This window comes from Nicotiana tabacum, chromosome 21, assembly GCF_000715075.1.
Source record: "Nicotiana tabacum cultivar K326 chromosome 21, ASM71507v2, whole genome shotgun sequence".
In the NCBI taxonomy this organism is placed as follows: Eukaryota; Viridiplantae; Streptophyta; class Magnoliopsida; order Solanales; family Solanaceae; genus Nicotiana; species Nicotiana tabacum.
The window spans coordinates 98,037,168-98,109,256 of NC_134100.1; the positions used below are offsets into that span (position 1 = coordinate 98,037,168).

Below are 72,089 nucleotides of genomic sequence, written 5' to 3' on the forward strand. Positions count from 1 at the left end.
CTTAGATTGTCGCGCCAAGACTGTGACTTTATTTATGCTAGGGTTGCCTAGGTAGAGTGGAGATGGACCCTTGGCCGTTCTGCGAGTAGAGTGATTTTATTTTTGAAGGCTTAGTGTATGGTTGAGAAGGGATGTTTAACATATTTGGCTTACATTCGATATTCTAGTGCGGAGGTTCCTTCCATGAACTCGGTGCCGATTGTGAGAGAGTTTTTGGCGGATTTACTAGGCATGTCGCCCGATATAGATATTGATTTTTGCATTGACTTAGTTTCGGGCACTCATCCCATATCTATTCCACTATACCGTATGGCTCCTGCTGAGTTGAAGGAGTAGTTGCGGCATTTGCTTGATAAAGGGGTTCATTAGACCGAGTGTTTCTCCTTATGGTGGGCCAGTGTTGTTTGTGGAGAAGAAGAAGAATGGTTCTATGAGGATATGCACTGATTATCTATAATTCAACAAGGTTAATGTCAAGAACAAGTATCCACTGCCTCGTATTGATGACTTATTTGAGCAATTAGGGGATGCCAAGGTATTTTCCAAGATCTATCTGAGATCCAGCTATCGTCGGGTAAAGATTAAGGGTTCAGGTGTCCGTAAGCAGCTTTTAGTACTCGTTATGGTCATTATGAGTTCTTGGTGATGTCGTTTGGTTTGACTAATGATCCAGCGGCTTTTATGGATTTGATGAACCGAATGTTCATGCCTTATTTGAATTCCTTTGTGATTGTGTTCATTGATGACATTTTGGTTTACTCCCGTAGTAGGGAGGAGCATAAGCGGCACTTGAAAGTTGTACTCCAGACTTTAAGAGATCATCAGATTTGTGCCAAATTTTCGAAGTGTGAGTTCTGGTTGGACTCAGCTGTATTTTTGGGTCATGTTGTATCTAATGATAGTATCAAGCTTGATCCTAAGAAGATTGAGGTGGTTGAAAATTGGCCTAGATCTACTTCAGCTATAGAGATCCAAAGTTTCTTGGTTTGGCAGGCTACTATCGTTGTTTTGTTGAGGGATTTTCATCTTTTGCAGCACCATTGACCAAGTTGATTCAGAAATATGCTCTATTTAGATGGTCTGATGAGTTTGAGAAGAGCCATCGAAAGCTCAAGGTTTCTTTGACTACGGCTCCACTATTGATGTTGCCCATAGGTTCGGGCCTTATACCGTGTATTATGATTCTTCACACATTGGACTTGGTGCGATACTGATGTAAGGTGGTATGGTGATCACTTATGCGTCTCGGCAGTTGAAGACTCATGAGAATAATTATTCAGTTTCTAATTTGGAGTTGGCGACTATTATGCACGCTCTTAATATTTGGAGGCACTACTTGTACGGCACATCGTGTGAGATTTACACTGATCATCGGAATCTCCAGCACTTGGTCAAGCAGAAGGATTTGAATTTGAGGTAGTAGAGGTGGTTAAAGGTTTTGAAAAATTATGATATCACTATTTGTATCATCTAGGTAAGGCAAATGTGGTAGATGATGCTATGAGTAGAAAGTATGGATGATTTGGCATTTACTCCAGCTGAGGAAAGGACTTTGGTTATGGATGTTCAGGCCTTGGCCAACAGATTATGAGATTCGATATTTTCGAGCCGAGTAGAGTTCTTGCTTGTGTTTTTATGTAGTCTTCCTTGTTTGAGTGCATCAAGACTCGCCAGTATGATGATCCACACTTGTTGGTGCATAAGGACACGCTGCAGTGGGTGGTGCTAAGAAGATGGTTATTAGAGATGATGGTGTATTGCGACTTCAACATCAGATTTGTGTTCCTAATGTTTACGATTTGAGGGAGTTGAGTTTTGAGGAAACTCATAACTCGAGGTATTCTATTCATCCAGGTGGTTTGACTCAGAGGTTGGTTATACCAGAGTGGAGGTGGGAGAGTAGGATTACCACAGACTTTGAGGAAGTTTGATGTTATTTGGTTCATTGTAGATAGATCGACCAAATCTGCACATTTTGTTCTGGTGATGACTTCTTATACTTCAGAGAAGTTGGCTCAGATCTACACCAGAGAGATTGTCTATTTTTATGGTGAGCCTATTTCAATAATTCGGACTGGGGTGCTTAGTTAACATTGCAATTTTGGAGATCTGTTCAGTGCGAGTTGAGTATGCAAGTGGATCTTACCATAGCATTCCACCTGCAGATGAATAGACAGTGCGAGCGGGCTATTCAAATTTTGTAAGATATGTTGAGAGCCTATATTATTTACTTTGGAGGCTATTGGGATAACTTCCTACCATTAATGGAGTTTGCGTACAATAGTAGCTACCTGTCCAGTATTCAGATTGCTCTATATGAGGCTTTATATAGTAGGCGGTGTTGTTCTCCTATTGGTTGGTTCGAGCTTGGTGATGCTAGGATATTGGGCATGAATTTGGTTCATGATACCTTAGATAAGGTGAAGTTAATTCAAGATTCTCTTCGGACAACACAGAGTAGGCAGAAGAGTTATGCGGACAAGCCACGAGGACTTTTAAGAAGGGCAAGAAGGTACTTTTGAAAGTTTCACCTATGAAAATCAAGAATCAACCATCAAACCAAAAATTTCAAAAGTTCATAAGTTCAAATTTCAAAATTTCAACTAAACGGCCTTGGGTTACTCAGGACCCAAACCAAATGTAGGCACAAGTCTAAAATAATCACAAAAAACTACCGAAATTGTCAAAATACTGATCTGATGTTGTTTACCAAGAATATTGAACGTGGTCAACTCCAACAACATTAATGTCATGACCCAAAATCCAACTAGTCGTGATGGCACCTAACCCAACCCGCTAGGTAAACCAACTTTCAACTATCCAATTCCAATAACAATTATTAAAGCAATTTAATTAAATAAAGATCTTAATCTTATACATTCCCCAAGAACTGGTAGTATAAATCATGAGCTTCTAAGAATAGAATTTACAAAAACTGGTATGAAATAAATACATCATCTGTTCGAAATATACATGAACAGAGTTTTATGAATCTAAGGCTACCATGAACAAGATGTAGCTACAACCGGAACGCAGGTACATCTTCAGATCCAGCTCCCAACGAACGCAGCAACATCAACAGTCAACATCTGCACGCAAGGTGCAGAAGTGTAGTATGAGTACAACCGACCCCATGTACTCAATAAGTAACAAACCTAACTTTAGGTTGAAAGTAGTAACGAGCTTTTACCAAGGTCGGGTCCAAAACCAATAGTCCACAACAGTTCATAACAACGTAAAATAAATAATACAAGAAGTAACTCAGAGATAAAATGCTCAACTAAATCATGATTTCTAAAAATAGCTCTTCCTTTCAAGTACATCAGTGAAAACCCAAATCGTTAACCGAAGTTGCCAAAAATATGAATAAGTTTGAAAACAATAATTTTCCCAAAATCCTTTCAATAATAAATGAGATGTTTCATTTTTCTTTCCAGATAACCAGTGTAAAACAAATGCATCACTATGCCCATATGCCAACATGTGTGAGAAATCATGAATGATGTAATATCGTACGGCATGAGGAAAAATACATCTCTATGCCTGTATATCATGTGCGCATGTTAATGCGATGCAACTCAGTGATAAAATCATATGAATACTCTCAGAGTATCATTTCACTCAGTCCTCCCAGTAACTCAGTCCTCTCAGTCACTCAGTCACTCAATCCTCCCAAACGCTCGGCACTCGTACTCAGTAGGTACCTGCGCTCACTAGGGTGTGTACAGACTCCGAAGGGGCTCCTTCATCCCAAGCACTATAATCTGCACGGACAACTCACGTGCTATTGTATCAATATCAGTATCCGCACGGACAACTCACGTGCTATAATAAAGCCAATATGGCTTTTTGCGGCGTGCAGCCCGATCCCATAATTATCCTCACAAGCAGGCCCTCGGCCTCACTCAGTGATCAATCTCTCCAGTCTCTCGGGCTTACAATGTCATGAAAATAGCCCGAAAATGATGATATGATGTATCAATAAATAACAACAGAGACTGAGATATGATATGAAATGAAATGAATATGACTGAGTATGAATTTTCAATTTAAAACAAATAATTCACATCAATATGACCTCTGCGGGTCCCAATAATACTGGCACATAGCCTCAACATGATTTTTAATATGATTCTCAACTCAATTTCTTTAACACATAAAACTTCATGGAAAATGCCAAGATTATTTGACTACAAAATTCCACGAAATAATTACGTCACAATTTCTATGGTGCACGCCCACACGCCCATCACCTAGCATGTGCGTCACCTCCAAACAATTCACATAATACGTATATTCAGGGTTCATGTCCTCAGCTCCAAGATTAGAAGAGTTACTTACCTCGAACAAGCCGAATCCAATGTCGAGCAAGCTAAACAATGCTCCAGAAATTCCATTCTGCGCGTAACAACTTCCGAACGGCTCGAATCTAGTCACAATTAATTTGATTCAGTCAACCCAAATTATAGGAATTTGTTCCATATCAAAATGTTAATTTTTCCACAAAATCCGAAATTACACTCAAAAACCGCACGTGGGGCCCACGTCTCAGAACCCGACAATAGTTACAAAATATGAACGCACTTTCAATCACGGGTCCAACCATTCCATTTTTACTCAAATCCGACGTCAACTCGACCCTCAAATCTCCAAATTAAACCAAGAGGGTTTTTCAAAATTTTCTAACTTAATTCACCAATTAAATGTTATAAACAACCATGGATTCGGGTAATTTAACCAATATTGAGTTAAGAACACTTACCCCATTGTTTCCTCTGAAAATCTCCCAAATATCGCCTCTTCCCGAGCTCCAATCCGTCAAAAATGGGACGAAGTCCAATTTTCAGAACTTAAACTCTCTGCCCAGTCATTTGCTCTACGCGATCGCAAACATTCACACGCGATCGCGAAGAACAGTTTTCCACTACCAAAATTTTCTTAATCATGATTGCGAAAATGGCCTCGCGATCGCGAAGCACAAAGCATACTGCCCACACATTTTACCCTACGCGAAAGCAAAATCACTCACGCGATCGTGGATCACTGATTCTCAAACCTACGCGAACGCGTTCAGCCCCTTGTGATCGCGTAGAGCAATTGCCTCCCTTCATCTACTGCTCAAATACTTCTACGCGAACGCGACCTCCACCATGCGTTCGCGAAGCATAGCTTAATACACTTACACGTTCGCGTTCCTTCTTTTGCTACCACATAGAACAAAAATACCCCTGCCCCAAATAAGCTTACGTGATCGCGTCCCAATATTCGCAATCGCGAAGAAGGTTTGAAACACCAGAAATCAGCAGCTACCAGCATTGCAAAAAATGAAGGAAAATAATTTGAATACCATTTGAAACACGCCCGAGCCCCTCGGGACATCAACCAGATATACCAACAAGTCCTAAAACAACATACGAACTTAGTCGAGTCTTCAAATCACATCCAACAACACTAAAAACACGAATAATACCCCAACTTTCGTCATTTCAAGCCTAATTCTACCACGGACCACCAAATAATTTTCCGGACACGCTCCTAAGTCCAAAATCACCATATGGAGCTATTGGAATCATCCGAATTAAATTCCGAGGTTGTTTATACATAAGTGAATATCCGGTCAACTTTTCCAACTTAAGTTTTCAATTGTGAGACTAAGTGTCTCATTTCACTCTGAAATCCTTCCGGGCCCAAACCAACTAACCTGATAAGTCATAAATCAACTGTAAAGCATAAATTGAGCATTAAATGGGGATACGGGGTTGTAATACTCAAAACGACCGGCCGGGTCGTTACATTCTCCCCCACTTAAACATACGTTCGTCCTCGAACGTGCCAAGAGTTATTTCCAAGCCATCAAATCACTGTTCTATCTTACCATACACGTACCCAGGGGTGATCCCACGTCACCCTATTCTATATAGGCCTGACAACACAATACAACTGAAAATCATTAATTTAACCTTAACCCAAAAACCTTGGAATTCAATTCTCAACCTTCAGAATTTCTTTTCAAGACACGAATCATACATTTACACGATGTATGAGTCTGAAAAAGCTACATCAATTCATAACTATAATCGCGGATATAATTTACCCAGAATATTAGACAACTCGCCCGCTCGTAGCACCATTCCTGAACACAATAACTACTTCAAACCAACCAAGTACTAGCATTAAACCACATATCGAACAAAACCTCATCCCAACATCTTCGTACGCTGTTAATAATAAAAGAAACACGCGGAAATCTCATGACCCCTTATCAGATCAGCAAGTCATGGATCTATCTCGCCCCAACTATAACCATAATCCTCTCCTAAGTCGACTTTCAATATTATCCTCCCAAATATACCATAATCAAGCCCGATAGTACCCATTCTAGGTCCAATGACCTTATATTATTAAACACAACTATCCCACAGACACGCCACATCAATATAACTCAAGCCACAACTGCGCAATCTGTGTACCCAAATATGGGAGATGTCTCAAGAAAGAGAACCGTATTGCAAGTTCAACAAGCACCACCACAACCGCAATGTTACAACCAACTCCTCAAATTTCGTGAAGAGGATAACCGTAGGTACATGTGCACAATTGTAGAGGAAGGAAATTAATAGATCAGATAATTTATTATAGAAATAGAATTCCCACACACGGCACGGACAACTCACGTGCCAATAATATGAATCGTCCGGCATGGTCACAGGCCTCTAGTCCTAGCATATCATACATGAGCAATTAAACAAGCACACTTGTATATATGATAATGAAATAAGATTCTCATGCTCTTGGACTGGTATAAATAACACGCCATAGTGTAAGCATGTGCAAAGTCTGCTATCACACTTCAAATAGGCAATTTAACGTAGACATAGTAACTACCCCGTTTATTTAGGGGAATTAGCCTCTTTGTAACCTCAAATGTAGCCCAGATAGTTTTCAACAAAGGTACGAACATGGGAAATGTTATAACTATACGCTTAACAGTCAAATCTAGGCATATCATAGCCTAAGCATTCTTTCGAGTAGGAATACTTGCCCTGATACCCACATATGGGCTCAACCTCACATATATGTGCACTCATAGCGCGTAGCTATCACAAATAATTAACACAACTAGTGCCTCCACTGAGTTTAAATAAAATACTCACCTCAAACAGGTCGCAACCCTGAAACAATATGCTTCTGAGAACTCCCAGTCTCTAAATTCATAGGACACATAAATCATCGTAACTGATCCCAACTCCAGCACTCGAATGACCAACACATCTTTCATACACGATCCTCCCACTAGGAATACTTCCATAATTCTTCCGTGCCACATAGCAATAATTTAAATATCAGTAGTCTATCAACCAGGTGAGTACCGCAATTCCAATGAACATCCGTAAGTCAAAACACATTGCGCCATTCTGAAATGCGCAACCTTATCAGGAATTACCGAGTAGTTAAAACATTCATCGAAATATTTGAAACTGACTATGCTGTCCAACATTCGTTACCTGCTCTTCAAGACTGAACTATCACCTTGTACATGTAAATCCTAATCCCGCACAACACATCACATCTATTATGCCATCATGTGACAAGCACAAGAATCCCATTATCAACTCTGAGTCACCAGCAAATTACATACCTGGTTAGTTAGAAACCTTCCTCTTGCTTCCTTCCAGGAGGAAATCATAATACACAACACGTTTCCCACATCAGTAGAAAATATCTTGTTCAATATATGGCAGAAACCATCAAGAACACTTTGAAATCTATTTGCACATAACCAAGCTATTAAAACTAAATTCTTCTAACTCGACCAAACCACGTAGGTCACCAAACCTAAGAATATTGTCACCAAAACATCTGTAAAGTCTCACCATATCATAATTACCCCTATAAATACCACAACCGAAACACCCACTCTGAAAATACCTTATTTGAGTCTAAGGCCGTTTCATTCACCTTCCTAATACAGAAATATAAAATCCATAATGATATACAAAAATGCCACAAGTCTCGACACCATCCAACTTAAATCTTAGATTTTAGCCATAAATAAATCCGCCAAAAATTCTCAATTGTTACATATTAAATCTCGAATCCATTAGAACTTTCTCGAGAGTCACCCCATTTGTTCAAATCCACATTACACCACCCAAATGGGCCAAAAGACACGTGTCCGATTAGCACAACAACACTCCAAGAAGTAACTCTACTTTAATACCACCTATCAAATTCATACTCTGTGCGCACTACATCATTCACATATAACAACTCACTCATCCCACGATTTTCATATACTCATAAGTGCAATATAACCCGTATCCAGAAATTTCCTTACTCAAGTCATTCTCGAACTCCACCTCTGCAAGTCATAACTAACCCACAAGTATGCCTCAAACCAAAATTAAAATTTAACACATAACCATGAAATCAAATTGTCAATAGCATACTCCCCCACTTGGCTCAAAGCCATAGATTAAAACACTCCATAATTCACAATACCCATACTCTATTACTATCATAATATCGTAGTCAGTACAACAAAAATTCTTCTCAAGCTCGTACAACGCCAACCATAAAAATACCTTAATCGTCCGCTAGACTCGCATTCATTATCTTAACACTCATGTCAACTTTCTCAACCAGATTCAAATTCAAATCCTAACACATACTCCCCGTCGGCAGAAAAGAAACTCTCTACTCACATCATAAGGAATACACTTACGTAGATTAGTCCGCATGGAATAACCCACCTACTTAACCTTAAATTAGTATCTCGTTATAACCTTTCGCAGTTACAATTACTATGAGATCACTTAATCTTTCCGAGTCCAAACTCATTAACCAGACATGAGAATTTTATTTGTCCCAAAATTTAACAATCATGAAAGATCCTTCAAAACATTCACACTCGAGACTGTACATTACATCAAAATGAAAATCAAACACCCAATGGCCTTCCTTTACATTCCAAGGAAACACTTTTCATCATATTCAAATCGTCTTAACGCATCCCGCAGTTACATCATACTCATCACAAAGCCATTCCACCACTCATCGAGCCACAAATTTCACTCGTAGGGACATTACCGGACATATGAGTCCAAATGTATAGGTTACAACTGAAGCTACCGAGCTTAAGCTGCGGTCTAACCATGGCCTCAAGTCATCCAGACTGGCCTATCACCAAAACACATAATACTCACCTCGAACCTCGTCCATGGAATCACAAGCCGGCGATGTACAGTTGATACCGAGCGCTCATGTGTGCATACGAATGCGTGGAAGGAATTCAAAGAGTTATATTTTCAGCTGAATCAATTCCGCACGATAAAGAAAGAAAGATGGGAAATTATCCTAAATGCCATGTAGCCTCTCGAAGATAAGTATGGACGTCATTCTACCGATCAGCAAGACTCTACTAGACACTTGCTCATGACTTGTAGAACCTATGAACCTAGAGCTCTAATACCACCTTATCACGACCCAAAATCCAACTAGTCGTGATGGCACCTAACCCAACCCGCTAGGTAAGCCAACTATCAACTATCAAATTCTAATAACAATTATTAAAGCAATTTAAGTAAATAAATATCTTAATCTTATACATTTCCCAAGAACTGTTAGTACAAATCATGAGCTTCTAAGAATAGAATTTACAAAAACTGGTATGAAATAAATACATCATTTATTCGAAATACATGAACAGAGTTTTATGAATATAAGGCTACCATGAACAAGAGGTAGCTACAACCGAAACGCAGGTACATCTTCAGATCCAGCTCCCAACGAATGCAGCAACATCAACAATCAACATCTGCACGCAAGGTGTAGAAGTGTAGCATGAGTACAACCGACCCCATGTACTCAATAAGTAACAAACCTAACCTTAGGTTGAAAGTAGTGACGAGCTTTTACCAAGGTTGGGTCCAAAACCAATAGTCCACAACAGTCCATAACAACGTAAAGCAAAAAATACAAGAAGTAACTCAGATATAAAATGCTCAACTAAATCATGATTTCTAAAAATAGTTCTTTCTTTCAAGTACATCAGTGAAAACCCAAATTGTTTGCCAAAGTTGCCAAAAATATGAATAAGTTTGAAAATAATAATTTTTCCAAAATCCTTTCAATAATAAATGAGATGTTTCATTTTTCTTTCCAGATAACCAGTGTAAAACAAATGCATCACTCTGCCTATCTGCCAACATGTGAGAAATCATGAATGAAGTAATATCGTACAGCATGAGAAAAAATACATCGCTATGCCTGTATGTCATGTGTGCATGTCAATGCGATGCAACTCAGTAATAAAATCATATGAATACTCTCAGAGTATCATTTCACTCAGTCATCCCAGTCACTCAGTCCTCCCAGACACTCAGTCCTCACAGTCACTCAGTCCTCCCAATCGCTCGGTACTCGCACTCGGCACTCGCACTTAGTAGGTACATGCGCTCACGGTGGTGTGTACAAACTCCGGAGGGGCTCCTTCAGCCCAAGCGCTATAATCTGTACGGATAACGCACGTGCTGCATGGACAACTCACGTGCTATAGTATCAATATCTTCTATCCCCATGGACAACTCACGTGCTATAATAAAGCCAATATGGCCTGCTACGGCATGCACCCCGATCCCATAATTATCCTCACAATCAGGCCCTCGACCTCACTCAGTCATCAATCTCTCCAGTCTCTCGGGCTCACAATGTTATGAAAATAGCCCAAAAATAATGATATGATGTATCAATAAATAACAACAGAGACTGAGATATGATATGAAATGAAATGAATATGACTAAGTATGAATTTTTAATTTAAAACAAATAATTCACATCAATATGACCTTTGTGGGTCCCAATAATACTGTCACATAGTCTCAACATGATTTTAATATGATTCTTAACTCAATTTCTTTAACACATAAAACTGCATGGAAAATGCCAAGATTTTTTTACTACAAAATTCCATGAAACAATTATGCCACAATTTCTATGGTGCAAGCCCACACGCCTGTCACCTAGCATATGCGTCACCTCCAAATAATTCACATAATACGTATATTCAGGGTTCATACCCTCAGCTCCAAGATTAGAAGAGTTACTTACCTCGAACAAGCCGAATCCAATGTCGAGCAAGCTAAATAATGCTCCAGAAATTACATTATGCGCGTAACAACTTCCGAACAGCTCGAATCTATGGGAATTTATTCCATATCAAAATGCTAATTTTTCCACAAAATTCGAAATTACACTCAAAAATCGCCCGTGGGGCCCACGTCTCTGAACCCGACAATAGTTACAAAATATGAACGCCCTTTCAACCACGGGTCTAACCATACCAATTTTTACTCAAATCCGACGTCAACTCGACCCTCAAATCTCCAAATTAAACCAAGAGGGTTTTTCAAAATTTTCTAACTTAATTCACCAATTAAATGTTATAAATAACCATGGATTTGGATAATTTAATTAATATTGAGTTAAGAACACTTACCCCATTGTTTCCTCTGAAAATTTCCCAAATATCGCCTCTTCCCGAGCTCCAATCCGTCAAAAATGGAAAATGGGACGAAGTCCCTTTTTCAGAACTTAAACTCTCTGCCCAGTCATTTACTATACGCGATCGCAAACATTCACACGCGATCGCGAAGAACAGTTTTCCACTGCCCAGATTTTCTTAATCGCTATCGCGGAAATGGCCTCGCGATCGCGAAGCACAAAGCAGACTGCCCACCCATTGTACCCTACGCGAACGCAAAAATCGCGGATCACTGACTCTCAAACCTACGCGAACGCGTTCAGCCTCATGCGATCGCGTAGAGCAATTGCCTCTCTTCATCTACTGCTCAAATCCTTCTACGCGAACGCGACCTCCGCCACGCGTTGGCGAAGCACAGCTTAATACACTTATGCGATCGCGTTCCTTCTTCTGCGACCGCATAGAACAAAAATACCCCTGCCCCAAGTAAGCTTACGTGATCGCGTCTCAATCTTCGCGATCGCGAAGAAGGTTTGAAACACCAGAAATCAGCACCTACTAGCAGTGCAAAAAATGAAGGAAAATAATTTGAATACCATCCGAAATATGCCCGAGCCCCTCGGGACCTCAACCAAATATACCAACAAGTCCTAAAACATCATACGAACTTAGTCGAGTCTTTAAATCACATCCAACAACACTAAAAACACGAATCATACCCCAATTCAAGCCTAATGAACTTTGAAATTTCAAGTTTTCACAAAACAACGTCGAAACCTATCAAATAACGTCTCATTGACCTCAAATTTTGCACACAGGTTATAAATGACATAACTGACCTATTAAAATTTTTATAATTGGATTTTGACCCTGATATCAAAAAGTCAATTCCCCGGTCAAACTTTTCAAAAATTCAACTTTCGCCGTTTCAAGCCTAATTCTACCACGGACCTCCAAATAATTTTTCGGACACGTTCATAAGTCCAAAATCACCATACGGAGCTATTGAAATCATCAGAATTAAATTCCGAGGTCATTTTTACATAAGTGAATATTCGGTCAACTTTTCCAACTTAAGTTATAAACTATGAGACTAAGTATCTCATTTCACTCTGAAATCCTTCTAGACCCGAACCAACAAACCCGATAAGTTATAAATCAACTGTAAGGCATAAATTAAGAAGTAAATGGGGATACGGGGTTGTAATACTCAAAACGACCGACCGGGTCGTTACAATTAAGACTCTAGAATTTGAATATCTCTTCCATAACTCATCTAAACCATTCAAAAATCAAAACGAACTATGCACACAAGTTATAGAATATCAAATGAAGCTATTCAAGGTCTTAAATCACAGGGACAGAGAGCTAGAACTCAAAAATGACCTATCGGGTCATTACATTCTCCACCTCTAAAAGAAACGTTCATCCTCGTATAGACATACAAATGTACTTGAACTGGCAAAGAGATGTGAATATCTACTCCTCATATTGGGCTCGGACTCCAAGTAGCTTCCTCAGCCGGTTGCCTTTTCCAAATCACTTTCGCGAAAGGAATCTCCTTATATTTCAACTTTCGGACCTGTCTATCTAAAATAGCTACTATCTCTTCTTTGTAAGTTCAAATTTCTAAATTTCAATTATTAGCACTAAAATGGTCTCGGGTCACTCGGGAACCAAACAAAACATATGTGGAAGTCCAGAATTATTATATGAACCTATCAAAATTATTAAAATACTGATCCAAGGTCGCTTACCAAGAATGTTGATTGTGGTCAACTCAAACAATATTAAGACTCTAGAATTTCAATACCTCTTTCATAACACATCAAAAACCTTTAGGTAAGCTAAACGAATTGTGCACACAAGTCATAAACATCAACTGAAGCTATTCAAAGTCTCAAATTATGGAACGGAGCGTTAGAACTCAAAATGACTTATCGGGTCCTTGCAATATAAATAATAAGATACACGGTCTAAATAGAAGATAATAAGTATGTTTTCTCAGATCACATGATCAAAAAAATATACCAACGCACCAAATCTGCATATAAAGGAGATATGCATCAATAGCATTTATTTGAATACTTCTAAATGAGTTTAGAATGTCTATCCAAGTATCCAACAACCTGTTAGCACGTCTCATGCATATGTAAAATACATCAAATAGTATTTTTAGATGATATGCATGAATACAACATGTAAAAATGCATGAATACACATAAAGGATTTACTTAAATAAATAAAGCTTCCATATTTATGTTCAAACTCATCAATCGAATCACATATCATAAACAAATCAAAAACCCATTGGTTTCTCACAATTCTATGCACACACAACCCAGGGAAAAATGGATTATCACATGAATCTAGAGGGATGGATCAAAATTCATGCGCCCGAGCCTTATAGCTCCATAATCAATTATCAAATCTGTACGGAGTGTCCTATCATGCCATATTCATATTGAGTGCACGGAATAACCAAATCGTGTAATAATCATATCAATTTGCATTGAATGACATATTGTTCCATAATCTTATCAATCCGCATGGAATATCCCTTCGTGTCTAAACCTCAGTCCATATCAGAGTAACATATGGAGGAATATATTCATATGTACAAGAGAGATAAATATACAAAGATATATGCATACGTATAAGAGATAATCAATATGCATGGTGTATACATATGTATAATATATGACTATGTATACGCCACGTAATCCAACACAAAATAAAGAGTGTGAACTATATAACAATGTCTGTCTGACAGAAATAGATAGACTGAATAGATAAGTAGGGGGATTTCATGTAATGCGTATCGATCAAGTGAAGCAGCTCACCATGAAGTCTCTATAAGACCTACTCTGCGAGATGAATGCCGCTAACACCAGCCACAAAACTTGCACAAAATATACAGAAGTATAGTATGAGTACAAAGCCACGGTACTCAGTAAGTATCAAGTCTAGCATCTAAGAAGTAGTGGCGAGGGCCTGACATCGACACTCACTAACAGTCTAATAATCAGGTGAAAGCAAAAATAATATACGGAGTAAAGCATGGTATCAGAAAATGAGTACGAAAGATCAAAACACAAATCATATGGAATTTAGGCATACTTCAAAGACAAAAGATATCAAATAAGATATCAACATCTCAATTATCAAATAAAGACATGAAACATGTCAACAATATTTATATAAAGTCGTTGCATGAGTCAAAGTATGTATATGTATGCTCAGGATCCTTTCCCAATGCCTCACAGCACAAATTCATGTGCCTGACACAGGTCATATGTCGAACAAGCATGAAAAATCTCGGTGCCTACGCTCACAAGGCACAAGGTAATATGGATAATTATCTGGATCCAGAGGGATAAATTCATATCCAAGCATTGGTCATCTTACCATTTATGATCAATAATCAATATCCTCTCAAAGGATTCATAGTGCAAAAACCTCAACTTTCCACACCAACCAACTCTTCACTCATGCATATGTATATGAAACAATATGATAAAGAAGCACCGGACATAACAACAGGAATACGGATAAAAGCTCATACGACTAAAAGATGGTTATGGCTAGTCATGTAGTTCAATTTATTATAACGGTTCAATAAGCATTTAAGAGTGCTTAAGTCTAGTCATATTATTTAAGATGAGTCAATTAATCCATAGAAACTACCAAATCATGGAGCAAATAAAGCATGTATATGACTATGGATAAATAATAAAGCTCAACACGGTAAACCAATCCTTTAGGCCCAATTCAACAAGTCATAACTTAAGCATATTCTTAAATCATTATTATAAAGTATCACGTAGTCATAAAATCAATTTAAAACATGTATAATAGCTTCACATAAAATAAAAGTGAGAAAGTAATATATAAACATTTCCTTTATAACTCTTAGATGTTGAACTCAAATTTCATAAGAAATTAATTGGAACAACTACGTTAAGAGTTACCTTTTATAAAATATTACAGAATATGCTGTCAATTCAAACGTTTGAAGATTTTAGGGCAAATGACATAAATACCCCACTATATAGGACTTTATGACAACCTCTGCCACTAAAATTTAAAATGATCATTGGTACCCCAAAATTTCTTCCCATATATAGCCAGATCGCTTCCCTCTTCATATTCAACGATATACGCATGATTTTCTCAGCCTGATTTTTCTCCCACTAAATATGGATACTATAAATTGGAATTCAAAGAAACCTAATAATTATAGTAGCTTCTGCGCACAAAATCGAAGCAAAAAAAAAAATTCATCAAAGTTGCTCCTCAGAAACTGACCAATTTGGGGAAAATTTGTAATGCAAAGTTGAAATCTAAACAGCGGTAGAAATACCTACATTGCTACAACACAGTGGATATTGTGGTGATGATAATTATTTTATGAATTTTCGAAGTTGATGGCATGTTAATTAAATCGAATTGAATTTAGATGATTTTTTGGTCGAGATTTTAAAGCATCTTCATAAGGAGTATACGGCAACTCTTGATATCTAATATACTGTTAATGATGGTTATCTACCAACCATTAATAGTAAATAACAATATGGCTTTGAAGACGTATATCAAACTGAAAGAGAAAAATTCGGATGTGACAATTTTTTTCTTATATATTACGTTCAAGGACAACAATGCATATGTGAGCTGCTCGGCTATGATATGAGTTGTAACGCGAAAGATAAAAATACAAAACATGAACGAGAAAGCAGCATTACACCGTGAAAATGAAGTTGTTGATATATTGACAACAAAAAAATTAGAGGGTTATAGGAATATAATTATCAATAATTTCCACAAAAAATTAAAGTGGGTCAACTATTTAAAGATAAGGAGACCATACGTAATGTCATAAAATACTATGCAACCAAAAATAATTTTCATTTCAAAGTTCGAAAATCGAGCTCGAGAAGGTGTGTATTCTAGCAAGATATTGGTATAGTATAAGATTTTTATGTATATATGTTGTGGTATATTAAGTAAGGGATTTGTTGAAGCTGATCTGAATATTATATCGAGAATTTTCAGTAAACAGCGATTTGGATTTGAACAATTTTACCACCTCCTGATTCTGTCACCAAAGATACTAGTTAATGATGCAATCCAATTTTGCAGATGTCCTTTTCTTTGGCTTAATTTCAACAAGTTAGGTTAGTTGTTGATTTTAAATTTTATAATTGTGATAATGTACTATTTGGTTAACTGGCATATGTTAGAAATTAACTTTATATCCATATGATAACATGTACTTCATTGATTGCAACAATAACAACAATAACTCAGTAAATCTCACTAGTGGGGTCTGAGGAACAGTACTTCATTGATTGCATAGATCAAAATTATTCTTCGGTTTTAATGTATCAAAGTTAATAAGTCTCATGTTTTCAAAATTAGCAGTTTCAATAAAGTTCACACATGCCCTGTTAATGAAAGACTTGATAGACGTTAGGCTAGTTCAACAGTAATGGCGAACTTAGTAAAACACAAGTATACTAACCCAAAGTCAATATACACTACTAGAGACATACAACGTGACATGTTGAATAATATGGCGTCACTATGAACTACAAGTAAGCGTGAAGAACAAAGAAAATGCTCTTAAAATGCTGAGAGAAAACCCAAGTAAATCATATGGGAAGTTGCCGAAAAATCTTTATATGTTAGAGGTAACAAATCCAGGATTGTCACTAAGTTGCATTAGTCAAAAGATGAATGTTTCATATATCTATTTATAGCACTTTATGAAACAATTAAAGGGTGGCAGTATTGTTGTCCTATTTAAGCAGTTGATGGGACTTTCCTCAAAGCATCACACCGAGGAACCTTAATCACGGCTTGCACGAAAGATGCATCAAATAAGTATAGATCACTAATATATTGTTTATAATATTTTTTACCCTTAAATCAGTGATATACTTGTAATAATTTAAATTTTTTATACAGATAAAATTCTTCTTCTTGCTTATTTAGTGGTTGATTTAGAAAATAATGCATCATGGGAATGATTCTTCAGACAATTTAAGGAGACTTACGGGGTTAGTGTCACGATCCAAAATCCCACCATAAAGTTCGTGATGACACTTAGTTCATAAAACTAGGTAAGTCTATCACATAACGACATCAATCAGAATGTAACAAATTAAAAATTTAATAGAAACTGAGAAATGTTATAACACAACCAAAAAAGAGATACAACAGTCATCATCCCAAAACCTTGTAATACTGAGTCATAAGCACTTCATGAAATACATAAGTCTAAAAAATACATCACTATTTAGGATACATAAACAGTAGAAAATGAAGTAAGAGGGTGACTCCGAGGATTGCAAACGGAACAAGGACACCCTCAAGTCTCCAACAGCTCTAGCTCAACTCCTTAACGATCAGCTCGATTCGAAGTACCTGGATCTGTACAAAGAATGTGCAAAGCGTAGTATGGGTACACCACAATCGGTATCCAGTAAATATCTAGACTAACCTCGGTGGAGTAGTGATGAGGTCTAAGTCATTACACACACGTTTTGTGTGACAAGAATGTGCCCCCGGAACTTAAAGGGAACTTTTAAAGAGCGGTGGTTAGACTGGCCATGTTGTATGGGTTAGAATGTTGGCCAGTCAAGATTGCCCATATCCAGAAGATGAAAGTAGCAGAAATGAGGATGTTGAGATGGATGTGCAGGCATACAAGATTGGATAAGATTAGTAATGAAGATATTCGGGCAAGGATGGGTGTGGCTACCATGGAATACAAAATACGGGAAGTGAGACTTAGATGGTTGGGGCATGTGCAAAGGAGAAGACTAGATGCCCCGGCTAGGAGGTACGAGCGGTTTTCTCTGACGGGTATGAGAAGAGGTAGAGGGCAGCCTAAGAAGTATTGGGGAGAGGTGATCAGGCAAGATACGACGCGACTACATCTCACCAAGGACATAACCCTTGATAGGAAGGCATGGAGGGAGAGCATAAGGGTTGAAGGTTAGTATGTAGTTGAGCATTTTTCTATTCCGTTCTGTGTAAGTCTAGTCGGTCAGTATCGTGTTTTAGTATGCTAGGGGTACATGTTGTGCTCATACTATTTTCTAGGATCTTGTCACTGCACTGATTATTAATATTACTTTTCCATGTATATTTTCTAACTCTTAGCTCGCTGGTACTATCTTTCTGGTTATGTTACTATTACTATTCTATTGTCGCATTTCTTTTTCTTGTGCCGAGGGTCTATCAGAAACAGCCTCTCTACCTCCAGGGTAAGGTCTGCGTATACACTACCCTCCCCAGACCCTACTTGTGAAATTATACTGGGTTGTTGTTGTTACTCACTAGTCAAATAACTTATGCAAAATATCAAAGAAAACTGACAACAAGGTGCATAACAGAACAATATCTGCAATCTCGTAAAGCGTAGTATAACAACTCAGTGTAGAATAATCCATCTTTGCCAACGAAACATCAAATAGGGATGGAGCATGTGATATCATATAAAAAAAAATTCAACCAACATCTCATAAAACCCAAGACGGAAGCATTTAGAAAATAATTATATGATCACAACATCAACCCAGTTCCAAGACATGAACAACATCAAAAGAACACCCTGAAATGTCACATAATATTCCCAACAAAAGCCACATTTATGTCATCGCATGCACATAATCAATGGAATGCCTCCCTTATGTCTGTCGCATGCACATATATAGCCACACTTATCTCACCGCATGCATATCATGATGAAATGCCTCTCTTATATCGCCGCATACGCATCTCACCACCTTTATACTCCACACAATAACAAATCAACCCGCACAATTTGCATTGAATGACATATTGTTCCATAATCTTATCAATCCGCACGGAATATCCCTTCGTGTCTAAACCTCAGTCCATATCAGAGTAACATATGGAGGAATATATTCATATGTACAAGAGATATAAATATACAAAGATATATGCATATGTACAAGAGATAATCAACATGCATGGTGTACGCATATGTATAATGTATGACTATGTATACACCACGTAATCCAACACAAAATAAAGAGTGTGAACTATATAACAATGTTTGTCTGACAGAAATAGATAGACTGAATAGATAAGTAGGGGGATTTCATGTAATGCGTATCGATCAAGTGAAGCAGCTCACCATGAAGTCTCTATAAGACCTACTCTGCGAGATGAATGCCGCTAACACCAGCCACAAAACTTGCACAAAATATACAGAAGTATAGTATGAGTACAAAGCCACGGTACTCAGTAAGTATCAAGTCTAGCCTCTAAGAAGTAGTGGCGAGGGCCTGACATCGACACTCACTAACAGTCTAATAATCAGGTGAAAGCAAAAATAATATACGGAGTAAAGCATGGTATCAGAAAATGAGTACGAAAGATCAAAACACAATTCATATGGAATTTAGGCATACTTCAAAGACAAAAGAGATCAAATAAGATATCAACATCTCAATTATCAAATAAAGACATGATACATGTCAACAATATTTATATAAAGTCGTTGCATGAGTCAAAGTATGTATATGTATGCTCAGTATTCTTTCCCAATACCTCACAGCACAAATCTATGTGCCTGACATAGGCCATATGTCGAACAAGAACGGAAAATCTCGGGTGCCTACGCTCACAATGCACAAGATAATATGGGTAATTACATGACTCCAGAGGGATAAATCCATATCCAAGCATTGATCATCTTACCATTTATGATCAATAATCAATATCCGCTCAAAGGATTCATAGTGCAAAAACCTCAACTTTCCACACCAACCAACTCTTCACTCATGCATATGTATATGAAACAATACGATAAAGAAGCACCGGACATAACAACAGGAATACGGATAAAAGCTCATACGACTAAAAGATGATTATGGCTAGTCATGTAGTTCAATTTATTATAACGGTTCAATAAGCATTTAAGAGTACTTAAGTCTAGTCATATTATTTAAAATGAGTCAATTAATCCATAGAAACTACCAAATCATGGAGCAAATAAGGCATGTATATGACTATGGATAAATAATAAAGCTCAACACGGTAAACCAATCCTTTAGGCCCAATTCAACAAGTCATAACTTAAGCATGTTCCTAAATCATAATTATAAAGTATCACGTAGTCATAAAATCAATTTAAAATATGTATAATAGCTTCACATAATCCAAACAAGGCATAACTCAAGTCAACACTACCGGGTACGATCATAATCTAGCTACGCATATAGCTCATTTTCTCGCATATACGTGGCTCCTAAATTGAGCAACAAGTAGCAAGCAAATTATCTATGGGGAGAATTTCCTCTTACAAAGATAGACAAGAGGCTTATCTTTTCCTGGTAAGCTTAAATCAACCACCAACCACCTAACCATCAAAATCCAAGACCAAACGACTCAAATTTAGTCACATACAACTCAATAATGTCAAATAAAGCCATAGGAAACAATTTCAAACAATGAAGCTTCAATCTTTAATCAAATCCCTAAAAGTAAATAAAAGTCAACTCAAGTCCACATGGTCAAAACCTGAGTCAAGGAGGAGATCCTGAATACTCTTAACATTATGAGTCCAAATATATTATTAGATTCCAAAGCCAAGTCCAAATCGACCCCCAAATCCTCAAAATACACTCTCTTAAGTTGTGGAAAAAAAACTCCAAATTTTATTTTAAAAGATCATATTTTAGGTGTAGAAATCCATGGAAAATCAAGATAAAAAGTCAAATCCAAGTAAAAATTTCTTACCTCCAATGTAATAGTGGAATTGCTCTTCAAGTCCAAAGTTCAAAACACGAGAGAATGGGCAAAATCTCGAATTAACTCACTTAAGTGGTCTGCCTATGCATACCCTTCGCGATCACGGTCCAAAGCTTCACAATCGCGAAGCGCTAAAATTCTGCTGCCCAAATAACAATCTACATGATCGTGTCTAACCCTCCACGATCGTGAAAGCCAATCATCTACCTTTGCGAACGCGAGCCCCTCCTCGCGAATGCGTAGACCAACATTCCCCCAGCCAGGCTTCGACCCTATGCGAATGCGAACACACCTACGTGAATACGAAGTAAACCTCCCGCTTGACTCAACACCATCGCAAACACAACTCTTTGCACGCGAACACAAAGATCCTGCCCAGGCCAGTACACGAATGCGGGCTCCATGACATGAGTGCGATGAGCAAAAGTCACTTGCCAGCTTCCCTCCTCTGCGATTGCGAGTCTTGCTCTGCGATTGCGAGTCTTGCTCTGCGATCGCGAAGCATCAACCTGCATCAGAAAACCAACAACTCCTAAACAAAATGAAATGATCTGAAACCATCCCGAAACACACCCGAGCCCTGAGGACCCCGTCCAATCATACCAATAAGTCTATACATAATCCAAACTTATTCAAGGGCTCGAAACACCATAAATAACATCAAAACCAAGAATCGGCGATCAAAAACCTTCTCTTAAGTTTCAAACATTCCAACTTAGCTGAATGCGTCCGAATCACACCTAGACAATCCGGATCACAATCAAACTTTGCACACAAGTGTCAATCAAATAAATGAACCTATCCAATATCACGGAACACCAATAGGGACTCCCTAACATCAAAGTCAATTCCCGATCAAACCAGAGCTAAAACCTTCTAGGAACTTTCGAATCCAAATCTGAATATAGGCCCAAGTCCAAAATCACTATACGAACCTATTGGGACTATCAAATCATCAATCCGAGGCCGTCTACTCTAAAGTCAAACTTTGGTCAACTCTTACAACTTAAGCTTCTAAAAAATAGATCTAAGGGTTCCAATCACTCTCAAACCTTCCCGAAATCAAACCAACCAACCCCGCAAGTCATAAATAACAAACGAACCCCTACCCCGAGGGAGTAGAGAGGTTGTTTCTGAAAGACTCTCGGTTCAAGAAGATGAAAAGAGATAATATATCAGTACCATATATCAGTACCATCAATAAAAACCATAGAAATAATAACAGAATCATAAAAACCAGAAAATAGATGAAAAGCAAAAGCAATAACCAATAACCAACACATCTACAAAGTGTCACGAAAATGTGAATGTTAAAGTTAATGCATGGTCAACACAATATTGGACAAGATAAAAAATGATAGAGAGTGTAAGTAGCGCATGAAGAGGATAAAATGAGAGGTTTGACTGTGTCATGATTACCTCCAAATATGATAGTCTATAGGTGCAACACTATCATAAGATGTAAATGTAGACGAGGCAAACCTAAATACACATGAACGAAAATTGTCACAAAGGACCTATAGTCTCTCAGAATGACTGCAGACTTCGCGCTAAGAACTCAACATGATATAAATAAAGGATAAATATTGTTGTTAACTTACGTCACGTGTTTGCCAGGATTCTTTTCGGTCTAGTCAAAGACTTGTGCGTCAATGCAAGAATAATTGGGAGATTTAGAGAACCGCTATTTTATCTTAAGAAATGATTTATTTATTTTTGCCATGAAATGGGATAAAAAAAGAGCGAATGAATATAGAGAATCCATACGGTTGACTTAGCTAGTCTGGAATTAATATGTTGTTGATTGATGATTTAGAATAGTGGTTCTTGGACAAACAACCATCAGAGTAATAAAGAACCATCAGAGTAATAAAGAACCATCAGACTAACAAACAACCCTTTGTCATCCGGTAAGAATAGTTAATAGAACAATCAATAACTATTCTGCCTATTGCTCATTTGTCTAGGAAGTAGGAAAGGTGTGAAAATGACACACAATGTCATCCAATGGGCAACAACGAGATGGTTTATTATTCGTCTGGTAAGTAAAAAAGGTGTGAAAATGGAAATAGATGCTCAGCTACCATGTCGGCTAGTCTTTCTTACTGGAAGCAGATTGAACTATTGTGTTGTAACCACACAAACTAGTAATTCAGGTAGTGAGAGCATCTTTTGGCACATAACTGCACCAAGACTAAGCAAATCAAATTGAGATGTCAAACAGGACTTACTCGCTGCTTCAATATTTTGGCACCAATCAAGGGCAGTAGGAGTGTTTCAGAAGATTGAATGCTAGCCTTAACCCGTCCAAGCAACCTATCCAAATCTGGAAGCTTGCGAAGATATTGAGCAGCTGATAATGTAGCCTCTGAATTTTCAACAAGTCTGTCAACCACATCGAGCCTATGGTTGATTTTCTCCACATCTTTGAGGGGATGACAAACCCAGTTTCTCAAAAGTGGCTTCCCAGGTTAAGTAACACAATTGTCAAGATACTTGTATAAAGTACCTGAAAACAATAAATAATCACTCACAGTTAGAATAGAAGAAAATATAATTGCCACAATTGCCCCTTAGAATGAGTACAAAGCTTGATTTGACAAAAATATTGTACTTGCATGATGGACTCCCATCGGCATTATTGTTGAAGATCTCAAGATTGACAAGTGTTTGTCCATCCATTTTGAGGCAACCCCTATAGACTTCGTATGATAGAATATCGCCATTACGTAAGACCTCATCTAACTGTTAATGACAGAATGAAACAACCACCAAAATAATACCTTCAAATATTACACACAGAAAATAGGTCACGATTCCGAGACTTACCATCAATCGCTCTAAATGATTGGCAAGACTCCCAAGAGCACATAACGCAACATCATGGCTCGTTACTCCATCAAAGGTGTGATCCCACCTATTACAAGATCCTTTAAAGTAACCTTTCAAGTCAAGGAAATTTTTCACTTCTGCAGGATCAACAAAATCAGCACCTGGCTGGACTGGGGACATGAGTGGTGCTGCAGGACCTAAATGGACAAAGGATACTCATCAAGAGATCTAAGAAAGTGACAGCTCCACCTATTTCTATTTCAACCATCCAATTTTGGTTCTATGCGTAACATCTTCATATATCATTCAATTCTCCTGGAGGCTGGAAGAACAAATGTAGTATCTGAATAGTTCACATTTATGAATCACAATCCCGTCTAATCTCACTACAACTTCCCTCTTCTTGTGCCGACTAAACTTGCGGCGCATATATTCAGTCTTACTTCTACTTATCCTAAAACCCCTACTCACTAGTTTACTTCTCTATAGTTCAAGCTTTCGGTTGACACCCTTGATGGTTTGGTCATTTAGTACAATATCATTAGCGAATAGTATACCATGGGATCTCATCTTGTATTGTGTTGGTTAGCTAATCAACAATTAGGTTAAACAAGTAGAGGGTCAATGCTGATCCCGAGTGTAAACCCACAGTTATGGAAAAAATCCTTTGTATCTCCTACTAGTGACTGCCCCTTTATGCATGTCCTTTGTGACATTTATATTTTTAATATGAAACAAATAAAAAACATGGGCCCATTATAAAACATGCTTTAATCAGATGGAAATGGATGAACATTCAAGATTAGTGCACATTGAGAACCATAAGATAGACTAGCTGCAACTTGCTTGTGCCAATGATGCTATCCAAGAAGCATGTACATCCTAAGATAGATGACTTGCTGAAGACATGGATTTGTGATCATGACAGTGGTGTAGTTTTAACTTTTAACTATTAACTATGACAGCGGAGGCTTGGAATAATACTGCATGCACTATAGAAACCTTATCATAACAGTACCAAATTGGGCCTTCTTTTTTTTTTTTTATAAGGACCACTTAGCAACTTTTCTTTTAGTTGAACACTACCAGAGCGTGAGGAAAAGGCGCAGGTCTAACGTTATTCCTCTCTATGAATTCTAGAAAAGAGGATAACATGTCCCACAATGGTATCACTCGGCAAAACTTGACAAAAGTGGACAGTCTCTCAAAAAACAAACTAAGAAAGTTATCCATTCTCAATTTCTCTCCACCAGGTCATATCTCATAGGCAATACAAGACCTTAGTTGCTCACTGCTAACTAATCTCATTCCAACTGCAGAATAAACAATACTGCGGGTCCCACTAATGACCACTTAAGAATTATAATCTTTTCAAAGCTCATCTTCTTTAGGGAATTTGTCGCAACTTACTATAAATAATGGCCAAATAAAGACCACCATACATGACTTTCAGGCCAAAAGTTAAACACACTGAACTGCCCGAACAAAGAAACAGCTTCGTGACATGATAGGCAGGACATAATGCCTTGGATAATCAGGAGAGAATTATCACAATCACAGCCATTTCATGATACAGTAAGCAACTATTTAACTATTTAAGAAACACGCAAATATCACCTGTTAATGAGTATTTTTTCAGAGCTTTTTGAGCATCCTTTGACAAACCTATTAAAAATAGAAGTGCGAGACGAGGAAGTCAGACTCAACATAGTTATTTCCAAAGAACAAAAATAATCCTCCCAAAGTCTAATTTAAAAAAAGCTTTACCCCTAGCATCGTATATAACTTCCTTCGGTGACACCTACAGATGCAACAGAGAGCAACATAAAATAATCAAGCAAACGAATCGCACATTTGTTAAGTTACTCAAAGAAAGATACTAGATCTTCTATTAAGTTACTCAAAGAAAGATATTAGATCTTAAAGTGTCGTACTTGCATCAGCAAAGCCCCCAAAGCTGCACAAGATGCATCATCGCTTATGGAACCAACCCAAACTTTCAGAGCAGCACAATCGACAAAAGCAAAGCCAAAAGCGGTTGAACCATTCTCTAGCTCATTGCAAGTCTATATGTAACAGTGCAAGAAGCCAATAAATCCTCTGCCTCAGTTTGAAGTCTCATTTTGTAGCACAAGGATGACCATAAGGACATTAAAAGATTTTAAAGCTTTTTCTTAAAAATTTGGGGAGAGAACAGAAGCAGCATAATATTGCATGAAGCATTATTCTGCACATATAATAGATAACTCTACTGGCATGTAGAATTAACAGAACTGTATCATGCCAATGGCCTCAATTTATATAAAAAGCTGCTAACCTCCTTAACTGCAAGAAGATGAACTGCATCAGGCCCAATATTACCCTCACTTGTGGTAGAAGGAGTGAATACATGAACTAGTTTTCTGCGAATAACCTGAAACCAATATTCCCATCATCAAATCACTCAATGCCATGATGAACAAAGAGTTGATAGCGCTCATTTGAGAGACGCAGAAGAAATTTATGAGTGCCCAACAAAAATGTGATGACCCAAAAGGTCATCTTATGTCTTAGAACTCGAATCTGAGCTCCTAAGCCTTACAAATCTCATTTTATCCTCCTCGATTTGCATACGCAGTCCGGGCAGGTTTCCGGAAAGCTTTTATGTTGAAAACTAATGAAAATAAGAATTTTTGCCTTAAAAGTTGATTTTTGTTGACTTCGGTCAATATTTTTGGTAAACGGGCCCAGATCCGTGCTTTGACGGTCCCGGTAGGTTCGTATCGAATTATGGGACCTGGGCGTATGCCCAGAATTGAATTCGGAGGTCCCTAACTTGAGTTATAAATTTTTGATGAAAATTAAAAGTCTGAAAATTATTTGTTTTTAAGAATTGATTGATATTTGGCATTGTTAGTATCGGGTCCGTATTTTGGTTCCAGAGCCCTATGATATTTAAGACATGTCTGTGAAATTTGGTGAGAAACAGAGTTGATTTGACGTGATTCGGACGTCCAGTTGAGAAAATAAAAATTTTAAAGTGTTCTTGAGAATATCATTTGATTTGGTGCTAAATTCGTAGTTCTAGGTGTTATTTTGGCGATTTGATCGCGCGAGCAAGTTCGTATGATGTTTTTAGACTTGTGTGCATGTTTGGTTTGGAGCCCCGAGGGCTCGGGTGAGTTTCGGATAGGCCACGGGATGTTTTGGACTTGGGAAAAATCTGGTTTTCTGCAGATTCTGGTGTCTGGCATATCCTTCTTCGCGTTCGCGAAGGTACTCTCGCGAACGCGAAGAGTAAACTGATGAGGCAGGGATTTCTTCTTCGCGAACGCGAAGCGATGGGGGCATTACCCTTCGCGAATGCGACAAGCCCATCGCGAACGCGTGGTGTTAGGCATTGGGAAGGGGGAGTTAGCTGTTCCTTCATCGCGAACGCGAGCAATGCCCCGCGAACGCGAAGGCCAGGGAGGAGTAACCATCGCGAACACGAGCTGGGTCTCGCGAACGCGAAGGCTTAGCAGCCAGTACCCTTCGCGAATGCGACAGTGCTCTCGCGAACGCGCTGAACACTGTCGCCCAGCACTTAACAGAATCCAAAAATGAGATTTTAGCCAAAAATTCATTTTTCTCAAAAACCAAACGGTGAGAAGCGATTTTTCAAGAGCCATTTCTTCCTCAAATTGTTGGTAAGTGATTCTAAACCATTTTCTTTCAATTACCCATTACATTTATGAATTATCAACCTAAATTCTAGAGTTTTCATGGTAAAATTAGGGGTTAGGGTAGAAACTAGGAATTTCAGAAATTTGAGGATTTAGACCCCAATTTGAGGTCGGATTCCAAAACTAATTACGTATTCGGGCTCGGGGGTGAATGGGTAAAATAATTTTGGTCCGAACCTCGGATTTTGACCAAGCGAGTCCGGGGACGATTTTTCGACTTTTTGGAGAAAAAATTGGGAAATTTAATTTATGAAATATAATTGATTCCTTTAGCAATATTTGATGTTATTGAGTCATTTTTGAATAGATACGAGTGGTTTGGAGGTGAATTCCAAAGGAAAAGCTATGATTGAGAATTAAGTGGTCTTCGCAGCAAGGTAAGTGTCGCGTCTAACTTTGACTTGAGGGAATAGGTATTATGTATTTATTTGCTACGTGTTTGGTTATTAAATGCGATGTATAGGTGAGGTGACGAGCATCTATGCGTCTTTGTCGAGTCATAGCATGCGAGTGAAATTCTATTCTTGTCTATTTTGTAGCCTTAAATTCTACTATCCATGCTTAGCGGGTTATTTAAAATGTTGGGTGACTTATATCTTGTTTCACTGAGATTTGGTAACTTTTGAATATTGATTCAAGGTTGAGGTTACATTGTGCTATTGATTATGGGTAAAATACTGGTTTCTTTGTGATACTCATATCTATCCGTTGTTATTGATTCTGTGATTTGTGAGTAGTGTAAGGCACGAAGGGTGATGTCGTGCATGCATTATTTATATTGTGAGGAAGAGTGTAAAGCACGAAGGGTGATGCCGTGTATATTATGAGAGGTTTAATGCATGAAGGGTGATGCCGTGCTGTTCTATTTATTTATTTGGTGAGGTTGAGAGTAAAAGCACGAAAGGTGATGCCGTGCCGTTCTATTTATTTATTTGGTGAGGTTGAAAGTAAAAGCACGAAGGGTGATGCCGTGCCGTTCTATTTATTTATTTGGTGAGGTTGAGAGTAAAAGCACGAAGGGTGATGCCGTATAGTTTTTCTTTGCTATTTTTATTTGCTCAATTTGTTTAAGGATTTTCAGTTTAATTCTGTCTTTTCATTATTCTCACTCTTTGTATTGTATTCCCCCACTGTATGTCCCCTTCCCATTATTTCTGCGTTATTCCTTTATTTACTGTTGTTGCCACTAGCATGATTATACTGTTCAGGTTATATGTGGGTATCTTGTCCTAGCCTCGTTACTACTTTGCCGAGGTTAGGCTCGGCACTTACCAGTACATGGGGTCTGTTGTACTGATGTTGCACTCTGTACTTTCTGTGCAGATTTTGATACCGGCTCAGGTTGATCAAGATTTTGCTATTGGTCCGTTGTCCGGAGACTCAAGGTAGATCTGTCGGCGTCCACAGACCTTGAAGTCCCCGTCTATCTTTTATGTCCTACTGTTTTCTTTTATTCAGACAGTTGTATTTCTTTCAGACTATTACTTGTAGTAAATTCTAGAATGCTCGTGAATTGTGACTCCAGATCCGGGTGGTAGTAATTAATACAGTTTTATAAAATTTCGCACCTCTTATATTTCATCTTAGTTAATTATTGTTATTTACTAAATGGAAATAAGGAATTGGTTTAATGATTCTCTAACGTTGGCTTGCCTAGCAAGTGAAATGTTAGGCGCCATCACGGTCCCGTCGGTGAGAAATTTCGGGTCGTGACAAAAAAGATTCATAAAAATGTGTACGTCCAGAATTTTTCGAAGCATTAATTGCTTCTATGTATCTTCTGTTGCTTTATTTTCACATTATAACAGTTAAATGACTATGACCAACCTCACATAGCCCTAAGCGCTGCAAATGTTTTTAAAGAACTAGGTAATTTATGAATGCTCAACCAAACTATATATATGTATCCCGAATTTTTCAAAGTATTAATTGCTTCTATGTATCTTATGTGTTTATTATCACATTTAGAACAGTTAAAGGACCATCACTAACCTCACACAGCCCTAAGCATTACAACGGTTTTTAAAGAACTAGGTTAACTCAAATGACTTGAAAGCAAGCATTACAACTGTTTTTAAAGAACTAGGTTAAGTCAATGACTTCATGCTTTCACAAAATTCATGTTGCACTTACAGAAGTAGAGCCTCTAGATTTTGCTTGCTCAGATGTTTCCAACTGTTCCATCCGTCCTACATTGTACCTTCAAAGTAGATAGATAAACTCAAGATAAATGAAAAGATACCTAATAAGATACTAAACAAGTATTATCAACAAAGTGGTCAGTTGCAAATTGCTACTAACATAAGTCATAAGCCATGCAGAGAAAAGGTGACATAGTAATGAACTGTTAAAAAAATGATCAAGATGAAGCAAATCAGAAATTCCAATTAGTGATAAACTCGTACAGTCATTAGAAAGTAGGAAATTGGAAATTGGCAGCAGCAAAAACTGTTAGCCTGTTTCCCTGAAAAAGATACAGATCTGGAAAATGAAACTTCTAACTCTTTTTTTAATAATCGTGGTGTTTCGGCCAGCTTGTGCACACCTCGACTATATCCACGAGGTACATGCTACCTACCACTAATACAGGTACCAGGTAACTCTATCCACCAAAGGCTTGGACAGATGAGAAGAAATAATGAGACTTCTAACTCTTACCCTCGCGCTAGGAGCTTCTGAACAGCTTCATCTATCCCACTTTCAGATATGCCAACCTGACAGAAAAGCAAGAAAATAAGTCTCTGGATCAGATTCAGAAGATTAAACTAGACCGAAAATTACCAAAACTACCTTTTCAGATATCCCAAGTGACTTACGTATAGCATACCTGTCTACATTTTCCCACGCCACTTAGTGTCATTTTCCAATCGAGCTCCTTGTGACCAATTTCAGCATCTAGCTCATACAGCTCATAAAATTTTCCCTTTTAAAGCACTAATATTTTAGAGAAAACTATATCAGATAAGAAGCCTTGTGCACGATGTTTTCCAAATGAAAGAAAATAAAAGAATACATAACTTCAAACAGTATTGAAAATCAAACAAAGACAAACCATAACTTCAATAACTGTAGTGTATGGTCAATGGTAACCTATTATAGCATGTTACTTTCTTAGATTAAAACATTATATGTTATGTTAAACAATCTATAAATTGTAAATGTCTGATTAATGTCTTTTTAGTTATCTCCCAAATGACAAAATTGAATACAACGTCTGAATTTCTTGGAACAAACTTAACAATGTTGAACTTGTAACAACAATATGTAAGGAAAAGACAAGTAAAATAGGTATCAAGTGGAGACATTTAATAAGTGAAACCATGTAACAAATAGAGGTATGTAGCAAGTAAAAGCATATAGTAAGTGAAGGCATGTAGTAAGTAAAGACATGTGATAGGTTAAAGCATCTAATAAGTAAAGCACGTAACAATAAGTGCATGTAACGTGTAAAGGCTAGTAACAAGTAAAGACATGAATTAGGTAAGGACATGTAGCAGTAGTAACTCAAGTAACATAACAATAACATGTATAGATGTGTGTTCATGATACCACAGTCAAGTTAAGTGTGTAAACAATCTCAAAACATCGCGCTAAATCCTTTTAAGATGCCATACATTCTAACATGATTTGTAACATATATAATTAAATTCACCAGTCATAGAATTAAGTGAAGCATAAGTCAATGGAACACCAAGTTCAACAAAGCACAAAGAAGTATATAATCCCCCCTCCACCCCCCCCCTCCCCCGAGTATGAAAAACCGGCACATGCATATACACCCGTCACCTCGTATTTGCATCACCGCCGCATGTAGCAAACAATATCATTTATTAGGAAAATCCCCTCAGCAAAACTAGGCAAGACACTTACCTCGTTCCAGAACAAGATCAACAATCCAACACAGCTTTCCCTTTGGAAACAAGTCTCCAAATCACCCGAATCTAGTCAATTATTGTTCAAATAAGTCAAAACAAGCTTAAAATTTACCCTCGTACGATAAAGGTTCTTTAATATGATTGAAAAAAGTAACCCTGGTCCACATGGTCGAAATTCAAAATTAAGACCAAATTCCAATTACCCATTCATCCCCGAGCCCGAATATATAATTTATTTCGAAATCCGACCTTAATTTGAGGTATAAATCTCAATTTTACAAAATTTCTAATTTCTACTCAAAATCCCAATTTATAGTTTATGAAATCTCAGATTTCATAGTGAAAATCCATGAAATATTATTGAAAATTGAATGAAAATAAGTTAAAGTTACTAACCTATGAAGTTGAGAAGAAATTGTTCTCCAAAAACTGCCTCTATAGAGTCTAGGTCTAAAAATTGGTGTAAAATGAGCTAAGTCCCGAAATTCCCATATTTTACCCCAGCTGCAGGTATTGCAATTGTGAAGTCTTGTTTGCAATTGCGACGTCCGCAAATGTGGACCACGTGCCTCAGCTCTTCTGTTATCGCAAATACAACATTGCGAACACAAATGCGAACATGGGGACCAATCGCAAATACGGAATTGGCTTCACAAAAGCGAAGCTGTCCCAATTTCTCGAGGGTCGCAAATGCGACCAACATATCGCAATTGCGAAATCCACCACTCATCGCAAATGCGAAGCTCCCCAGCCCCCTTCAGTATCACAAATGCGAGACTCGCATTTGCGATCAGAATCTTGCAAATGCGAGATTTGCAGATTAACAACACCAGCAACCTAATAGTCATGCAAAATCATTCTGCACCTTACCCGAAACTCAACCGAGTCCCTTGGGCTCCAATTCGAACATTCACTCAAGTGTAATAACTTCATACAAACTCGCTCGCAAACTCAAATCATCAAAATAACATTTAAAATCAATAATCGACATCAAAACTCAAGATTTTTCAAAGTACTCAATTTTCTAACTTTTCACATAAAGTGCCAAAACGGCTTCGGTCACTCGAAGCCCCAACCAAGTATGCGTACATGTCAAAAGTTATCATACGAACCTACGGGAATCATCAAAATACCGATCCGAGGTTGTTTACCAAAAAACGTTGACTGTGGTCAACTCTAGCCATTTTCAAAGTCAAAAAATCACCCTTTTGTTAAAAATTCACATTTGAATTTTTCGAAAATCAGCACAGACCTTGCACGCAAGTGATAAATCATCAAATAAAGCTATGAAAAGTTTTAAAATACAAAAAGTGAAGCTAGTACTCAAAATGACCTGTCATATCATTACAGTGAAGCACAAAAAAGATTTCATATTTGAAGTGTTTTTCACTTCACACTAACAAAGATGCAATTAGTTTCTAATTTGAAACTGCAGATTCATTGAAAAAGTGATTGTTACTTTTTCAAAATTTTTGAAATTTCACACGATTTTAATTGTTAAATTTGAAGCTTTCAAAATGTTTTGAGACTCTGTAAGTATGAAATCTGAAGTAAAACAAAACTAGTTTATGTCAGACTAAAATGGCTAAAGTTAGCTTCTAAAATTATAGAACCTCAGACTCATTCATTTGAAGTTTTTCTGGAAACATTGGTTGTTTGTTGAAGCTTCGCATGATTTTATTATGAAATCTGAAACTTTCAAAATATTTGAGGCTCTACAAGTTATGAAATCTGAAGTTTCAAATATCACACAACTAAATATAATTTCTAACTAATTGTAAGTAACATAAAGTTACTAAATTTTATTTTTTTCGTGAAGTTTTTTTTTTTCAATTGTTAAACTTCAAAAAAAGAATCTGATTATAATTAATTATAATATGAAGCTCGATCAACCACAAAAATTATGCAAAATCTAAAGTGTTTGTTGAAAGCTCGATCAACTGCAGAAATATTCATAAATAAATACATAAATAATACTCACTCTGCATCTGTAAATTAAATCTGAAGTGTTTTTGATGATCAACCGCAAGTTTGGATTTTTTAATAAAGCTACTGCATTGAAAAACTAGAAATTATGGTAGCAAATCACATGACCTATATTGGACGCAACTTTTATAATGTTCGTTAGGTTTTATTTGTTTGAATATTATTAATTTACTACTAAGTGGGTATATATATATATATATATATATATATATATATATATATATATATATATATATATATATATATATATATATATATATATATATATATATATATATATATATATATATATATATATATATATATATATATATATATATATATCACCTCTTTTTGGCCAAGAAATACATTTCTCTTTTTTCTCCTTTTTTTTGGAGCCCAAGAGTCTCCCTAGGTAAAAAGGCACAAAACTACGATTGCATTGTACAGCAACTCTTCGATGAAATATATTTTACAGAAACTCTAGCAAAAGTGAGGCAATATTCACGAAGCTATTGAGCAATTGTTTTGCCGAAGAGCATGGAAATCCTGATCGTGAGTCTTAATTAATGCTGCTTGCAAGTCTGCTAAGGATATTGCAGATGTAGAACCGTTCCTTATACATCCTATACGAACGGCCTATCTTGCAATTTCTCAATATTTTACAATGAAATTATGAATTATCCCAGTTGTGCTTGTAATCGCCAAAAAGGTCAGAAAAAATTTCATTATTCTTTTTTTTGTCTGAACCTTTACAAGCAATTTAAAAATTTCCTTCTTTATAGATCTCTAATTATGGTTGTATAAATTATGTAAACGTCCATTAACAAGGTAGATAGCACGTGGACAATAGAACTTATTCGCAATAATCTCATTTGATTCTTAACCAGGACATGCAGTACGAGGGAACAGAAGAGATAAAGTAGCAAGAAAACGAGATAATAAGTAGCGGCAAAATTGGTTTAATAAGCAGTTTGTAAAACTTGTGAAAATCATTTACTTCATCATTTGATCGCCATGGTAATCTTTTTTCATTGCTTTTATAATTAATTTCTTTACCAATTCTAAATTCCCTAATAATTTTAAGCTTTCATTCATTATAAAGATCCACTGCTGTGCAAATTAAATTACTCCGGCCACCAAATCAATTCTGCTGGTGCTAAACAAAAGATAATGGGTGATAACCTACTGATTGCTGTATAAAATTCTTCGGATGGCATTATCAAGTCTTTCGGAGGCATAACCAGTGAGAATGAGTTCTTCGATTAACAATACCCATAAAACCTTAGGAGCATTGCATCATCTTTCTTCTTTTTTGGATTGGCAGGGTCTGAGTTATTTGAGCAGTTTCTTGGTATTATTAGTTGTTCATAATAAGTCTTCACATTTGTTGGTTCAGGATCTTAACAAGGGAAGACTAGAGTACTAGACTGCTTTTATGACCTCAATGCAGTACTACATATTCTGAATTTAGGATATTTTCTTTCATGTAAGAAAGTGTTAGTATGTTCTATCATTTATATACGTGATTTTTTCAAAAATACAATAAGTTTTATAGTCCGAAAAAATGATACTACTGAAATTATGAAATACTTCTCTCGGTCATTATTTCAAGTTCAATTTGTGGTTATGAATTGCAGATAATTTATATTATTTCATCTATATTATCAAAGAAATACACATATTTTCATTGTTGCTTTAATGAAGATCCTTTACTTATAATTTGTAACTATTTGCTCCCTGCAGTGACTCCTGATTTGGTTGTTTGAGATAGCAATTTAGAATGTCAGTCGGCGAAAAAGCAAATGTGAATACATGTCTGATGTCCACTCTTTTTCAACTTTTTCTAAAAGATGAAATTGCTATTATTGGAAAATGAATTCCCTTTAAATTCAGAAATTCTTTGATTCTATGGGCATAAATAAGATTAGCTTCACAAGCAACTGAGCAAGCCCATGTACCTTAGCTGTTCTTTTCTTTCATGGTATCACAGAGGCATTGTTGTGATGAATTCAACTGTTGATGATATACAACAACAACAATCAAGTATAATCCCACAAGTGGGGTATGAGGAAAGTGGTGGGTATGCAGACCTTACCCCATCCTAGAGAGCAGAGAGACTGTTTCTGATAGACCATTGGCTTAATAGTTGATGATATAAATACTATTATTCACGAGCCAAATAAGAAATAAGAAGCTTATATATCATGTTGAATACGCTTTACAACTTCTAATATTCTGTTGTGAATCAATCAATTGCGACCCTTTCAGATTACTAGAAATAGAGTTTTCAAGAAATTAATTATTATACATGGTAATGGGAGACACTAGAATTTTGTATTCATAATTTCTTTGCATGTGTATTTATTTAATCTAATTGAAAAACAGAAAGTGAATAGTTTCATGACGAAACATTGTTGGAGATGCTATGCCGAAGTATAGTCAAGTAAAGACAATAACTTATGTTATATATATATATATATATATATATATATATATATATATATATATATATATATATATATATATATATAGAGGAATGATCCTCATGGAATATATGCTATTGTAAGCTCTTTTTATTGATTCCCTTTAATATTAAAATTAAAGGAGGAGAGATGAAGGGGAAAAAGAAAAACAAAACAAAAAAAGAACAAGAAAGTCAAAAACAAAAAAAAGTGTAAAAACAAAAACCAACACAAATTTTGACATCGAGATGACAAATTTTATTGTACAATTTCTACAACTCTTTTCTTTGTTTTTATGTGTCTTCAAGGAAACGTGCTCACTGCCAGTCCTTCTATGTAGATGGAGTAGCCGTCAGTTCCTCCCTCTTGGTTACTGAAATTTTTATATTTTTTTCACTAAAATAAAGATCATGATCTTAAAGATTATAATATGATAGGTACTAAAGAGGATGGTAAACATTTAGTAATTGCAAAAATAATGAGTAACGTATATTTAGGAGTTATAACAGAAACAATATTAAGTGTAATAATTATAACATATTTAATAGTAAAAAGTTCACTGAAAGAGGAAAAAAATTTTGACGAAAAAATAACAAAGAATGAGAAATATAACCGCGCGAAGCGCGGATAAACTCATTAGTAATTTATAAAAACAGAATACAAGTTAAATGGTGATACAAAAATAAGGTATTTCTACACTTTCCCTTCGGTTTATTAGCGGGAAAAGTTGCAAAAAATGGCAGAAAAATTCTTCAACACTTTTATAGGGTTACAATATATAATCTATTCCTCTGTCAACAAAACACCAAACTTAATCTATTTCCCTTTTTGAGAGACCAAAGTAAAGAAAGAAATCAAAACAATGTTTGGAGGCAGTCAATTGGACTCATTTTCTGGCGGAGGTTTTATGCCTTCTCAATCAACTCAAGGCTCCGATCCTTCACGCACTTCCGCTAAGGTAATGAATCTCTACTAGAAACCTTTTCCTTTTCTGATGTATTTTTCTCGCACATGACAAGGTTCTTTTTGGGCCTTCTTTTTTTTGGACAGAGTCGTGATAACCCACATCTGCTTCCGCTAACAGTGAAACAGATAAGCCAAGCAATACAATCAAGTGATGAGAAATCTAATTTTGTTATTGATGGTGTCGATGTCAATAATGTAAGTGTTGTTTTTCTTATTTTTTTTCTTCTTCTTTTGAAGTCAAGAATTTGTTCATTTTTTTTGTACTCGGTCCGTTCTAAAAGGAATTATGGAATTCGGAGCACAAGGGTTAAAACATTTAAATTTTGTTCTTAATTGGTGTATCCATGTCACAACTTCTTTACTAGAAAAAAAGGGAATTCACATAACTGGAAACGAAATTAGAAGTATTTTCAAATCACAATAGTTTGTGATTACAAGGATTCAGGAAAAAAACCACTTTTGACTGTTCATATTAATAGTGTCATATGAAATGGGAGGAGGTAATGTTTTGGATTACTTGATTCTTCTGTTTAGAATTTTTGAGGGTCAATATTGTTATTCAATACGTTCCACTAAATTCGGGTATACCTGTGAAAATTTTCACTTAATTTTTGGTTTGTAGTTTTTGTGGGTCATAATTGAGTCAATTCCTTGGATGGTCACCCAAGTTATGGGATATCCTAGCAAAGTCACTTTTGTTTTATTGAGGACAAGAAAATCACTCAACAATTGCCCTTCGACTCAAAAAATAAAAAGTATATATTTAATATACCATGTCATATTAAAATTTATTTTTTAATAACAAAACTCATTTAACACATGACACATGACCCAAGTACTCAACTAACTCACCCGATAAAAAAATTGGTCTATCTTATAAGTTCCTAGCCTATTCATATTCCCACATATTCCTTTGTAAAACTAGACTAGATAAAACATAAAATTCTAGGAATGTCTTATTATCATCACAATGAGTGCCTGGCATGGGTATTTGTTTAAGTTATCCTTTATTGCTCTCTAATCTTCTCATTTAAGTTAATATTTCACTAGTTGAAACTGTAAAGGTAAATTCAGGAAAAAGTAATAAAATAACGTCTTGTTTTTCTAAAAGTCAAATATTTTGGAAAATGATTAATACTTTGGACGGAAGGTGATACTAAAATTAATTCTTGTCTGGTATTTTCAATTGGCAATCTCCAACCTTATTTTACGGGGACTAATGTTAATCAATTAATCCATTTCTACACGTAAAACTAAACTTTAAATGTCACTTTTAATTACTCCCTCCGTTTCAATTTAGATGAGATAGTTTGACACGACACAGAGTTTTAAAAAAAAAAGACTTTTGAAACTTGTGGTCTTAAAAGCTTAAGGAATAAAAGTTTTGTGGGACCATGTCATTTGTGTGGTTATAAAAATTTCTCATTAATGGTAAAGTAGGTAAAATGAAGAGTTTAAAGTTGAATTACTTCCAATTGTAGAAATGTGTCATTCTTTTTGGAACGGACTAATAAGGAAAGTGTGTCATCTAAATTGAAACAGAGGGAGTAATATAATCCATTAAAAACACTTGAGTTAATTCTGAATATTAGTAATTATCATATTTTAAGATGAAAACATTGAGTTTTGCTTCAATCTTGCAGAAATTTTCCGACAAGTGGAAATGCAAACATCTCTCACAGTTCAAAGGCTTTTTCCCAGGTGAGTTACCTGCTGGTTCTTTAAATATTGTTAGTAATACATTTTCATGAACTTTTAAAAGTTTAATCTTGGGCATAGATCACTTTTAGCTTGCGACCGAAACTATTTACATCCGATAGTCGAAAAGGGTATAAAACTTGTATATTTTTTGTATATAACATACAGATATGTATATATATATATATACAAAATAATATACATTTTTCAGGCTATTATTTTGAGTGCGACTATCCAGTGTCATTTTTCCTTTAATCTTTGATAAACTGACAATTTTACACTATCAGATCACATAAATGATAACTATAGATAATTTCCGTAACTAGTGGAACTAGTTACTTGAAAAATAAAATTGACAACCTGCTATAACAAGTTAAATTACACTAATATATAAAAATTCTTTTCACCGCCAATATATATAAGTTAAATTCATTTTTAGGAAGGATTTACGTTCTGTGAAATGATAATGTATAGTTTTTAACTAAATTTACCACAATATCAGGTAACTCTTTGTATTAAGTTGGATATGATAATATGGAAAATAGAGTAATGACGTGCTCAGTAGCAAATCCAGGATTTTAAAGTCATGGGTCCTCGCTAATAAAATTTTAAAAGAAGAGAAAAAAGGAGTTAAGTTGTGAGTGCTCACTCAATATTTGTCTAAATATTTTTATAATTGCCTATGCAAATTTACTAAATCTGGTCAAAGATAATGAACGCTTGAGCACCCACAATTGACAATGTAGATCCACCACTGGACGTGCTATAACCAGATAAATTGTATTGGTAGCTTATGTAAAACATCTTAACAATGTGGGCGACAATGTATACAACTTAAACCCTTCTAATAACTATGTCATTGAACTGATAGCGTAAAACTTCTTTACACTGACGCAGGACCGACACTTACCAATGGGCATCACATTATCAAATAGGGTAACAAATGAAGCAACTTGGCCATTCTATGTGTTCTTAGCCGGTGCAATGTTCTGTCTTCTTTCAAGCAGTATTTGTCATCTCTTCTTATGTCACTCACAAAAACTGAACCTTTTCTTAGTCCAAATGGACTATGTTGGAATATCAGTAATGATCATCACTTCTTTCTTCCCACCAATGTATTACATCTTTCAATATTCACCACATTGGCAAATTGTTTACCTCATTGGAATCACAATCTTGGGAATTTGCACTATCATAACCTTGCTCTTCCCCGTGTTTTCGACCGGAAAATATCGGTCATTTCGGGCCGGGCTTTTCATGTCCATGGGTTGTTTTGGTCTGGTACCTGCAATCCATGCACTTGTGTTGAATTGGACTGATCCTATGAGGAATGTCACACTTGCATATGAATCTGCAATGGCATTGTGTTATATAACAGGGGCTATATTTTATGTTAGCCGAATACCGGAGAAATGGAAGCCTGGAATTTTTTGATATAGTTGGTCATAGTCATCAAATATTTCATACATTTGTTATTTTTGGTGCATTGGCTCACTATGGTGCTGCGAGGATTTTCTTGGACTACCGGACTCGATTGGGATGTGACAAAAGATAGAGAAATGACACATTTTGGATACAATATGTTATGTCTGATACATATAGGGCCAATATTTTGGTATGTAAGAACTATGTATTGTATAGTCAGAGGCGAATATAGGGCGAGTACTATAGTATTCAACTAAACTCATTGTTTTCGGCTCAAACTATGTATACATAAGCAAAAAACATCAAAAATATATATACATATAATAAGATCAATTAATTCAGAGATAAAAACCATTTTATGATGTGTTGTGAGGATTGTTTTGGACTACCGGACTTGATTGGGATGTGACAAAAGATAGAGAAATGTTAGCATTTTGAATACAATGTATTATGCCTGATATATATTGGACAAATATGCTGGTATGTACGAAGAACTATGTATAGTCAGAGGCGGATTTAGGGTGAGTACTATGGTATTCAATTGAACTGTAATGTTTTCGGCTCGAATTATGTATACTAATGCAGAAAAGAAATCTTAATATATACATATAACAAGATCAGTTAATTCAGAGATAAAAACCATTGTATGATGTGCTGCTGGTCTTTGATAATATTTTGAATTATATATGTATTTCTCGAGTTCAATGAAGATGCTTTCTCATTTTTCAGTTGCAAAACTATAGAGTTACTTGATCCAAGAAACATGTCTAAGTTGGCTTATGGTTAGTTTTCTACTCAAGAAATTTTAATTTCTTTTCATAATTAATTAAAAGGGTACAAGATAGAAAAATAATTACGGCAATGATTTAAATTTTTTGGGATCACATTCATTAGTCATTGTAATTTTTCTTTTAAAAATTATGAAAAAAACAAAAAAGACATAATATGAATTCAACTGCGAGGTTTTAGTGAAATTGATGTTGTTACTCCCTCTTTTTGTCACGACCCAAAATCCGACTAGCCGTGATGACACCTAACCTCACCCGCAAGGTAAGCCAAATAATAACAATCCGATTCAATGAGATTTTCTGAGAAAATAAATAATGAAATAACTTAACTTTTATACACTTCCCAATGACTAGTACTACAAATCATGAGCTTCTAAGATTAGAATTTACAAAGTTGGTATGAAATAAAATACATCATCTGTTTGAAATATACATAAACAGATTAATAATTTTAAAGCTACCAAGAACAAGAGGCTCATCTTCAATGCTAGCTCCCACCATGTACAGCAACATCAACATCCGGAATCTGCACGCAAGGTACAGAAGTGTAGTATGAGTACAACCGACCCCATGTACTCAATAAGTTACAAACATAACTTTAGGTTGAAAGTGGTGACGAGCTTGTACCAAGGTCAGAGTCCACACCAATATCCAGTAACATCGCATAGCAATATAATTAAAGTAACACCCGTAATAAATAACCAATAAAATGCTTAGCTCATATACAATTCCGGAAGAATAAACATTTTCTTTTCAAGTAGAATAGTAACACTCAAGTCTTTTTTCGAAAATACCCAAAGTATGATTAAGTTTGAAATATGTGATTTTTTATCAAAAACTTTAACAACAGGTACTAAATTTCACTATCAGATGGCATGTCTAATGCAACGCAGCACAATGATGAATTCAAGTACTCACACTCTCATAGGACTCAATCTCACTCTCTCGCATTTTTACTTATCACGCTCAATATTCAGCACACTCAGTCACTCGGTACTGTACCAGGCAAATCCATCCCAAATATAAATAACAACTCACGCACAGTCACTCAGTATTGTATATGGCCAATCCAGCCCAAGGAAGATCCATCCCAAATATATATACATAATAACTGACATTCAGTCACTCAGTACTGTATATGGCCAATCCAGCCCAGGGAAGATCCATCCCAAATATATATACATAATAACTGACATTCAGTCACTCAGTATTGTATAAGGCCAATCCAGCCCATGGGAAGATCCATCCCCAAATATAAATAATTCGGACAAGATCCATGTCCAGGGAAGATCTATCCCTCAATATATATATATATATATATATATATATATATATATATATATATATATATATGGCAAGATCCATGCCCAGGGAAGATCCATCCCAGATATATATCAACTACGCTCACTGTGGGGGTGCAGACTCCGGAGGAGCTCCTTCAACCCAACCGCTATAATAAGCCAATCTGGCATGCTGCAGCATGCAGCCCGATCCCAGAATAATAACATGTATAAAGCTAATATGGCCTGCTGCGTCGTACAACCCAATCCCATAATTATCTTCACAATCAGGCCCTCGACCTCACTTAGTCATCAATCTCTCCAGCCTCTCGGGCTCACACTGTCATGAAACTAGCCCTAAATGATGATATGGTGTATCAATGAAGGAATATGACTGAGTAAGAAATTTCAATTTAAACAATTAATTCAACAGCAATATGACCTCTGTGGGTCTCAATAATACTGGTATATAGCCTCAGCATAATTTTTAACATGATTCTCAGCTCAATTTATTTAACACATAAAAGTACATGGATAATTTCTAAGATTATTTGACTACACAATTTCACAGAACCAATTATGCCACAATTTCTACGGTGCATGCCCACACGCCCGTCACCTAGCATGTGCGTCACCTAAAAAAATTTATATAACACGTATTTTCGGGCTTTATACCCTCAGCTCCAAGTTTAGAAGGGTTACTCACCTCAAACAAGACGAATCCAATGTCGAGCAAGCTAATCAATATTCCGAAAATTTCATTCCGCGTGTATTCACCTCTGAATGCCTTCTTGTCTCCTCAATTTAATGCCAACGATTCGAAACTAAAATTCGCCCTTTAATGATACTACATCGATCTACTATACCAAGCAACTTCAATCTACAATATCAACATCCAATGGACCAACATTAATAACTAATTCCATAGTTTAAGCCATTTAGACAATTTATCAAACACCTAGTAGGCATACATTTCTACATCTCTTAATCATATAATTAGTTCTTCCAACTAACACCATTTACCAACAATTCATCCCACCATCATTCTTTAACAACTTATATCCCAACATCACATGTGTGACCAACCATTTACACCCAACCAACAAAATTCCATCAAATAATCACTTTTTAATCTCTACAATGGGTATTCATTTAAATTGAGAATTTATGGCTTCCAATCACCATACCATGAGTTCCAATACTCGATTCATACTCATATTTTCATAATAAATCCATACATGTATATATAATACTCTTACACCCAAGAATCATACTTCTCATGACCTACTTTTAATCCAAATCCGAAATTGAAAACTAGGGTATGGAACCTTATCTCTTTGACGAAGAACTTAAGGGATTTCTTGTTGGATTTCAAGGCTTAGACAAGATTTTTGATGAACAAAGCACTTGAGCTTCTTCCTCTCTCTAGAATCGCCCCCCCTCCCCTCTATAAAACACCAGAAATCCCAAAAAACAAACCCTAGATGAGTTAAATGAAATTGGGGGGGGGGGGGGGGGGAGGGGGGAGGGTCATAAAACCCAGAAATTGCACTACTGCGCTGTAAGGGAAGCCGCGGGGAGTGGCTGTAAAAAATGTGCTTAGAAATGAAATTTTGAATTATTCTGGAAATCCCCACAAGCGCGCCGCATGGGGCGGCGCGGTAGTGTTGAATTCTGCCAACTTTTGGTAATTTGGTCATAACTTCTTGTAGGAGTGTCCAAATGACAAACGGTTTGAAGCGTTAGAAACTAGACTCGGAGATCTTTCATTTAATAGGTTGTTAATTACATAACTCCTTATATATATGTTTGGTCTTGTGCGTACTCATTTGGAACTTTAGTCTATTATGTAATTTCCAACTTGACTTAGACTTAGGCCTCTCCTTAGACCCCACATCACTTATAATATACCTCGTACATTTATTATCATATCTAATTGATATCCATCATATTAATAGCCCTCGTCTGCATATAAAATAATATAATTAGCACACATCAACTTTCTTAATAGCGCTTAAGTACTTTAAAATTGTTTCGGGCCTTACACTTTTCCATTTTATTAAAAAAAAAATACTATGTGATTTTCTCCCCATTTTTCTTATAAAACCTCCATAAAATAGTCGGTGAGCGCAATTTATCCAGTAATATACAATTTTAGTAATTATTTTTTCACATCCTTCTATATCTCAATTCATATACCTTAACTTTTTATATTTGGAACTATTGGGATTTTGATATTATTTAATATTTTGATACTACTTCAAGAATTTCAATTTATTTAACTATTCAAATGTTAAAACCCCTCCAAAAAAGGCACCAAAGTAGGTCGCCCTTTGCATAGGCGACAAGTAGGTCGCTCTTTCTATAAGCGACCAACTGTTATAAAAAAATTGCTTACTAAAAGTGCGTACTTGTTATAAAATAAAAGCAACTTAGTAAAACATGAACACGACATGTTGTTATATGAAATAAAAGCAATTTAGTAAAACATGAACAAGAAATGGAGATAGAGAGAAGAAAGAGATTTTCTTCTTCAATTGTATGTATTTTCTTATCTATTACAAGGCCTTTATATAGGCATGAAAAGTGAAGAAAAATATGTCATTGAATATGTCATTAAGCATAGAAATATGTCAATGAATATGTCATTAAGCATTTGATAAGATCATGGAGGAAGAGTAGACATCCACCATAATTTGATTTTTCTTATAACACTCCCCCTTGAATGTCCATAAATAATGTGCCTCGTTAAAACCTTATTAGGAAAAAATTCTATGGGAAAAAAATCCTAGTGAAGGAAAAAGAGTACACATGTTTAGAAATCCACCTTTTGGTTGCCTCGTTTAAAACCTTGCAAGGAAAACCCAGTGGGACAAAACCTTGTAAGGAAAAAAAAGTACAACGCGTATTAACTCCCCCTGATGAGAGCATCAATTCACATCCTTGAACCTTCGCATCCCAATCTTGTACACTAGTTTCTTGAAGGTTGACGTCGGTAGAGATTTGGTGAACAAATTAGCCATATTATCACTTGAACGGATCTGTTGCACATTGATATCACCATTCTTTTGAAGATCATGTGTGAAAAATAACTTTGGTGAAATTTGCTTTGTCCTATCCGCTTTATAAATCCTCCCTTCAATTGGGCTATGCATGCTGCATTGTCTTCATACAAAATTGTGGGCAGTTTGTCACATTTCAAACCACATTTGTCTCGAATAAGGTGTATTATAGACCTCAACCATACACATTCTCGACTTGCTTCATGAATAGCAATTATCTCAGCATGATTAGATGAAGTAGCCACGATTGATTGCTTAGTCGATCGCCAAGATATGACAGTGCCTCCATATATAAACACATAGCCTGTTTGAGATCGAGCCTTGTGTGGGTCATATAAATATCCAGCATCGGCATAACCAACAAGATCGGGACTACAATCATTGCCATAAAATAATCTCATATTGGTAGTCCCTTTTAGATACCGCAATATGTGTTTGATTCTATTCCAATATCTCCTTGTAGGGGTAGAGCTATATGCCTATATCTTGTTAATACATTAACTGAAAAAGTTATGTCAGACCTTGTAATGTTAGAAAGATATATTAGTGCACCAATTACACTAAGATATGGTACTTCGGGACCAATAAGCTCTTCATTATTTTCATGAGGTCGGAATGGATGTGCTTTATCCATATATAATCGCTTTAAAATCATTTTAGTGTATGCTGATTGATGGACAAAAACTCCATCTTTCATATACTCAATTTGTAGACCAAGACAAAATTCTGTCTTTCCAAGATCTTTCATTTCAAATTCTTTCTTTAAATAGTCTACTGCTTTAGGAAGCTCTACTGCTTTAGGAAGCTCCCTAGGAGTTCCAATGATATTTAAATCATCATGATTACGGTGATTATAACAAATTTAGATCCAAATCTTTTTTAAATATACAAGGACAAATTGAATCCTTCGTGTACCCTTCTTTCAACAGGTACTCACTCAGGAGACTATACCACATGCGCCCTGATTGTTTCAATCCGCATAAGGATTTTTGAAGCTTTATTTAATAAATTTCTTGGAAACCTTAATATGCTTCAGAACAATTTAAATCCTTTAATGATTTCCATTATACGCATATCACGTTTTTTTGTATTGCCAAATTAAAACCTGAAATGGCGACATCCACCACAGGAGAACATGTCTCTATATAATCAATGCCAGGATATTTACAAATTTTCTTGTGGCACAAGTCGTCTTTATGTTTATTGACTTGCCTTTTTTTTTCCGCACAAGAACGCATTTATACCTCCACTGGCTTTATACTTTCAGGTGTTGGTACTATCCGTCCAACTTCATATTTTTCAGGTGAAATCAATTTTCATTGGGTATTTTTCATTTGGCCAATCATTTATCTGTCCAAATTTCATGATAGATTTGAGCTCAAGATCCTCGTCAATATTAATAATATTGAGCGCTACATTATATTAACAATATCATCGACGATCATTTTTATATCGGTTCTACTATTACCCAATAAAGACATAACTTATTGAGATCTCTTTATCTTATTATTTTCAGGTACCTGAGCCTTTTCCATGAGGTCTTATGAAGTGTTATGTCGTGGTGCTCTTCTAGAGCACTTGCCTCCTTATTATGACTATCTTGAACATTTGCTCCTCTCCTTTTTCAAGGAGTTTTATCTTTGGAACCGATTAGTCTATTATGCTTCATGCATGCCATACACTCTATTCATTATGAACTTTATTTTATTTGGAGCATTAGCACTGAATATGATATTTAACTTTGGGTAAGCAAATACGTCTGGCAATATTTTGCAAATGAATTATCCCTTGAACTTCAAGTTCACATTTTCTCATACGAGAATCTAGATGTACTCATAATAATTTATTACATGCATTACTTTTTCAGCTGCCTATTTTCTCCCCCTATTGTTGGGATCACCGACACATATCCCTAGCCTTATTTGGGGATCCATCTTTGTATATTATGGTGGAACAATTAAATCATATAGCACATTCATATTTCTAGATGGAAATTATTTAGTTCCTGACCCTGAACCGATTGTGATAGGGAAAACTTATCTTAATTTGGCTAGATGCGTTCAAGTGTTGTTGTATATTAAATAATACATCATATACCAAATTTTATTTGGTAATTTTGTTCTCATAACTAATGATTTAGCTATAATTGGAGGCATACAATTTCTGCTAAACCAACTTGGATTTAAACCAGTATTATCAAGATAAATAATCATAATTTATATTTTGGAACTGTGCTCTAATAATTTGAGCAATCAATCTTGCAAAAGCCAAACTGCAAGTTGATAACAAATGCACATGTGACCAAAGAATAGATGCATCTATTAAAATCATATAATAGTAAACGGTCGACATGGCAGGTGACTGAGCCCATATATTTATCACCTTTTATTAGTTCCAGAAATCAAAGGATTCAATCCCAACTTTAACTGATATATCATGAGGATAAGCAGCACAAGAGAATTCTTGAAGAATCTTATATTTCTTCAATATATGTCAATGTAATTCTCAATTAATTTTTCGCATTATAATTGAACCGAGATGGTCAACCGGTCATGCCAACTAATATTTGTTTTAGTAAACCTCTAGTTTACTTGTGACATATGATTCCATCATCATGCTTATATTTGTGTAGTAAAAATAAAAAGAAAATCGGGTAATCTTTCATATTTATCCGTTATGATTATAGATATATAAAAATATTTAATATTCCTTTCATTTATAGTCTCAATATGCCAACCACTTTGACTTATACATTTGAAACTCAAAAAATTTCTTTTGAGACTTTACAATATCAATGTCGTGAATACTTTTATTCATTCGGGTTGTAACAAATTAATTTTTCCGGAGCTCTTAACAATTTTTTACTACAAGATCTTTTGTCACACCATTCATATAGTAAATGTCTCATTCATGGAGAAAATTATATCATAATAAATTATCATTGTCAAAATCATCATAAGCAAAGTCATTTTTTTTGCTTTAATTTTTCCTTTAATAACCTTCTATAAGGCACACCAAAATATTTTTTAGCGTATCACATGTACGCGACCAATGACATATTCATGTAACCACACAATAATATTTATTCTCTTTATTTCACTCAAACCTCCCTCAGAGGTGAGTTGTGTGGTATTCATCCAATCATGCATTGCATGTCTTTATTCATTACTTTTATCACATATTACAACATTCACCTTTAGGAATGGGTCTGCATTCTCAATGCTTATCACAAGTCACATTCTCTTCAATGAATGTATCATAATCGGCGGCGTGCTTTATTATTTTGCATACCAATTTGATGGTAAACATTGCATTCACATTTTAAAGAACTATTATTATTATTTTTATTATTATTATTATTATTATTATTATTATTATTATTATTATTATTATTATTATTATTATTATTATTATTATTATTATTATTATTATTATTATTATTATTATTATTATTATTATTATTATTATTATTGTTATTATTATTATTGAAGAACTATTATTATTATTGTGAAGGCAATGTTTACCTCTTGAGTTAAACTATTCATAATATCATTTGGATATAATTCTCAATAATAGACTTTCGTTTACTCAAATCAGCTAAGTAATTAGTGTCAAACAGATATATGAAAATACAAAATAATATTAAAAATTACATGTGGTCTTTGCTGCAATAAGCTTACTTCAAGATGAAAGTGATATGACTAGAACATTAAAGAAAAATAATGTATCAAATAGAATAATATAGTACTACTAGTTACCATGCACTTTTATGGAAACTAAATATTATGCTCTCTAGAAAAATAAAGAGATATAGCAGAACCTTTAATTGAAAAAATCATTGACAATATTTTTAATATTAATGAAAAAGTCAATACTGGAATGACTCTACCATCTTGTTGCCTCCCACATCAGTTATAAAATAGGAGCAGTTATGTATTTTAAGTCACAAGAAACTAAACTCTTTTTTTTTATTTAATGGAGTGTACTAAGAATATCATGTACAAATAATGAAAAATTGGGTTGCAGAGATACAAACTCACTCAATTTTTCAATATACGAGAATTAAAAGTTTTGATCGGCCAATGCTAATTCAAAATATTTTTCCATTTGGGTCGTATATTTATTTATCAATAACGTATGCTAGTTGTTCTATTAAAATTATCCGAGAGAAACTTACCTCACATTACCTTTTCAAAAGTCATAATGGCGCATGATGGTCAAACATATATTTTATAGGAAAACGTTCAGTTAAGGAAAACTTTACATAAGGTTCTTGATTTTTTTTTTTAACTAAGGAACCAAAGTTCCTCAAATGACTTTGCAAAAGCTGTAGTAGTTCTCCAATTTCTTGTACTTCTTTTGGTCTTTGGTTTATTACATAACTCTTGGCTGCATCATTATATACTTCTGATTCTTATAATAAGATCTATATAACCAGGATACGAGATAAAAAAGATTAGACCAAACTTACAACAAATATTAGAAACTCGTTCATTGAAATGGATATTGATAATGCAACAAAATAAAATAAGTAAAATATGGAGTAGTAATTAGTTTACATTTAAGTATTTTCGTTTATAAAGTAAAACACTTAAGAATATGAATGGATTTGTAAGAAGAAAATACTTAGCATTGGAAACTTTCATAACAAATAAAGAACCTATGAGAAAAACGAATAAAAAAATAAATTAATTAAAAAGGATTAGAAAACGTATCTTAGCATTAGCATTATATGCCTTATCACAGTGTACTGGTCTCCTCAACCTTATTGTTACTTCAGTTATGTTTGATACCATTCTTTGAAATTGCTAAATGAGAAAGAAAAGCTTATCTCTTCAAGATGAATATTAGGCACGACAGGAACATGCTTTTTATGATGTAGGACAATTTTGTAGATGTAAGTAACTCAATTGATTAGGGCATCGTGCTGATAACGTGTTATAAAATAAAAGCAACTCAGTAAAACATGAACAAGACATGTTGTTATATGAAATAAAAGCAATTTAGTAAAACATGAACAAGAAATGGAGATAGAGAGAAGGAAGAGATTTTCTTCTTCAATTGTGTGTATTTTTTTTTTTATCTATTATAAGGTCTTTATATAGGCATGAAAAGTGAAGAAAAATATGTCATTGAATATGTCATTAAGCATAGAAATATGTCAATGAATATGTCATTAAGCATTTGAGAAGATCATGGAGGAAGAGTAGACATCCACCATAATTTGATTTTTCTTATAACAGTACTAACTTACTAAAAATTTTAAATTTGGCCCAAACATTTCACCATATAAACTTAAAAATCCCTTTCGCTGTGGTACGCCACGCTTTCTTTCACTAAGTCAAAACTGTGGCAAATAGAGAAATAATTACGTCAATGGTTTAAATATTTTGGATCGCATTCATTTTGTCATAGTAAATTTTCGTTTAAAAATTATGAAAACACCAAAAAAGACATATAATATGAATTCATCAAAGTAAACTGTGCGAGATTTTAATGAAATTTGTGTTGTTACTCCCTCTTTTCCCTTTTACAAAAATTATGTGATTTTCCTCCCATTTTGTTTAAACATCGATAAAATAGTCGAGGTGAGCGCAATTTGTCCAGTAATATGCAATTTAGTCATTATCTTTTTACAACCTTCTACATCTCGATTCATATGAACTCATTTGGAATCTTTTGGGAATTTTATATTATTTCACTAAAATTATTTTTAAATAAATTTATACTACTTCAGGAATTCCAATTTATTTAACTATTCAAATGTTTAAAATCTCAACCCAAAAAAAGGCACTAAAGTAGGTCGCTCTTTCTATAGGCGACTGTCACGACCCAAAATCCAACTAGCCGTGATGGCACCTAACTGCACCCGCTAGGTAAGTCAAATAACAACAATCCAATTCAATTAATATTTAACTGAAGCTAATACACTCCCCAAGCTCTGGTAATACAAATCATAAACTTCTAAGATAAAAATTTACAAAGCTGGAATATACATGAACAAATTAAATATTCTAAAGCTACCATGAATAAGAGGCAGCTGTGAGTCGATTGCAGGTACATCATCAATGCTAGCTCCCGCCATACACATCAACATCAGCATCAGAAATCTGCACGCAAGGTGCAGAAGTGTAGTATGAGTACAACCGACCCTATGTACTCAATAAGTAACAAACCTAACCTTAGGTTGAAAGTAGCGACGAGCTTGTACCAAGGTAGAGTCCACACCAATAACCACTAACATCTCATAATAATACATTTTAAAGCAACACAAGTAATAACTCAATAATAATATGCTCAACTCATATACAATTCAGGAAAATAATATTTTTTTTCAAGTATAACAATAAAACTCAAATCTTTTTCCAAAATCACCGGAAATATGATTAAGTCTAAAATCTGTGATTTTTCTCAAAAACTTTAATGACAGATAAGAAATTTTATTATTAGATGACATGAGGAAAATGCTTCTCTATGCCTACATATAAAGTATGTATGTCTAATGCAATGTAGCATAGTGATAAACTCACATCCACCCAATTTTACTAAATAACTCATTACAAAAATCTCTACAATACCTAAAAATCTAGTTAAACATTTATGGCTTCCAAGCACCATCCAATACGTGCTAATACTTATTTCTTGCTCATATATTCACTAATAATCCATGCATATAAGTTTAAGAGTGAAAGATTACCTCTTGAAGACCAAATCTTGAAAGGCAACTTTTGGGGTGTTCTTGAGATTTTGGACCAATTCCTATGGATTTCAATTAATGTAGATGTTAATACTAGCATCAATAAATGTTAATCTACCATAAAAATATCATGAAACTTACCTTTGATGTGTATTTGATTTTGGGGATGCTCCACCTTTTCTGTAGAACCCAAGACTTAACCAAAAATCCCATCTCTTTCTCTCTCCCCGAACTCCCCTATTTTAAAGCACATGGGGTCTGCGTGGGCCACGTACCCTGGCCACGCAACTGAGCCCCGTTTCCTCCCCTTTCTGGAATAGGCCACGCAGCCTGCTTAGGCCACGCAGGGCTTCAGCAATGCACCAAGTCTAATTTCTATCCGAACCCCGTCCGAAACTCATCCGAGCCATTCGGGACCTCGTCTAAATATATCAACAAGTCCCACAATTTAACACAGACTTACTCGAGGTCTCAAATTATATCAAACAACGTCAAAATAACAAATAGTACCTCGAATCGAACTTATAAATTTTCAAATTTTCAAATTCCATATCTCGTGCCGAAACGTATCAAATCAATTCGGAATGACTTTAAATTTTACACACAAGTTATAAATGACATGAAGGACCTATAAAAATTCTCAGAACTAGATTCCGATCCCCGGTCAAACTTCAAAATTTGAATTTCTATTTTAGCCATTTCAAGCCTAATTTAACTACGGACTTCCAAAATTTTTTTCAGACACAGTCCTAAGTCCAAAATCACGATACGAAGATATTGGAATCATTAAAATTTTATTCTGGAGTCGTTTGCATAAAAGTCAAGCTCCGGTAAACTCTTTTCATTTACGCTTCCAAAAATAAGTATTGTTCTTTCAATTAAATCCCGAATCATCCGAAAACCAAACTTGACCACCCTCGCAAGTCATAATACACATTTCAAAGCTTCTCGAGACCTTAAGCTACCGAATGGAATACTAATTCTCAAAACGATAAGTCGGGTCGTTACATTCTCCCCCTTAAACATACATTTGTCCTCAAACGTGCCAAGAGTTGTTCCTAAACCTTTAAATCACTGTTTCACCTTATCGCGCACATACCCGGAGGTGATCCCACGTCACCCTATTCCATATAGGCCCGACGACACCACATAACTGAAAATTACTAATTTAGCCTTAGCCCATAAACCTTGGAATCCAATTTCCAACATCCAATTTTTTTTTTTTCAAGACCCGAATCTCACATCTACACATTGTATAAGTCTGAACAAGCTGTATTAAGTGTTAACCATAACCCAAGACGTAATCACATAACATGACACATAACTCGCATACTCGCAGCACCATTCTTGATCACAATAACTACTCAAAACCAACCAAGTACTAGTATTAAATCCTATATTCCACATAACCTCGTTCCAAAACTTTCGTACACCGCCGATAATAAAAGAAACATACAGGAACTCACAACCACTTATCAGATCAACAATTCATGGAGCTTTCCCTCGTTCAACAAGTACCATAGCTAATTATTTAAGCCAAACTATAAATTATTCTTCCAACACGTTGTAATCAAACTTGATAGTATCCCTTCTAGGTCCAATGACCTTATATCACCAAACACAAATATTCTAGTTATTCCAGTGTAATCTTGCCTTTCCGGCACAAAACATTATTTAACATCAACTCATCAAATTTCATAAAAGGAATAACTGTAGGTGCATGCGCACAATTTCTTCAATGCACTGCTCAAATAATATCATAACATGTAGAGGAGGGAAGAACAGTTAAATCATATTAATGGTCATAGGAAATGAAATTTCCACACACTGCACGGATAACTCTCATGCCAATAGAATAATTAGCCTAGCATAGCCATAGGCCTCCAGTCCGAACACATCATACAGAGCAGTTAAGCAAATATACATGTATGTGATGAATGAAATAAGATTTTTTTCATTCTCCTGGAATAGGCATTTATCAAGTTCGTTCAGGGATTTTGACCCTTATATAGCCTCAAACACAACCCAAATAGCTCACGCCATGTTATAGATGAGAGAAATCATAGCTTAAAGCTTAACAGTCAATTCTAGGCTTGTTATAGCCCAAACACAATTTGAGCATGGATAAATATCCCTCTAAAAAGTTCTCAATGACTTAACCATAACACGTACTATTATCTAATTAACTTCAACCACTGTATCTGATCACAACTCCAACACTCGAATGACTAAAACATCCTTCATGCACGATCATCCCACTAGAAATACTTCCATAATTCTTTTTACATGCCACATAACAATAATTTGAATATTAGCGGTCTATCAACCAGTTGAGTACCGCAATACCCTTGAACATCCATAAGTCACAACACAACATGCCTTGTGAAATGCGCACTCTTCTCAGAAATTACTGAGTAGTTATAACATTCATCTAAATATTTGAAACTGGCTATGCTGTCTAAGGATTCTTGATCATCCCTTCAAATCTGAACTGCCACCTTGTACATGTAAATTTTAATCTCATAGGACGCACCGCCTCTATTAGGCCATCATACGAAAAGTACAAGAATCTCATAATCAACTTTGAGTCACCAGCAGAATATATACCCGGTTAGTTAGAAACCTTCCATTTGATCCCATCCAGGAGAAACTCACAATACTGTCACGACCGGAGTTTCTCTCCGTTGGGTATCGTGATGACACCTAGTCTTTGGGACTAGGTAAGCCTAACATTAATTGAAACAACAATAATATTTAAATAACATCTAACAATTTGAATTAGAAATCTCTTTAAAATTTACAACCCCAAAATCGGTAGTACAAGTCATAAGCTCTACAGAGTGTTTGCTAGAAACTTCTAAAAATAACTGTTCAGAAATAAGGATAAACAGTGCAATACAAAAACTAGAAGGTGACTCCGAAGCCTGCGAACAGAGCATCAGGTTTACCTTGAGTCTCCACAACAACGATCTGCACAGCTACTAATGATCAAATACCTGTATCTGCACAAAAGTATAGTATGAGTACACCACAGCAATACCCAGCAAGTATCAAGACTAACCTCAGTGGAGTAGTGACGAGGAACAGTCAAGATACCTACTAGACTAAATAACCTGAACAAATATAAGTGTAGGAACAACAGAGTACGATATCTATATAAGGACAACACATAATGACAATGACAATAATATGGTAATTGCAGTAAGAAAGGAAAAACAACAACAATGGAACACCATAATAATGACATAGTAGAATGAGCGGAACACATTTTGAAATCCAGTGAACACCGGTAGAGGAAAAGCAAGTAACAACTCAACAAACACGACCGCTTTCACACCAGGCTCCATCCAATAACCATTCATGAGGTACCGAACCTTAGAATATTCACATTTCACAGTCCCAATTCCGAAACCCTAAACACTTGGCATCCTGTGCCCTCTTTACCAATTTAATACTCAACAATATCAAGGTCCATCCTTTTGCCGATAAGAGTGAATTAACTACGTGTATGCTTGTGCAAGTGTTCTAACATAATTCATGCCCGCTAGTAAGTATAAAAAAACACATAAGATGTTTTCCCACAATTTTCCACAAAATAGAACTCACACAGGTAAGTGCACCACTATACAAATATCAACAACAAGAATGCACCTAGGTCATCACAAATCAATCCCTGACACAGCCCACCTTGTCTCGCCATATGCGCAACATATATATATATATATATATATATATATATATATATATATATATATATATATATATCCCGCCTTGTCACACCGCAGTGCAAATATCAACAGTAACAATAACACGACAGAAACCTCGTGCATCCCAATAAAAACAACAGCTGACAGAAACCTCATGCATCACAATAACAACAACCACACGGCAGAAACCTCGTGCAACACCACAACAAGTACAACAACAACAATGACAATAATATAAAGTAGTATGACAAGTAAATCAACTAAAGAACATTCGATCGCAAAGAAACGATAGAACTAGTTCACAAGGAATAACCACAATAGAGAATACCAGGCGTAATAAGAATAACTCAACAAGGGAGAAAATAATAAGTAACAACGATCCCACAATATACAGTTCAACAACAAGGGAACTAACACGAGTCAAATAGTACCAAGTGAGGACATGTCAACTAAGATATAGGATATCTAAATTTTTTTTAAGGTTGGGCAATTACGAAGAAGCTACAACAAATTCAATGAAGGATAAGCAGTGAAAAAATAATCATAACCTCAATTAAGACTAAATAAATTATAGGATGAGATAATAAAAAATTCAAATAAAGATAAGTAGTTATGAAAAGATAGCATGATAATAGAAGAGGTAAAAATCTTCAATTAAGTCAAATAAGAGTCAAATAGGCAATAAGAGTGAATCATAAAGCAATTAATCCCACTTAAAAACAGGTAGAGTGGAACTAGTAATTTAGGCAACTTAATCATAACAAAACAACTTCATACTCAGTGAATACAAGAACCTAAGAGCCCTAATAGGCCAACTTTCCACAAATAAGTCCGAGCACATACTCGTCACCTCGCGTACACGGACTACAATTAGCATAGAAGACTCAAATCCTAAGGGGTAGTTCCCCCCCACAAGGTTAGGCAAGATACTTACCTCAAAGAAGACAGACCGATACTCTAAAATAAACTTCTCTGGTGAAATAACCCACAGACGGCTCAAATCTATCCAAAATAACTTCAAGGCATAAATAAAACTTATAAAAAACTTTTCAGGATCATAAAGCCTCAATCTTTAGCAAAATCTACAAATTGACCCAAAAGTCGACCCCCGGGCCCGCACCTCGGAACCCGACAAATTTCACAAAATCCGAACTCTCATTCCGATACGAGTTCAACCAAACTAAAATTATCAAATTCCGATACCAATTCGCCCCTCAAATGATCATTTTTCATTTTGAAAGTTTTCTTCAAAAATCCCCATTTTTGTCACTCAAAAATACTAATTAAATGATAACAATAAGGATAAAATCATGGAATATAATAAATTCTAGGTGAAGAACACTTACCCAATCGATTTGCTTGAAAAACCCACAAAGAATCGCTCAAAACCGAGCTCTACAAGTCAAGATATGATAAAAATGGCCTAGCCCTCGATTTAGAATATATATACTGCTGCCGAGGTGTTTATGTATTGCGAACGCGGAGGAACAATCGTCTTCGCGAAGAAGAAAAATGAAAGCTGCCCAGTTTGGGCATCGCGAACGCGTAGAAGGAAAGTCTGATGGCTCACAACCGGCCTACGCGAACACGTGGAAAGGTACACGAAAAATCATACTTACGCATTCGCGGACAGAAGAATACGAGCGCGTAGAGGAAATGGTCACCAGTGCCCAGTTCTTAGTTCCTACTATGCGAACTGGAAGGGACGGATGCGAACACGAAGAAGGAAAGGGCTGGCTTCCGCGATCGTGAAGAACAAATATTCCTTCCTCCAAAATTACACTTCGTGAACGCGGAGGAACAGACGCAAACGCGAAGAAGAAAACCAGATGACAGATTCAGCAGTTCAAAAATAGAAGAAAATGGCCCGTAGCCCACCCGGAACACACAAGAGACCCCCGACACCCAATCTAAATACACCAACAAGTTTCATAACCTAACACGGACTCGCTTGAGGTCTCAAATCACATCAAACAATGTCGAAACTATGAATCGCACCATGAATCGAAAATATGAACTTTTAAATCTTTCAACTTCTAAAACTCGCGTCGAAACCTATCAAATTAACCCGGAATGACGCCAAATTTTACAAGCAAGTCCCAAATGATATAATGGAGCTGTTCCAACTCTCGAAATTACATTTCGACCCCAATATCACAAAATTCAACTATTGGTCAAACTTCTCCATCTTCTAAACTTCAACTTTTCTAACTTTCGCCGAAATGCTCCAAATTACCCTACGGACCTCCAAATCCAAATCCGGACGCGCGCCTAAGTCCAAAATCATCATACGAAGCTGTTGAAATCATCGAATACCCACCCGAAGCCATTTACACAAAAGTCAAGATTCCGGTCAACTTTCACCGCTTAAGCTTCCAAAACTAGAATCCTTCTTCCAATTTGACTCCGAATCATCCGATAGTTGAACTCGACCATGCTCGCAAGTTATAACACACATTACGAAGCTGCTCAAGACCTTATGCCACTGAACGAAATTTAAATTCTTAAAATGATTGGCCGGGTCGTTACAAATACACCACATTTTCCTAACACCTGTAGGAAATATCTGGCTCAAATCATGGTAGAAACACTTGAAATCCATTTGCCCACAACCAAACCAACAAAACTGAATCTTTCTAACTCAACCAGTCCACGCTTGTCGCCAATCCGAGTATTGCCACAAAACACCCGAAAAGCCTCACCTCATCATAAGAACCAAAGAACCGAGCATACAATTACCATACGGATCCATCCTACTACCCAGTTGTCTTATTTTCTCTGAGTTTCTGCTGAATTTAAAATTGTTCCTTTTTTCTTTCTTATATTGAAATGTAGAATCCATAGTCATATAAAATTACCACAAGTCCCGGCACCATCTAGTATAAATAACCGATTCTAGCGTTATACAACTCCTAAAAAAAAATTTAATTGCCACATATACATTTGAATCCATTAAAATCCTCTCAAGAGTCATCCACTCTGCTTAAATTTAAATTGCACCGCCCAAACGGGCCGAAAGACACGTGCACCATTAGCACGACAACACTCAAATAAGTAACCCTGCCTTAACACCACCAATCAAATTCATACTCAGTGCGCACTACACCCTTCAAAATAACAACTCACTTATCCCATGGCTTTTTTCATATACTCCTGAGTATAATATAACCCGTATCCAAGAATTTCTTTACTCGAGTCATCCTCGATCTCAACCTCTGCCATCACAACTGATCCACAAGTATGTCTCAGATCAAAACTAAAATTTAGCATATAACCATGAAATTGAATTGTCAATAGCAGACTCCCCCACTTGGCTCAATGACATATATCAAAACATTTAGTAATTCACAATACCCATACTCTGTTACTGCTATAATACTGTAGTGAGATTCAATTAAATTCTTCACAAACTCATGCAACACTGCTAAGCTCGCCTTCATTCTCGTGACGATCAGGTCAACTTTTTCTTTTTGGACCAATTCAAATTCAAATCTCAACATATATAACTTGCTGGTAGAAAATAAATTCTCCACACAACATTGTAAGGATCACACATTCGTAAATTACTCCGTAAGTGATAACCCGTCTGTTTAGTCTCAAATTGGCATCTTTCTACACCCTTTTATAACCACCATTACTACGCAATCATTTAATCTCCTCGGGTTCGAACTTATAAACAATAAATGGAAACATTTACTTCACTCCACAATTAAACATCATGAAAGATCCTTCAACACATTCATAACTCGAGACTCTACGTCAAATCGAGATAGACACCAAGCACCCAGTAGCCCATTTTTTTCATCACATTCAACCATCTGAACACATCCCACCATCACATCATACTCATCACATAGTCATTCAACTGCTAACCGAGCCACAAATTCCACTCATAAGGACATTGCCGGAAATCTAAATCAAAACGCACAAGTTTTTACAATTGAAACTACCGAGCCTAAGCTGCGGTCTAGACCTGGCCTCAAGTCCTCCAGACTGGCCCATCTCCAAAACACAAAAAACACATCTCGCACCCCGTTCATAGAATCATAAGTCGTCGATGCATAACTGAAAACCGAGCGTTCACATACGCATACAGATGAGTGGAATAAATTCAAAGAGGTACGCTTCAAGCTGAATCAATGTCGCATGATAAGAAAACAAAGATGGGAAGTTTATCCTAAAATGCCCTGTAGCATCTCGAAGATAAGTATGGATTTCATCATACTGATCCGCAAGACTCTACTAGACACTTGCTCATGACTTGTAGAACCTATGAACCTAGTGCTCTGATACTACCTTGTCACGACCCAAGATCCAACTAGCCATGATGGCACCTAACCTCACCCGCTAGGTAAACCAAATAACAACAATCCAATTCAACTAATATTTAACTGACTCTAATACACTCCCCAAGGTCTGGAAATACAAATCATGAACTTCTAAGATAAGAATTTACAAAGCTGGTGTGAAATAAAAATACATCATCTATTTAAAATATACATGAACAAATTAAATATTCTAAAGCTACAATGAACAAGAGGCCGGTGTGACCGGATTGTAGGTACATTATCAATGCTAGCTCCCGCCATACACAACAACATCAACATCAGAAATCTGCACGCAAGGTGCAAAAGTGTAGTATGAATACAACCGACCCCATGTACTTAATAAGTAACAAACCTAACCTTAGGTTGAAAGTAGTGATGAGCTTGTATCAAGGTAGTGTCCACACCAATAGCCACTAACATCTCATAACAATATATTTTAAAGCAACACAAGTAATAACTCAATAATAATATGCTCAACTCATATACAATTCAGGAAAATAAATATTTTCTTTTCAAGTATAACAGTAAAACTAAAATCTTTTTTCGAAATCACTGAAAATATGATTAAGTATAAAATCTGTGATTTTTCACAAAACCTTTAACGACAAATAAGAAATTTCATTATCAGATGGCATGAGAAAAATGCTTTTGTATGCCTACATGTCAAGTATGTATGTCTAATGCAATGTAGCACAATGATGAACTCATGTACACACTCTCTCAGAGTACTTAGTATCACTATCTTGCTTATCCACTCATCACGCTTAATATTAAAACACTCAGTCACTCGGCACTATACAGGACAGATCCAGCCCAAATATAAATAAACACTCTCGCATAGTCACTCAGTACTATATATGGCCAATCCATCCTAGGGAATATCCATCCCAAATATATATATATATACATGATAACTGACATTCAGTCACTCAGTACTGTATAAGGCCAATCCAGCCCGGGAGAAGATCCATCCCCAAATATAAATTATTTGGACAATATCCATATCCAGGGAAGATCCATCCCTCAATATAAATACTTCGGGCAAGATCCATTCCTAGGGAAGATCCATCCCTCGATATAAATGATTCGGACAAGATCCATGTAAATGGAAGATCCATCCCTCAATATAAATGCTTCGGGCAAGATCCATGCCCAGGGAAGATCCATCCCCCAATATGTATATCTATGGCAAGATCCATGCCTAGGGAAGATCCATACCAGATATATATATCAACTGCGCTCACTATGGGGGTGCAGACTTCGGAGGATCTCCTTCAGCCCAAGCGCTATAATAAGCCAAATCCAGACATAAATAAATAAAACTTGCTGTGGCGTGCAGCCCGATCCCATAAAAATATCCTCACAATCACCCCCTCGGCCTCACTCAGTCATCAATCTCTCCAGAGTCTCGGGCTCACAATGTCATGAAACTAGTCTAAAATGATAATATGGTGTATCAATAAATAATAATGGAGACTAAGATATGATATGCAATGAAGGAATATGACTGAGCATGATATTTCAATCTAAACAAAAATTTCAACAGCAATATGACTGCCACGACCCAATCCTCCCTCCGTGAGATGTCGTGACGGCACCTAGTCTCTACGACTAGGTAAGCCTAAAATTTGCGGAAATAACCAAAAAGGAAAGCAAAACCTTAACAACTAACAATAGTAGATATTTAAATAACTGATAGAAATGCCGCTCGGCATGTATAATAGCCAACCCACGAAATATACACATAATATTTCCAAGACCCAGAACACCATAAGTCACAAGCTTCTAATATTTTTGTCTAACTGTTTCTATACATCAATAACTAGAAAAATTAAAGGAAGAAGAACATAAAAAAAGATAGAAGGGGATTCCGAGGTTTGCGGACGCGGGCAGATGTACCTTGAAGTCTCCGGAGCAGCAGCAAGTATGCAACTAATAGCGGGGCTAGTATGAGATACCTGGATTTGCGCACAAAACATATGCATAAGAGTAGCATGAGTACACCACAGCGGTACCCAGTAAGTGCCAAGCCTAACTTCGGTCGAGTAGTGACGAGGTCCGGTCAGGGCCCTACTGGTATATATAAATTAAATAAGGCAGAATAAAAATATCGCAGTGTAATAAGAGACTGAAATTTAACAAAGAAGGAAATCATAGAAGAATAATAGTACAGTACACAAGGGTAAAACAGTAGGGGATCTCCCGAGATACCGTCTCGTAGTCCCAAAAGTAAATATGCATGGAGATCTACCGATGTACCACCTCGTAGTCTCAAAGTAAATGTGCAGGGAAATCTCCCGAGGTACCACCTCGTAGTCTCAAAAGTAAATGTGCAGGGGGATCTCCCGAGATAACGTCCCGTAGTCCCAAAGTAAATATGCAGGGGGATCTCTCAGGATACCGTCCCGTAGTCGCAAAGTAAATATGTAGGTCAAATAATGGAATTAATAGTTACAGCAAGAAATCCTACAGTTTATACTAAGTACAAGTCACGGAAAAAGCAAGAAATCCACTATGCATGCTGCACAGAGTTCAGATAAGCATTTAAGACATGTAGACATGCTATTCTAGGCTAAACAGGATAACTACATATGCTGGTATAACTCAACTAAGATGAAACAGGTTATTACTTAGTTAAAATCAGGTTTTACAACAAATAGCCCGTGCACGCACCTGTCACCTCATGTACACGGCGCTCACATATCACAACAGTACCAAATCCTAAGGGGAGTTCCCCCCCCCACAAGGTTAGGCAAGACACTTATCTCGAACCAAGCTCAATCAATCGGTAACAATGCCTTTTCCATGATTATCCGACTCTGAATGGCCCAAATCTAGCCAGAAACAATTACATATCATAAATATAACTATAAGAAACTAATCTAATTAATAAAATCAAGGCTTAAGCAAGAAATTAAAAAATAGCCCCAAAGAGTCGACCCGGGCCCACGTCTCAGAATCGGGTAAAAGTCACAAATTATGAACACCCATTCACTCACGAGTTCACTCGTACCAAAATTATCCAAATCCGATATTAAAATTTGACTCAAAACTCAAAAACTTAGTTGAAGAACTTCTCCTATTTTTTTCCAAATTTCTCAACCAAATTCCTTAATTAAATGATGAAATCAGCTATAAATTAGTGGAATATAAACATAAATGGGTTAAGAATTGTTACCCAAAAGCTTCCTCTGAAAATCTCCCAAATTATCGCCCATATTCGAGCTCTCAAAGTCCCAAAATTGAAAATGGGATAAAACCCTCGAACTTGGCCTTTTTCTACCCAGCGATTTCGCTTATGCGGTCTTCCAGTCGCACATGCGACGCCGCACCTGTGGAAATTCCATTGCAGGTGCGGAAATGACTTAAGAGTCTGGGTCTGCTTTTGCGATAAAATGCCCGCACCTGCGGACTTATGTCCGCTTCTGCAGTCTTCTCCGTGCCTGCGTGTCCTTAAGCGCATCTGCGACCCCTGGCAACTCCACACAAATATCGCAGATGCAGCATTTCCCTCGCACCTGTGACCCCCGGCAACTCCTTCCCATTTCTCTTCCGCGCTTGACCTCACGCATGTGCGATCCGCACATGCGGTTGCGAAAACACCAGAAGCCTGAAAGCTTCAACAATGAATACAAGTCCAATTTCGATCCGTTAAGCATCCGAAACTCACCCGAGACCCGTGGGACCTCAACCAAACATACTAATAAGTCCTAAAACACCATACGAACATAGTCGAGCCCTCAAATCATATCAAACAACGCTTAAAACATGAATCACCTTCCAATTCAAACTTAATGAACTTTGGAACTTCAAACTTCCACAACCGATGTCGAAATCGATCAAACCACATCCGATTGACCTCAAATTTTGCACACAAGTCATATTCGATATTACGGACCTACTCTAACTTCCGTAATCGAAATCCAACCCCGATATCAAAAAGTCCACTTCCGATCAAAATCTCCAAAAAATCAACTTTCGCCATTTCAAGCCTAAATCAGCTACAGACCTCCAATTCACAATCTGGACATGCTCCTAAGTCCAAAATCACCCACAGGAGGTAACAAAACCGACAAAACTCCATTCCGAAGTCGTCTTCACATAGTTCCGACTACAGTCAAAATCCTAAGACTTAAGCTTCCGTTTAAGGGACTGTGTCCCAAAATACCCCGAAATGAAAAACAAAACCTCCCGGCAAGTCACATAAGCAAAAAACGATGCGGAGGAAGCAGTAAATTGGGGATCGGGGCTATTACTCTTAAAATGACCGGCCGGATCGTTACAATGACCTCTGTGGGTCTCAATAATACTGGCATATAGCCTCATCATGATTTTTAACATGATTCTCAGCTCAATTTCTTTAACACATAAGTACATGGATAAATTACAAGATTTATTTGACTATACAATTCCACGTAACCATTTATGTTATAATTTCTACGGTGCACGCCCACACGCCCGTCACCTATCATGTGAGTCACATCCAAACAAATCATATAACACGTATTTTTGGGGTTTATCCCTCAACTCAAAGTTTAGAAGTGTTACTTACCTTGAGTCGTGCAAATCCCTATTCCAATATACCCTTGCCTCGTGAGTTGGCTTCCGAACGCCTCGAATTTAGCCTTAAATAGTTCGATACAATCAACACAAGCTATAGGAATCAATTCAAAATGATAAAAAGTGAATCTTTAATTATAACCCCGAAGTCAACCAACTTGAAACTTACGGAAACATCATGAAATTTGATTCCAAGAGAGAAGTTTAGCCAACATACATGAAATTTGTCCCTTAATGATACTAGAATGATTCACTATACTAAGTGACTTCAATATACAATATCAACATCCAATGTAACCAACATTAGTAACAATTCCAAAATTTAGGCCATTTAGATATTTTATCAAACACCTAGAGTGCATAGCATTCTACTACCTCTAGTAGTGGTGTTTCTTCCTCCAACAATCCTCCTTACCACTAACAAGAGATACTACAACACCCTTGGTTTACTGACTGACTTCTTTAGAACTATTACAATCATCAATGAACTCACATCCATCCACTTTTTCTAATTAACTCATTACAAAAATCTCTACAACACCCAAAAATCTAGTTAAGCTTTTATGGCTTCCAAGCAACATCCAATACGTGCTAATACTTATTTCATGATCATATATTCACTAACAATCCTTGCATATAGGTTTAAGAGTGAAAGATTACCTCTTGAACCAAATCTTGAAAGGCAACTTTTGGAGTATTCTTGAGATTTTGGACCAATTCCTATGGATTTCAACCCATGTAGACGTTAATACTTGCATCAATCAATGTTAATCTACCATAAAAATATCATGAAACCCACCTTTGATGTGTATTTGGTTTGGGGGATGCTCCACCTTTTCTCTAGAACCCAAGACTTCACCAAAAATCCCATCTCTTTCTGTCTCCCCGAACTCCACTATTTTAAAGCACAGGGGGTCTGCGTGGGCCACGTACCCTGGCCACGCAACTGAGCTCCATTTCGTCTCCTTTCTGGAATAGGCCACGCAGCCTGTGTGGGCCATATATCTTGCCATACAAGTCTTCAGCAATGCACTAAGTCCAATTTCGATCCGAACCCCATCCGAAACTCATCCAAGCCACTCGGGACCTCGTCCAAATATATCAACATGTCACGTAACGTAACACATACTTACTCGAGGTCTCAAATTACATCAAACAACGTCGAAATTACAAATTGTACCTCGAATCGAACTTATAAATGTTTAAATTTCCAAATTTCATATCTCGTGCCGAAACGTATTAAATCAATTCGGAATGACTTCAAATTTTGCACACAAGTCATAAATGACATGACGGACCTATGAAAATTTTCAGAACTGGATTCCGACCCCGATATCAAAAAGTTAACTCCCCGGTCAAACTTCCAAACTTGAATTTCTATTTTAGCCATTTTAAACCTAATTTAACTACGGACTTCTAGAAAATTTTACGGGCACCCTCCTAAGTCCAAAATCACGATAAAAAGTTATTGGAATCATCAAAATTTTATTCTAGAGTCATTTGCACAAAAGTCAAACTCCGGTCAAAAATAAGAATTGTTCTTTTAATTAAATCCCGAGTCATCCGAAAATCAAACTTGACAACCCTCACAAGCCATAATACACTTTTCAAAGCTACTCGAGAACTTAAGCCACCGAAAGGAATGCTAATTCTCAAAATGACAAGTCGGGTCGTTACATCGACAAAGTTCTATAAAAAGATTACTTAATAAAAGTGCCCAATAACTTACTAAAAATTCTAAATTCGTCCCCAAGATTTCACCATATCAATGTTGAAAAGTCCTTTTACTGTGGTACGCTTCACATTCTTCCACTTCTTTCCAAGTCAAAACTCTAGCATATATAAAAGACAAAATTACATCATATGTCATTTCGGCCTACAACCCATCCGAAAATAGCCCACATTTGAAACCTTAACCTGGTTTGGCCAAAGTGTATATATAAAAAACAAAATTACATCATATATCTCTTGTCCGCTTCTTTGTTATTAAATTTCAAGGATCCATAGTTAAATCCTTATATAGCCACCAACTGCCACGTAACTTTTCTTGACTCCAATCCCTTTCCGTTTGCTAACCTAACTTTTCTTTTATTTACAGGTAGATTAGGTCCTTCACTCGTCAACTTGTAACTTAATATATCCCAAGGTTGTTTAATTTGTTACACTCATATAATGCCATATATCTCAGATTTAGCTATATTATATTTTTAAATTAAAATTATCCCAAAATAATTATAAAAATTTGCGGGGCAAACAAGTCTGATTTCAATGAAGTATCAAAGCAAAGATAACACAAGGGAGTATATGTGATGACCCAAAATGTCATCTTTAAATTTAATAATTAATTATATATTCTAAGACCTCGTAAAGTACTATTTATCATTCCTTGACTTGTGTGCGCAGTCCGTAAAATTTTTCGAAAAGTTCTTATGTGAAAAATGGATTGAAAGGTGAATTGGAGCTTTAAAAACTCAACTGAGTTGACTTTGGTCAACATTTTGAGCAAATGGACTCGGATCAGTGTTTTGACAGTTCCTGTAGGTCCGTATCATGATTTGGGAGTTGGGTGTATGTCCGAAATCAAATTCCGAGGTCTCTAGCCCGAGATATGAAATTTTGATAAAAAATTAAAAATTTGAAAGCTTAGTGATTTTTAAGAATTTTATGATGTTGGATTTATTGACACCAGGTCCGTATTTTGGTTTCGAAGTTCGGTATAGGTCCACTATAATATTTATGACTTGTCTGCCGAATTTGGTGAGAAACGGAGTTGATTTGATTTGATTCAGACGTTGGTTGTGAAAATATAAGTTTTAAAGTTTTCTTAGAAATTTTCTTTGATTTGGTGTCCGATCCATAGTTTTAGGTGTTATTTGGGCAATTTGATCGCGCGAGCAAGTTCGTATAATATTTTAGGACATGTTGGTATATTTGGTTAAGGTCCCGAGGGTCTCAGGTGAGTTTCAGATGGTTAACAGATCAAATTCGGACTTAGAAGAAATCTGGGAAAATTTCTGTCTTCTGGTGTAATTGCTCCTGCGAGAAATTGGCCGCAGGTGCGATGCCGCATATGCGGCTCATGTTGCACAGAAGCGTGAGGAAGGGCGCAGGTGCGGGCAGGCGCGATGGAATTTTCCGCACCTGCGAAGGCGCAGATACGGTCCAAGGCTCACATATGCGAAGGCAGCTGGGCTGACTAATTTCCGCAGGTGCGGTGTTTCACCGCAGATGCTGGACCGCAGGTGCGGAAATTTTGTCCGCAGGTGCGAAAGCAATGTGCAATGTACAAAATAGAAGAGTCCGAGAAATTTTATCATTTTTGACATTTCCAAAAGCGGGTGAGGCAATTTTTGAGCGAGCAATCACGGGAAATCTTTAGGTAAGTCACATGTGATCATTGTTAGTCAATTATATTGGATTATCATTGAATATTTCGAATAGATTACATATTTTTGAGGTGAAATTAGAGGATTTGGGCCTAGCGATTTCAAAATGAGAATTTGAGATTTGGAGGTCAAGTTGATGTTGGATTTTAGTAAAAATGGTATGGTTGGACTCGTGGTTGAACGAGCGTTCATATTTCGTAACTTTCACCGGATTCCGAGACGTGGGCCCCACAGGACATTTTTGAGTTAATTTCGGATTTTATTGAAAAATATAGTATTTTCTTATAGAATTGATTCTATAATTTTTGTTGACTGTATCGAATTAATTATTACTAGATACCGATCGGAATCAGAAAATCGAGGAAAAGGCGTACTACTTGGTTAAATTGGAGCAAGTCGAGGTAGGTGACTTGTCTAACTTTGTGTGGGGGAAATTTTTCCCTAGGATTGGTATTAATTGTAATGTAATGAGAGTCGTGTACATGAGGTGACGAGTGTGTACACTGGCTAAATGTGAAGGATTATATTTTTAAATTGTGTAGATCACTGTTGCATATTAATTAAATTATTAAATCTTGTTATATTCTCCATCATTGATTTGATTTATATACTTTAAATTTGCTTGACCTTTTTCCTGCTAATTGTTTTACCTGATTAGTTGGAACTTGGTTTCTTTTATTCTGTGCATTATTTGAAGGTTGATTTTCTTTAAATTAAATATTATTGATATGAAGTATTTGACATTTTAAAATTTGGTATTGAAGGAATGTATTAAAGATTTTTAAATATTATTTTACTGAATTATTTATTCCTGAATATATTTGTAATATTTTCGTACTCATTGTGATGGAGCCGTGAGCTCTTTATTGTAGAAAAATATTATTGATGATTTATTTTGGCATGAGCCATGAGCTCTTTATTGTAAAAAAGTATTGTTGTTGAATTATTTTGGCAAGTTAAATTATTTGCACACTTGAGGTGCAAATTGTGATATATTGTGATGTTGATACGCATGCGGTGGTATAAAAATGAATGCGGTGAGATAAGGGTGGCTTGATACGCGTGGCTAGTAGGGAAAACTACTAGAAGTTATGCGGTGTGATAAGGATGGCTAAAACGCGGGATGCTACTTCGGAAAAAATAATTTCTTTAAAATAAATTGTGAAGGCTCCCGTGGTGAGATTAGGGAAATGAGATATTGTGAATTTATTATGATTTGGGACTACGAGGCAGTATCTCGGGAGTGCCCATGTTGATATTGATTTATGGCCGTAATTGCCTTTGATTTTGTTGTGATTTTTCTTAAAGTTGAAAAGAAATTATGTTTTGTTCCACGAGGTATTATTTGCCATTATTTGTGTAATTAAAAGGTGACCTACTATTTGATTCATTTCCATTATCATTTTATTTTATTATATTGTGATACATTGTACCATGCCTGACCTGACCTCGTCACTACTCTACCGAGGTTAGGCTTGACACTTACTGGGTACCTCTGTGGTGTACTCATACTACGCTTCTGCATATTTTTTTGTGCAGATTCAGGTACTTATTAACAGTCCATACATCAATGAGTACCTGTGCACGGAGACTTCGAAGTATATCTGCCAGTGTCCGCAGACTCCGGAGTCCCCTTCTATTATTATTATGTTGCTTCCTTATTTTCTTAGACTCTGTTATATAGAGACATTGAGGATAAATCCTTAAAAGCTTATGACTTATTTCTACCATATTTTGGAAGTTGTAATTATGTAAAGTTTCAAATTTTTATTTTTATTCCGCATTGATAGGCTTACCTAGTCTTAGAGACTAGGTGCCATCACGATATCCTACGGAGGGAATTTGAGGTCGTGACAGTATACTCTTACAATTAGGTCCTTTTAGAATTTTTTGAAATTTTTATTGACATTTGACATTATTTCAGTTTAACAATTGAATTAATTTTTTCTTTTTAAACTCTTTGCATACAATTGTATACCCTATTGGTATAACTATATACTATACTGGTATCATATATTAGTTGGAATATTTTTTGGTTGTATTAGCTACATTTAATTGGTAAACTATTTGATTTTTCTTTAGTAACAGTAGAACAGTACAGTATCTTGAATTTTTTTAATTTTTCTTTATGCATGTGTATTATGTAATCATTTTAATTTTTTCTTTATGCGTTTGTTTTATATAATAGTATTATAGTACAATATCTTGATATATATTACTATATTAATATGTGGTACATTATTTTTAGATTTTCTTTTTTATGCATGTGTATTATGTAATAGTAGTATAATCATATATAAGTTTCTGAAATTAATTAGTAGAACTGTATATATAACACCCCGTACATTGGGACTAGGTGTGGATATATTAAATGGGTATTAATTTGATATTTTAGACATATGAAGTCCTAGCGGAATGAGTATGAGTGAAATTAGCTGTTTTGGAATCAAGACGGAGAGTGAGGTATATAAGATTCGATAAAATCTACTAAGTTTACAAAAGGTCTGTCTTACAGCAGGATTTAGTGAAATTGTGTAAGGAATTTGGGAAAACTCAAAACACAAAAAGTTGTAAGCCTTTGAAATATCTTTCCAACGATATATTGTGGAGCCCGAACGGATCTCTGTGCAGAAAGTTATGTGCGGTTTACAGAGCACGACCGCGCACTTGTGGCAGTGCTACTGCCATTTTGCGCGGTCAGGTGCGCGGTCAGGCCTTCAGGTGCGCGGGGGGCACACTTGGGGGGGTGATTTTAAAGCCCTACTTCGTCCCCCACATCCCAAAACACAAAAACTTGCTCTAGAAAGAGAAGCTCTCAAGAACCTAACTCCTTAAAGGTCCCTTCACCATCCAAGGTAAGTTCTAATGGCGACTCTAAGTTAATATCAATTCTCCAATACCTTATTAACATAGGTAAACCCTCCAAATCATTAGATATTTGATTGGGACATCATGGTTGAGAAAAGAAACCCTAGAACTCGAATTCAAAAGGATCAAAATTCAAAAAGGTAATATCTTCCACCTCTACTTGATTATAGTATTGGAGTAATAATTATAAACTTTAGTTCATGAGATATAAGTTGACGGTTTTGATAAAAAAGCATGAACGGTTATAAGTTTGGGTTGTTGATTGTTGATTATTGGTTGAGGGTGCTGTTTATCTTATGGGTGATGAAGAATGGTATTGATTATAACAATTTGAGATTGTATTATTATCTAGGAGCAAAAGAATGGGTTGTTGGGGAGTAGAAACACCATAAATAAGGACTATGAAGCTTTATGCCTACCAAGTATTTGATAAAAGGCCTAAGTGGCCAAAACATGAGTATTATTGCTAATATGGAATCTCTTTGACTTGTATTGCTATAAATTAAAATTGAGAGGGTTGACAAACGTTGTATTACGCTCGAGAGCAGAAAGTTAAGGTATGTGAGGCTAACTCTCTATGTTTGGAAATGTTAATGATTCTCCCTACACTATGTTTCTTTTACCACGTTACTAATTGCCTTAGAAATATAGTTAAGCCTAGTTCCTTGAATAGTTACTGAACTTCTATTCTCTAGCTTCGTAACTCGTTCATGACTTTCATTCTGAATGTTGTGAAATCAGTGCGTACTCAATATAGACTTGGGTTTGATGCCCATGAGTCTCAGTCTAGATTACTCAGCATGTCATAAACAGTTTAAGTTTTAATTTTCATAATCAGTTCATGAATATATGTCTCAGTCTAGTCCTATTCAGTATTCCAGTATCATGTAACTTAGTATGATTCAGTATTTCAGTATCACATATTGCATTCTCAGTTCCTGAATTTAAATCCCTGAATGTTGAACACCTGTATTTGGGCCTGAGGCCGTAGTTTATATGCTTTATGCATATTTGGGCCTGAGGCTGTAGTTTATGCTTTATGCATATTTTGGCCTAAGGCCGTAGTTGATGCTTTATGCATTTTTGGGCTTGAAGCCGTAGTTATGTATACGTATACTTGGGCCTGAGGCCGTAGCTTGTGCACATATATTGTCACGACCTAAACCGATGGGCCGCGACGGGCACCCGGTACCTTACTCAATCCTCTTCTGACGC

The 72,089-nt window shown here is 36.1% G+C and overlaps 2 protein-coding genes across 5 annotated transcripts; one reads left to right on the forward strand and one right to left on the reverse strand.

Moving 5' to 3' along the window:
- Positions 1 to 17,717: 17,717 nt before the first annotated feature.
- LOC107811407 (DNA mismatch repair protein MSH7-like) lies at positions 17,718 to 33,818 on the reverse strand. Of its 4 annotated transcripts, XR_012704642.1 has the most exons (13): positions 33,661 to 33,818; positions 31,675 to 31,745; positions 30,632 to 30,738; positions 30,463 to 30,518; positions 29,938 to 30,004; positions 26,418 to 26,513; positions 26,035 to 26,166; positions 25,868 to 25,901; positions 25,718 to 25,765; positions 24,098 to 24,297; positions 23,883 to 24,013; positions 23,500 to 23,777; positions 17,718 to 21,777 (listed from the first exon to the last, which is right to left on the reverse strand). XR_012704642.1 is itself a non-coding variant. In XM_016636327.2 (12 exons), the coding sequence occupies exons 3-12, from the start codon at positions 30,662 to 30,664 to the stop codon at positions 23,756 to 23,758; spliced, it is 819 nt and encodes a 272-aa protein (XP_016491813.2). In that variant the 5' UTR covers positions 30,665 to 30,738; positions 31,675 to 31,745; positions 33,661 to 33,818; the 3' UTR covers positions 23,133 to 23,755. The 4 variants fall into 4 exon arrangements, 3 of the variants coding, with proteins under 3 accessions (XP_016491813.2, XP_075098592.1, XP_075098593.1); XM_016636327.2 differs by lacking the exon at positions 17,718 to 21,777 and having other exon boundaries at positions 23,133 to 23,777; XM_075242491.1 differs by lacking the exons at positions 17,718 to 21,777; positions 31,675 to 31,745 and having other exon boundaries at positions 23,133 to 23,777.
- A 3,004-nt stretch (positions 33,819 to 36,822) lies between these two features.
- Positions 36,823 to 39,750, forward strand: LOC107761439 (replication protein A 32 kDa subunit A-like). The gene is made up of 4 exons (XM_016579659.2): positions 36,823 to 37,067; positions 37,160 to 37,270; positions 38,719 to 38,776; positions 39,671 to 39,750. Exons 1-4 carry the CDS (start codon positions 36,972 to 36,974, stop codon positions 39,706 to 39,708), a joined length of 303 nt encoding a protein of 100 aa, XP_016435145.1. The 5' UTR covers positions 36,823 to 36,971; the 3' UTR covers positions 39,709 to 39,750.
- Positions 39,751 to 72,089: the final 32,339 nt, after the last annotated feature.

What these genes read in the sequence shown, in the direction of transcription:
- LOC107811407 (XM_075242491.1), bottom strand. Translation starts at nt 30,664, where the DNA reads ATGACACTAAGTGGCGTGGGAAAATGTAGACAG. An exon ending in AATCTAGAGGCTCTACTTCT is followed by an intron (nt 26,514 to 29,937) that starts GTAAGTGCAACA and finishes TATTGGTTTCAG; the next exon opens with GTTATTCGCAGAAAACTAGT. An exon ending in GAAAAAATACTCATTAACAG is followed by an intron (nt 24,298 to 25,717) that starts GTGATATTTGCG and finishes TTGTCCATTTAG; the next exon opens with GTCCTGCAGCACCACTCATG.
- LOC107761439 (XM_016579659.2), top strand. Translation starts at nt 36,972, where the DNA reads ATGTTTGGAGGCAGTCAATTGGACTCATTTTCTGGCGGAGGTTTTATG. An exon ending in CTTCACGCACTTCCGCTAAG is followed by an intron (nt 37,068 to 37,159) that starts GTAATGAATCTC and finishes TTTTTTGGACAG; the next exon opens with AGTCGTGATAACCCACATCT. An exon ending in GTTCAAAGGCTTTTTCCCAG is followed by an intron (nt 38,777 to 39,670) that starts GTGAGTTACCTG and finishes ACACTGACGCAG; the next exon opens with GACCGACACTTACCAATGGG.